Genomic DNA, 55916 nt, shown 5'->3' with positions numbered 1-55916 from the left:
CCTTAACCCTTACCTTAACCATTCATTAATGCCTAACATTAACCCTTACCTTAGCCATTCATTAATGCCTAACCATAACCCTTACCTTAACCATTCATTAATGCCTAACCTTAACCCTTACCTTAACCATTCAGAGTTAATACCTTAACAATTAATTAATGCCTAACTTTAAGAATTTGGAGTTAATGCCTTAACTTAACCCTAACCTTAAAAACTCTGAGTTAATACTTTAACTTAACCCTAACCTTAACAACTCTGAATTAATACCTTAACTTAACCCTAACATTAAAAACTCTGAATTAATACCTTAACTTAACCCTAACCTTAAAAACTCTGAGTTAATACCTTAACATAATCCTAGCCTTAAAAACTCTGAGTTAATACCTTAACTTAACCCTAACCTTAAAAACTCTGAGTTAATACCTTAACATAATCCTAACCTTAAAAACTCTGAGTTAATACCTTAACATAATCCTAACCTTAAAAACTCTAAGTTAATACCTTAACTTAACCCTAACCTTAAACACTCTGAGTTAATGTCTAACCTTAACCTTAAACACATCGAAATTTGACTTTTGGAACAACTTCAACATTTGAGAAACATGGTTGAACAACATATTCTGACCTGGCTGCTGTAAGAGCTGACAGACACAGAGGATTTAAAGCAGTTGTTACTGCACTGGGTTAAATCAGGGTCACACAGAGTGTTTCTAGGTAGTCTTAAACACATCTACTGTGAAACTAAAATACACACCTCATACACATGGTTATGGGCTTAAAACAAAGAAGACCCCTGTACCATGTCAGGTATAGAGTTAAAATGTATTCCATTTTGAGTTTGCATCCCAATATTACACTTTATATACATCACAGAAGACTGAAATATAGCAAAACCGTTTGACATAGAAACACCAGATTTTGTTAATTAATTACGAAATGATGAAAAATATGAATAACATTCCACCCATGAGGCTACTAGGTCATTTAACTGCAGGAAAGGCTACATCTTTGTGGAGAACCAATAATGTTTTTCTAGTCAGGGCAGAGCAAGACACACACACAAACACACTCTCTGAGGAAGTGGTCCTGTCTGAACAGTGTGTGTGTGTGTGTGTGTGTGTATGTTTCAGGTTTTGTGATCTATGTTACATTTTCTATGTGTCAGATATTGTTAGGCCCATCATAAGCCCAGGATTATTATATATTTCCAGTGTTGTCTAGTGGCCGTCTTTGGTGATGAATTTGACCAGATCTGCAAACTCCATCATATCGAGCTTGTGATCTCCATTTCCGTCATAAGCCACAATGAACTCCTCCAGCAGCTGATCATTCAGCGCCTAGAGAGAGAGAGAGAGAGAGAGAGAGAGAGAGAGAGAGAGAGAGAGAGAGAGAGAGAGAGAGAGAGAGAGAGAGAGACTCAGTTTAGGATTCTGCCCTTTCAGCTCAGTACACACACAAGCACAAGCACACACACCTGGACCTGGCTGAACTCATTGGAGAGGAGGCTGCGGAGCTGCTCGGTGGTGAGGGATTCTCCATCTGAGCTGTAGCTGAGGAACAGAGCTCTAGTCATAGGCCTGCTGGAGCCCTGCGGAGTGGCTGGAGGGAGAGGGAGATAGAAGAGGGAAGGGGGTGAGACACTTATTGCTCTTAGGAATGTCCATCCTCCCATCCAGCAAAGACAAATACATGAGGAGAGAAAATTGTGTTAAATAAGGATACTATTTTGACTGCTCACTTTTCTCAGTTTGGGCCATGGAGACAAGACAAGAAAGAGCCAGCACTGCCCCCAAGTGGCGGAGAAATGTCATTGCAGTAACCTGCAGAAGACAAAAGATATTCAAAATGGGTCTGAAGTTGGGCATGGTTGTCTATGAAACTTCATTGTTAGAAATGTGTGCAAAGATGGACATGAAAGCCCAAGACAGTTGATGAAAAGATAGACTGAGATCACACCACCCAATAACACTCACTGAGACACACAGGTACCAACATACCTAAAATATTTGTAAAACCTCACATAAGATATATATAGCTCTTTGACAGAGAGAAATACTTTCGCTAGTTTCACTGTTCCTCTTTTTCCTCCTCGTCTGTTTTACAGATTAAAACCTGTTCGGTCACTTCAAAGCAAAGTGTTAGTATTCACCTGGCTGGTATTCATCTGGCTGGATTCACCTGGCTGGTATTCACCTGGCTGGTATTCATCTGGCTGGTATTCACCTGGCTGGTATTCAGCTGGCTGGTATTCACCTGGCTGGTGTTCAGCTGGCTGGTATTCACCTGGCTGGTATTCAGCTGGCTGGTGTTCACCTGGCTGGTATTCACCTGGACCTGGCTGGTGTTCACCTGGACCTGGCTGGTATTCACCTGGCTGGTGTTCACCTGGACCTGGCTGGTGTTCACCTGGACCTGGCTGGTGTTCACCTGGACCTGGCTGGTGTTCACCTGGACCTGGCTGGTGTTCACCTGGACCTGGCTGGTGTTCACCTGGACTTGGCTGGTGTTCACCTGGACCTGGCTGGTATTCACCTGGCTGGTGTTCACCTGGACCTGGCTGGTGTTCACCTGGACCTGGCTGGTGTTCACCTGGACCTGGCTGGTGTTCACCTGGACTTGGCTGGTGTTCACCTGGCTGGTGTTCAACTGACTAGTATTCACCTGGCTGATGTTCACCTGGTTGGTGTTCACCTGGCTGGTGTTCACCTGGACCTGGCTGGTGTTTACTTGGACCTGACCGGTTGTTCACCTGGCTGGTATTCACCTGGCTGATGTTCACTTGGCTGGTGTTCACCTGGCTGGTCTTCACCTGGCTGGTATTCACCTGGCTGGTGTTCAGCTGGCTGGTATTCACCTGGCTGGTGTTCACCTGGCTGGTGTTCAGCTGGCTGGTATTCACCTGGCTGGTGTTCACTTGGCTGGTGTTCACCTGGCTGGTGTTCAGCTGGCTGGTATTCACCTGGCTGGTGTTCACCTGGCTGGTGTTCAGCTGGCTGGTATTCACCTGGCTGGTATTCACTTGGCTGGTGTCCACCTGGCTGGTGTTCACCTGGCTGGTGTTCACCTGGCTGGTATTCACCTGGCTGGTATTCAGCTGGCTGGTATTCACCTGGCTGGTGTTCACCTGGCTGGTATTCACCTGGCTGATGTTCACTTGGCTGGTGTTCACCTGGCTGATGTTCACTTGGCTGGTGTTCACCTGGCTGGTATTCACCTGGCTGGTGTTCACTTGGCTGGTGTTCACCTGGCTGATGTTCACTTGGCTGGTGTTCACCTGGCTGGTGTTCACCTGGCTGGTATTCACCTGGCTGATGTTCACTTGGCTGGTGTCCACCTGGCTGATGTTCACTTGGCTGGTATTCACCTGGCTGGTATTCACCTGGCTGGTGTTCACCTGGCTGGTATTCACCTGGCTGGTGTTCACCTGGCTGGTATTCACCTGGCTGATGTTCACCTGGCTGGTATTCACCTGGCTGATGTTCACTTGGCTGGTGTTCACCTGGCTGGTATTCACCTGGCTGATGTTCACTTGGCTGGTATTCACCTGGCTGGTATTCACCTGGCTGATGTATACCTGGCTGGTGTTCACCTGGCTGGTGTTCACCTGGCTGCCGCTGTGCTGATGAATTCCTATCACAAACCACCTCTTCCTCTTCCTCCTTCTCCTCCATTTAAATTATAATTAAATTCAACTTTAATTATCATCTCAGGGGCCATCAAGGAAGGCAATTTACACTTTAACTATTCACTAATCATGCAAACTGTATGCCTAAATAAACCTTTCTCTGTGAATGAGATACTTTTTGTCATGTTTAATTTTTTTGAATAATAATCACTCTGTCTGACTGAGTGATTATTATGGTGTTACTCAGTGATTATTATGGTGTTACTCAGTGATTATTATGGTGTTACTCAGTGATTATTATGGTGTTACTCAGTGATTATTATGGTGTTACTCAGTGATTATTATGGTGTTACTCAGTGATTATTATGGTGTTACTCAGTGATTATTATGGTGTTACTCAGTGATTATTATGGTGTTACTCAGTGATTATTATGGTGTTACTCAGTGATTATTATGATGTTACTCAGTGATTATTATGATGTTACTCAGTGATTATTATGGTGTTACTCAGTGATTATTATGATGTTACTCAATGATTACTATGGTGTTACTCAGTGATTATTATGGTGTTACTCAGTGATTATTATGGTGTTACTCAGTGATTATTATGGTGTTACTCAGTGATTATTATAGTGTTATTATGGTGTTATTATGGTGTTACTCAGTGATTATTATGATGTTACTCAGTGATTATTATGGTGTTACTCAGTGATTATTATGATGTTACTCAATGATTACTATGGTGTTACTCAGTGATTATTATGGTGTTACTCAGTGATTATTATGATGATACTCAGTGATTATTATGGTGTTACTCAGTGATTATTATGATGTTACTCAGTGACACCATTATATTGTTACATGCAACAGTCAGGTGTGTCTTGAGCTATTCTGGTGGCTCGTTATGAGACTGTGGAACAATGATTGTCAGAACAATGGCTGCCTGGGCGGATACACTGCCAATCCAGTTCTGGCAGTTTGGCGCCTGGCAGCATATACACACATGCGCAGATAATACCACTCCTGTTTACCTGGCATTTAAACTGGGCAAAGCCAATTGCTGAGAGCCATTCCCCACATATATTGTCCCATTAGTCAATCAAAACATGACAACTTTGTAATATAGCCCATGCCAGGGGCCCATCTGGAACATTCTTATATGACAGACATACTATTGGCATTGTTTGGTCACAGGGAGAGAACACATGAAAACAGAGAGAGATGTGTGAGAAAGAGAGGAGAGGGAAAGAGAGAACACATGAGAACAGAGACAGATGTGTGAGATAGAGAGGACAGGGAAAGAGAGAACACATGAGAACAGAGACAGATGTGTGAGATAGAGAGGACAGGGAAAGAGAGAACACATGAGAACAGAGACAGATGTGTGAGAAAGAGAGGACAGGGAAAGAGAGAACACATGAAAACAGAGACAGATGTGTGAGATAGAGAGGACAGGGAAAGAGAGAACACATGAGAACAGAGACAGATGTGTGAGATAGAGAGGACAGGGAAAGAGAGAACACATGAGAACAGAGACAGATGTGTGAGATAGAGAGGACAGGGAAAGAGAGAACACACATACCCAGGTTCATGTATTTTCTCAGAGAAGGAGGAGATCAGGTGTAGCTAGCAGCAGGTGTCTCTTACCTGTATGAGGCTGGTCAGGTGGTGGAGTGGCTGTTCAGGGTGTGAGGACCGGAGGTTACCAGAGGGAGTGTGTGTGTTCTATTTAACTACCTGGATACTTCCTGCTCCTTCTCTGTTGCTTTGACAACAGCCACAGAGGCAGGGCTTTGTTTTAAACCCTCACTCCCTTCTCCCTCCCCTTCAAGTTAACTCCACCTTGTGGATCTAGGTGAACAGACTATGGTGATGACTGTACCTAGACCTCCAATAGGCTTAGTGGAGCTTCAATAATAATAACAGCTTCAGCAGCTAGCCCTTCAGTAACTATGGTGATGACTGTACCTAGACCTCCAATAGGCTTAGTGGAGCTTCAATAATAATAACAGCTTCAGCAGCTAGCCCTTCAGTAACTATGGTGATGACTGTACCTAGACCTCCAATAGGCTTAGTGGAGCTTAAATAATAATAACAGCTTCAGCAGCTAGCCCTTCAGTAACTATGGTGATGACTGTACCTAGACCTCCAATAGGCTTAGTGGAGCTTCAATAATAATAACAGCTTCAGCAGCTAGTCCTTCAGTAACTATGGTGATGACTGTACCTAGACCTCCAATAGGCTTAGTGGAGCTTCAATAATAATAACAGCTTCAGCAGCTAGTCCTTCAGTAACTATGGTGATGACTGTACCTAGACCTCCAATAGGCTTAGTGGAGCTTTAATAATAATAACAGCTTCAGCAGCTAGTCCTTCAGTAACTATGGTGATATTTCTGAAACCTTGCTGCTTTATATTTACTTACCTTTGAGTAATTTAGCAGACGCTCTTATCCAGAGTGACTTACATGAGCAATTAGGGTTAAGTGCCTTGCTCAAGGGCAATCTATAGATTTTTCACCTAATTGGCTCGGGGATTCAAACCAGAAAGTAGAGGGGTTAGAGAGAATGACATCACTCTACAGGGTCACAGCGAAGGAGGAGAGAGCAGGGAGAGTGATGCTGAATCGTTGACCACCCAGCCTGACATCTGGACTGAACTGAAGGAGCTGAGAGACATGGTGGTGGAACAGAGAGTGGAGCTGAGGAACATGGTGGTGGAACAGAGAGTGGAGCTGAGGAACATGGTGGTGGAACAGGGAGTGGAGCTGAGAGACATGGTGGTGGAACAGAGAGTGGAGCTGAGGAACATGGTGGTGGAACAGAGAGTGGGGCTGAGGAACATGGTGGTGGAACAGAGAGTGGAGCTGAGGAACATGGTGGTGGAACAGAGAGTGGAGCTGAGGAACATGGTGGTGCAACAGAGAGTGGAGCTGAGGAACATGGTGGTGGAACAGAGAGTGGAGCTGAGGAACATGGTGGTGGAACAGAGAGTGGAGCTGAGGAACATGGTGGTGGAAGAGAGAGTGGAGCTGAGGAACATGGTGGTGGAACAGGGAGTGGAGCTGAGGAACATGGGGGCCAGAGTGACAGCCAGTGAGGGTCAGGCGGTGGAACTGAAGAGAGAGAACTCAGGTAAAGAAGGGTGTTTATGTATAATAATAGCAAATTCAGGATGTAGTGCAATTGGGACTCCAACCCGAGTCCCTGCAAGTGTCAGTCCAACGTCTTAGCCATTACACCAAGAGATCCAAACGTTTGTATTACGGGCACTACACTATGTTTATTGCATGTGGGTTAGCTCCTTTTTCATTCAGCAGAGATTAAAAAGCCTAATGTTATTGTAGTTTGAGACCAGACTGAGCCAGGTGGAGAGCCAGGTGGAGGAGCTGAAAGGAGAGGTGGAGGAGCTGAAAGGAGAGGTGGAGGAGCTGAAAGGAGAGGTGGTGGAGCTGCAGAAGGAGAGATGGAGGAGCTGAAAGGACAGATGGAGGAGGTGAAAGGAGAGATGGAGGAGCTGAAAGGAGAGATGGAGGAGCTGAAAGGAGAGGTGGTGGAGCTGAAAGGAGAGATGGAGGAGCTGAAAGGAGAGATTGAGGAGCTGAAAGGAGAGGTGGAGGAGCTGCAGAAGGAGAGATGGAGGAGCTGAAAGGAGAGGCGGAGGAGCTGAAAGGAGAGATGGAGGAGCTGAAAGGAGAGGTGGAGGAGCTGAAAGGAGAGGTGGAGGAGCTGCAGAAGGAGAGGTGGAGGAGCTGAAAGGAGAGGTGGAGGAGTTGAAAGGAGAGGTGGAGGAGCTGCAGAAGGAGAGATGGAGGAGATGAAAGGAGAGATGGAGGAGCTGAAAGGAGAGATGGAGGAGCTGAAAGGAGAGGTGGAGGAGCTGAAAGGAGAGATGGAAGAGCTGAAAGGAGAGGTGGAGGAGCTGAAAGGAGAGGTGGAGGAGCTGCAGAAGGAGAGATGGAGGAGCTGAAAGGAGAGGTGGAGGAGCTGCAGAAGGAGAGGTGGAGGAGCTGAAAGGAGAGGTGGACGAGCTGCAGAAGGAGAGGTGGAGGAGCTGAAAGGAGAGGTGGAGGAGCTGCAGAAGGAGAGGTGGAGGAGCTGCAGAAGGAGAGGTGGAGGAGCTGAAAGGAGAGGTGGAGGAGCTGCAGAAGGAGAGGTGGAGGAGCTGCAGAAGGAGAGGTGGAGGAGCTGAAAGGAGAGGTGGAGGAGCTGCAGAAGGAGAGGTGGAGGAGCTGAAAGGAGAGATGGAGGAGCTGAAAGGAGAGGTGGAGGAGCTGCAGAAGGAGAGATGGAGGAGCTGAAAGGAGAGGTGGAGGAGCTGAAAGGAGAGGTGGAGGAGCTGCAGAAGGAGAGGTGGAGGAGCTGCAGAAGGAGAGGTGGAGGAGCTGAAAGGAGAGGTGGAGGAGCTGCAGAAGGAGATGGTGAACCAAAGAGCGAAGTGTCACTGTGACTGAACAGCAGTTCCACAAGAACAAGGTGGAGGAACTGGAGAGGGAGAGAATGCAGCGAACATGAGGCAGCTTCCTTTCATTTGACTATTGTAGTCATCAGTTTATTTGACTATTGTAGTCAGGAAGAGTGTGTTGAATTCATCATCAGTTTATTTCAGCTCTAGACATCAGATCAAGAGCTCTAGATATTATTCCCATAATTCTAGCCCAAGCAGCTGAACTGTCAGCCATGGGGACCAGAGTGACAGCCAGCGAGAGAGAGGTGGAGGAACTGAAAGGAGAAGTGGAGGGGCTGAAGAGAGAGAACACAGGTAAGACAAACACAGACTTTCAGAAACTCATTGTATCTAATGTGTTGTGGGAATATGTTCATTTTATGAATTTATCTTACTCAACATACAGAAACTTATAGAACAATTTTGTGCTCAGAGACAGACCCAAGCTGGCCTTCTCTGCTGGTGTGACTAACTCAGGAAAGTAGGACCTTTCAATACTGAGACCCAAATGATCTACACCAACGTCTTCACCAACATCGGCAACACCTACAACCCACATACAGGTACTGCTGCTACGTATATGACATTAGTTACAGACACCTACAACCCACATACAGGTACTGCTGCTACGTATATGACATTAGTTACAGACACCTACAGCCATCATACAGGTACTGCTGCTACGTATATGACATTAGTTACAGACACCTACAACCATCATACAGGTACTGCTGCTACGTATATGACATTAGTTACAGACACCTACAACCATCATACAGGTACTGCTGCTACGTATATGACATTAGTTACAGACACCTACAACCATCATACAGGTACTGCTGCTACGTATATGACATTAGTTACAGACACCTACAACCATCATACAGGTACTGCTGCTACGTATATGACATTAGTTACAGACACCTACAACCATCATACAGGTACTGCTGCTACGTATATGACATTAGTTACAGACACCTACAACCATCATACAGGTACTGCTGCTACGTATATGACATTAGTTACAGACACCTACAACCATCATACAGGTACTGCTGCTACGTATATGACATTAGTTACAGACACCTACAACCATCATACAGGTAGGTACTGCTGCTACGTATATGACATTAGTTACAGACACCTACAACCATCATACAGGTAGGTACTGCTGCTACGTATATGACATCAGTTACAGACACCTACAACCATCATACAGGTACTGCTGCTACGTATATGACATTAGTTACAGACACCTACAACCATCATACAGGTAGGTACTGCTGCTACGTATATGACATTAGTTACAGACAACTACAACCATCATACAGGTACTGCTGCTACGTATATGACATTAGTTACAGACATCTACAACCCACATACAGGTACTGATGCTACGTATATGACATTAGTTACAGACACCTACAACCATCATACAGGTAGGTACTGCTGCTACGTATATGACATTAGTTACAGACACCTACAACCATCATACAGGTACTGCTGCTACGTATATGACATTAGTTACAGACACCTACAACCATCATACAGGTAGGTACTGCTGCTACGTATATGACATTAGTTACAGACACCTACAACCATCATACAGGTACTGCTGCTACGTATATGACATTAGTTACTGACACCTACAACCATCATACAGGTAGGTACTGCTGCTACGTATATGACATTAGTTACAGACAACTACAACCATCATACAGGTACTGCTGCTACGTATATGACATTAGTTACAGACACCTACAACCATCATACAGGTAGGTACTGCTGCTACGTATATGACATTAGTTACAGACACCTACAACCATCATACAGAGGTACTGCTGCTACGTATATGACATTAGTTACAGACACCTACAACCATCATACAGGTACTGCTGCTACGTATATGACATTAGTTACAGACACCTACAACCATCATACAGGTACTGCTGCTACGTATATGACATTAGTTACAGACACCTACAACCATCATACAGGTAGGTACTGCTGCTACGTATATGACATTAGTTACAGACACCTACAACCATCATACAGGTACTGCTGCTACGTATATGACATTAGTTACAGACACCTACAACCATCATACAGGTACTGCTGCTACGTATATGACATTAGTTACAGACACCTACAACCATCATACAGGTAGGTACTGCTGCTACGTATATGACATTAGTTACAGACAACTACAACCATCATACAGGTACTGCTGCTACGTATATGACATTAGTTACAGACACCTACAACCATCATACAGGTAGGTACTGCTGCTACGTATATGACATTAGTTACAGACAACTACAACCATCATACAGGTAGGTACTGCTGCTACGTATATGACGTTAGTTACAGACAACTACAACCATCATACAGGTAGGTACTGCTGCTACGTATATGACATTAGTTACAGACACCTACAACCATCATACAGGTACTGCTGCTACGTATATGACATTAGTTAGACAACTACAACCATCATACAGGTACTGCTGCTACGTATATGACATTAGTTACAGACACCTACAACCATCATACAGGTAGGTACTGCTGCTACGTATATGACATTAGTTACAGACACCTACAACCATCATACAGGTACTGCTGCTACGTATATGACATTAGTTACAGACACCTACAACCATCATACAGGTACTGCTGCTACGTATATGACATTAGTTACAGACACCTACAACCATCATACAGGTAGGTACTGCTGCTACGTATATGACATTAGTTACAGACACCTACAACCATCATACAGGTACTGCTGCTACGTATATGACATTAGTTACAGACACCTACAACCATCATACAGGTACTGCTGCTACGTATATGACATTAGTTACAGACAACTACAACCATCATACAGGTACTGCTGCTACGTATATGACATTAGTTACAGACATCTACAACCATCATACAGGTACTGCTGCTACGTATATGACATTAGTTACAGACACCTACAACCATCATACAGGTAGGTACTGCTGCTACGTATATGACATTAGTTACAGACACCTACAACCATCATACAGGTACTGCTGCTATGTATATGACATTAGTTACAGACACCTACAACCATCATACAGGTACTGCTGCTACGTATATGACATTAGTTACAGACACCTACAACCATCATACAGGTACTGCTGCTACGTATATGACATTAGTTACAGACAACTACAACCATCATACAGGTACTGCTGCTACGTATATGACATTAGTTACAGACACCTACAACCATCATACAGGTACTGCTGCTACGTATATGACATTAGTTACAGACACCTACAACCATCATACAGGTAGGTACTGCTGCTACGTATATGACATTAGTTACAGACACCTACAACCATCATACAGGTAGGTACTGCTGCTACGTATATGACATTAGTTACAGACACCTACAACCATCATACAGGTACTGCTGCTACGTATATGACATTAGTTACAGACACCTACAACCATCATACAGGTACTGCTGCTACGTATATGACATTAGTTACAGACACCTACAACCATCATACAGGTAGGTACTGCTGCTACGTATATGACGTTAGTTACAGACAACTACAACCATCATACAGGTAGGTACTGCTGCTACGTATATGACATTAGTTACAGACACCTACAACCATCATACAGGTACTGCTGCTACGTATATGACATTAGTTACAGACAACTACAACCATCATACAGGTACTGCTGCTACGTATATGACATTAGTTACAGACACCTACAACCATCATACAGGTACTGCTGCTACGTATATGACATTAGTTACAGACACCTACAACCATCATACAGGTACTGCTGCTACGTATAAGACATTAGTTACAGACACCTACAACCATCATACGTAGGTACTGCTGCTACGTATATGACATTAGTTACAGACAACTACAACCATCATACAGGTACTGCTGCTACGTATATGACATTAGTTACAGACACCTACAACCATCATACAGGTACTGCTGCTACGTATATGACATTAGTTACAGACACCTACAACCATCATACAGGTAGGTACTGCTGCTACGTATATGACATTAGTTACAGACACCTACAACCATCATACAGGTACTGCTGCTACGTATATGACATTAGTTACAGACACCTACAACCATCATACAGGTACTGCTGCTACGTATATGACATTAGTTACAGACACCTACAACCATCATACAGGTACTGCTGCTACGTATATGACATTAGTTACAGACAACTACAACCATCATACAGGTACTGCTGCTACGTATATGACATTAGTTACAGACACCTACAACCATCATACAGGTACTGCTGCTACGTATATGACATTAGTTACAGACACCTACAACCATCATACAGGTAGGTACTGCTGCTACGTATATGACATTAGTTACAGACACCTACAACCATCATACTAGGTACTGCTGCTACGTATATGACATTAGTTACAGACACCTACAACCATCATACAGGTACTGCTGCTACGTATATGACATTAGTTACAGACACCTACAACCATCATACAGGTACTGCTGCTACGTATATGACATTAGTTACAGACAACTACAACCATCATACAGGTACTGCTGCTACGTATATGACATTAGTTACAGACACCTACAACCATCATACAGGTACTGCTGCTACGTATATGACATTAGTTACAGACACCTACAACCATCATACAGGTAGGTACTGCTGCTACGTATATGACATTAGTTACAGACACCTACAACCATCATACAGGTAGGTACTGCTGCTACGTATATGACATTAGTTACAGACACCTACAACCATCATACAGGTACTGCTGCTACGTATATGACATTAGTTACAGATACCTACAACCATCATACAGGTAGGTACTGCTGCTACGTATATGACATTAGTTACAGACACCTACAACCATCATACAGGTACTGCTGCTACGTATATGACATTAGTTACAGACACCTACAACCATCATACAGGTACTGCTGCTACGTATATGACATTAGTTACAGACACCTACAACCATCATACAGGTACTGCTGCTACGTATATGACATTAGTTACAGACACCTACAACCATCATACAGGTAGGTACTGCTGCTACGTATATGACATTAGTTACAGACACCTACAACCATCATACAGGTACTGCTGCTACGTATATGACATTAGTTACAGACACCTACAACCATCATACTAGGTACTGCTGCTACGTATATGACATTAGTTACAGACACCTACAACCATCATACAGGTACTGCTGCTACGTATATGACATTAGTTACAGACACCTACAACCATCATACAGGTACTGCTGCTACATATATGACATTAGTTACAGACAACTACAACCATCATACAGTAGGTACTGCTGCTACGTATATGACATTAGTTACAGACACCTACAACCATCATACTAGGTACTGCTGCTACGTATATGACATTAGTTACAGACATCTACAACCATCATACAGGTACTGCTGCTACGTATATGACATTAGTTACAGACACCTACAACCATCATACAGGTAGGTACTGCTGCTACGTATATGACATTAGTTACAGACACCTACAACCATCATACAGGTAGGTACTGCTGCTACGTATATGACATTAGTTACAGACACCTACAACCATCATACAGGTACTGCTGCTACGTATAAGACATTAGTTACAGACACCTACAACCATCATACAGGTACTGCTGCTACGTATATGACATTAGTTACAGACAACTACAACCATCATACAGGTACTGCTGCTACGTATATGACATTAGTTACAGACATCTACAACCATCATACAGGTACTGCTGCTACGTATATGACATTAGTTACAGACACCTACAACCATCATACAGGTAGGTACTGCTGCTACGTATATGACATTAGTTACAGACACCTACAACCATCATACAGGTAGGTACTGCTGCTACGTATATGACATTAGTTACAGACACCTACAACCATCATACAGGTACTGCTGCTACGTATATGACATTAGTTACAGATACCTACAACCATCATACAGGTAGGTACTGCTGCTACGTATATGACATTAGTTACAGACACCTACAACCATCATACAGGTACTGCTGCTACGTATATGACATTAGTTACAGACACCTACAACCATCATACAGGTACTGCTGCTACGTATATGACATTAGTTACAGACACCTACAACCATCATACAGGTACTGCTGCTACGTATATGACATTAGTTACAGACACCTACAACCATCATACAGGTAGGTACTGCTGCTACGTATATGACATTAGTTACAGACACCTACAACCATCATACAGGTACTGCTGCTACGTATATGACATTAGTTACAGACACCTACAACCATCATACGGAGGTACTGCTGCTACGTATATGACATTAGTTACAGACACCTACAACCATCATACAGGTACTGCTGCTACGTATATGACATTAGTTACAGACACCTACAACCATCATACAGGTACTGCTGCTACGTATATGACATTAGTTACAGACACCTACAACCATCATACAGGAGGTACTGCTGCTACGTATATGACATTAGTTACAGACACCTACAACCATCATACGAGGTACTGCTGCTACGTATATGACATTAGTTACAGACACCTACAACCATCATACAGGTACTGCTGCTACGTATATGACATTAGTTACAGACACCTACAACCATCATACAGGTAGGTACTGCTGCTACGTATATGACATTAGTTACAGACACCTACAACCATCATACAGGTACTGCTGCTACGTATAAGACATTAGTTACAGACACCTACAACCATCATACAGGTACTGCTGCTACGTATATGACATTAGTTACAGACACCTACAACCATCATACAGGTAGGTACTGCTGCTACGTATATGACATTAGTTACAGACACCTACAACCATCATACAGGTACTGCTGCTACGTATATGACATTAGTTACAGACACCTACAACCATCATACAGGTACTGCTGCTACATATATGACATTAGTTACAGACACCTACATCACTAACAGGCTGCTCCAGTGTTTATGAGATACAGACAGTGTTGATCTCTCCCTCCTTTCCTCTGATGCAGATGTCTTCACAGTCCCATTGAGAGGAGTCTACTACTTCAGATTCTCTGGCATGGACGCCCGCACATCGGCATATATGGGTGTATCCTTATTTAAGAATAATCAGCATGAAATATTGTCAAATCAGTACAATAGCCAGGAAGGGCATCAGTATGTATCTAATGCAGTGAGTCTGGAGCAGGGGGACTTAATCTACATGTACCTTCCCTCAGGCTAAATGTTGCCCCTTCAGTGTCTTCCTGCTCTCCTCTATGTGAGGGCAGAGAGAACCAAAACAAAAGCTGTGATGAAATCAGAGCCATGAGTTTTCTCATAACAACCCGTCCATTCAACGTGATGTAATAACTAATGACCAGTGTCTTCTGTTCTATGTTCTAAATTTGACCTCATTTTCTAGATGACGACAAAAGTATGCAGGGTTGTTGAACGGCCCAGTGATTCCTCTCCCTGTCTGGTCCTCATTACTGATATGTTCCTGAAACAGAACATCATTCACATATCACCTCAATGTAACTGTTGAATTGTTTATTCCTTTTTCTCATGACGTTTTACAAACATTCTGCCAGCATGGCAAAGTCTAAATGAGGGAGATGCTACAGTCTAAAGTCATTCAAGTGCTGTAAGGTAAAAGACAACTGTATTTTACAACCAGATCATTCAGGACAGACAGAACAGAAAGCATGGTTGTTACAGCGAGACCTCCGAGCAACAGATTGGATTGGACCGGACTCTCTCTATATATATACCAGTGGAGGCTGCTGAGGGGAGGACGGCTCATAATAATGACTGGAATGGAGTGGTATCAAACACATGAAAACCGTGTTCTTGATACCATTCCATTCACTCCATTCCAGCCATTATTATTAGCCGTTCTCCCCTCAGCAGGCTCTACTGATATATACAGTACCAGTCAAGTCTGGACACACAAACTCATTCAAGGGTTTTTCTTTATTTTTACTATTTTCTACATTGTAGAATAATAGTGAATACATCAAAACTATGAAATAACTCATATGGAATCATGTAGTTATCAAAAAAGTGTTAAACAAATCAAAATATATTTAATATTTTAGATTCTTCAAAGTAGCCACCCTTTGCCTTGATGGCAGCTTTGCACACTCTTGGCATTCTCTCAACCAGCATCATGAGGTAGTCACCTGGAATGCATTTCAATTAACAGTTGTGTCTTGTTAAAAATTAATTTGTTGAATTTATTTCCTTCTTAATGCGTTTGAGCCAATCAGTTGTGTTCAGAGGAGACTGCGTGAATCAGGCCTACATGGTCGAAATGCTGCAAAGAAACCATTACTAAAGGAAACCAATAAGAAGAAGGGACTTGATTGGGCCAAGAAACATGAGCAATGGACATTAGACTGGTGGAAATCTGTCCATTGGTCTGATGAGTCAAAATTAGAAATTTTTGGTTCCAACTGCAGTGTCTTTGTGAGACACAGTGTAGGTGAACGGATGATCTCTGCATGTGTTGGTCCCACTGTGAAGCATGGAAGAGGAGATGTGATGGTGTGGGGTGCTTTGCTGGTGACATTGTCTATGATTTATTTAGAATTCAAGGCACACTTAACCAGCATGGCTACTACAGCATTCTGCAGCGATACACCATCCCATCTGGTTTGGGCTTAGTGGGACTATCATTTGTTTTTCAACAGGACAATGACTCAACACACCTCCAGGCTGTGAAAGGGCTATTTGATCAAGAATGATGGACTGCTGCATCAGATAACCTGGCCTCCACAAATATATTTGTTTAACACTTTTTTGGTTTCTACATGATTCCAAATGTGTTATTTCATAGTTTTGATGTCTTCACTATTATTCTACAATGTAGAAAATAAGAAAAAATACACTTTTGACAAGTACTGTATATATCTCCCTCTCTCTCTGTCTCTCGCTCTCTCTCTCTCACACACATGCACACATGCATTCAAGTAAATATACACACTCTCACATACACACACACACATTCAATATACTGTATGAATACTGACAGTCTGAGCCTCGACCCTGTAAGATCTATCTTTTTAGTAATAATCTGTTGAGTAAAAATGTATTATTGCCAGTCATAATAATCATAAAAGCTATGAATAAAAAGCTATAAAACAGTATAAATATTCAGCCAGCTCAGATGAGAATGATAAAACAAGCATTATAATTTTAATTCAGGTGAATACACACACATCCTAAATCTTCCCATTGACATCAACACATGATTTACGCAAAATCCTTTCTATCCATAATGTGTAAATCCCATTCATCTCTATTTTGTCTCAAAATATAGACTAGATATTTTTACCCTCTTGATTTGTAATACATGTTTGAAGCTTATGAGACAATCTTCCACAATGTGAGCATTTTGGTTTGGTTTCAAACAATAAGATCTATGTGAAGTGCAGGTAACATGAGTCCTAACAGTAAACGTCCCACTCATGAGTAATTTAACAGTTAACGTCCCACTCATGAGCCATTTAACAGTTAACGTCCCACTCATGAGTTCTTTAACAGTAAACGTCCCACTCATGAGTAATTTAACAGTAAACGTCCCACTCATGAGTCATTTAACAGTTAACGTCCCACTCATGAGTCCTTTAACAGTAAACGTCCCACTCATGAGTAATTTAACAGTTAACGTCCCACTCATGAATCATTTAACAGTTAACATCCCACTCATGAGTCATTTAACAGTTAACATCCCACTCATGAGTTCTTTAACAGTAAACGTCCCACTCATGAGTAATTTAACAGTTAACATCCCACTCATGAATCATTTAACAGTTAACATCCCACTCATGAGTTCTTTAACAGTAAACGTCCCACTCATGAGTTCTTTAACAGTAAACGTCCCACTCATGAGTCACTTAACAGTTAACATCCCACTCATGAGTCATTTAACAGTTAACATCCCACTCATGAGTTCTTTAACAGTTAACATCCCACTCATGAGCCATTTAACAGTTAACATCCCACTCATGAGTTCTTTAACAGTAAACGTCCCACTCATGAGTCATTTAACAGTAAACGTCCCACTCAGAGTCCTTTAACAGTTAACATCCCACTCATGAATCATTTAACAGTAAACGTCCCACTCATGAGTCATTTAACAGTAAACGTCCCACTCATGAGTCATTTAACAGTAAACCCCCCACTCATGAGTCATTTAACAGTTAACGCCCCACTCATGAGTCATTTAACGGTAAACGTCCCACTCATGAGTCATTTAACGATAAACGCCCCACTCATGAGTCATTTAACGATAAACGTCCCACTCATGTGTCAATGTACATCATCAACAGTTGCAGACATTACAAATGAAACCTATATATAAAAAAGTAAACATCAAGTTGATAAAGGTTCTTTCCACATCATTCCACTCCATACTTCTTCAGTTACCTAAATTGGTGGCGTGTGATTGGATGGTGACCCTTCTGTGCGGTGGCTCCTCTGTGCTCCGATTGGCCACCAGCTCCTGCAGCTGCAGTGCCCCTCCACCAATGAAACAAAAGGCCGGGCACACAGGGGCAGAGCAATCCACATGCCCCTCCCACAGGGTGCGCAGCGAGTGGGCGTCGTAGAACGTGACCCGCCCCTTCTCGAAGTCCAGACAAACCCCCAGGCGCGGGGGCAGGGGGGCAGTAGGGGGGCCATGGTTGTTCCCATGGGTACTGTGGGTATTGTGGTGTAAGTTTGCTGCCCCCTGGGGTAAGAGGACCTTTCCCATGCCCATGGTCAGGAAGCAGAAGGGAGGGGAGGAGTCTGGGGAATCCTCAGCCCCACTGTCATGGCCACTGTCTGGGTCATAGCTGGAGAGAGGGAAGGGGGAGGGGAGAGAGAGGGGAGGAGGGAAGGGGGAGAGAGTGGAGGGGGGAACGGGAAGAGAGAAGGGGGGAAGGGGAAGAGAGAGGGGGGATCGAGTGAGTGAGGAAGAGGGAGGACAAGGGGAGACTGAGTTTACTTCGTTTTATTGTCATTGGAACAACTTCTTTACTACCCCCTACCTCTACCTCCCTCTACCTCCCTCTGCCCCCCTACCTCTACCTCCCTCTGTCCCACCTACCTCTACCTCCCTCTGTCCCCCCAACCTCTACCTCCGTCTGTCCCCCCAACCTCTACCTCCGTCTGTCCCCCCAACCTCTACCTCCCTCTGTCCCCCCTACCTCTACCTCCCTCTGTCCCCCCTACCTCTACCTCCCTCTGTCCCACCTACCTCTACCTCCGTCTGTCCCCCCTACCTCTACCTCAGTCTGTCCCCCCTACCTCTACCTCCCTCTGTCCACCCTCCATCTCCATCCTTACCTCTATCTCCCTCTGTCGCCTCTATCTCTACCTCCCTCTACCTCCCTCTGCCCCCCCTACCTCTACCTCCGTCTGTCCCCCCTACCTCTACCTCCCTCTGTCCCCCCTACCTCTACCTCCGTCTGTCCCCCTACCTCTACCTCCCTCCTCTACCTCCCTCTGTCCCCCCTACCTCCCTCTGTCACCTCTATCTCTACCTCCCTCTACCTCCCTCTGCCCCCCTACCTCTACCTCCCTCTGTCCCCCCTACCTCTACCTCCCTCTGTCCCCCCTACCTCTACCTCCCTCTGTCCCCCTACCTCTACCTCCCTCTGTCCCCCCAACCTCTACCTCCCTCTGTCCCCCCTACCTCTACCTCCCTCTGTCCCCCCTACCTCTACCTCCGTCTGTCCCCCCTACCTCTACCTCCCTCTGTCCCCCCTACCTCTACCTCACTCTGTCCCCCCTACCTCTACCTCCCTCTGTCCACCCTCCCTCTCCATCCTTACCTCTATCTCCCTCTGTCGCCTCTATCTCTACCTCCCTCTACCTCCCTCTGCCCCCCTACCTCTACCTCCCTCTGTCCCCTCTACCTCTATCTCCCTCTGTCCCCTCTACCTCTACCTCCTTCTGTCCCCTCTACCTCCCTCTGTCCCCCCCTACCTCTACCTCCCTCTGTCCCCCCTACCTCTACCTCCTTCTGTCCCCTCTACCTCCCTCTGTCCCCCTCCCTCTGTCCCCCTCCATCTCCATCCCTCCCTCTACCTCCCTCTGTCCCCCCTACCTCACTCTGTCACCTCTATCTCTACCTCCCTCAACCTCCCTCTGTCCCCCCTACCCCAACCTCCCTCTGTCCCCTCTACCTCTACCTCCCTCTGTCCCCTCTACCTCCCTCTGTCTCCCCTACCCCAACCTCCCTCTGTCCCCTCTACCTCTACCTCCCTCTGTCCCCCCTACCTCTACCTCTCTCTGTCCCCCTCCCTCTACCTCCCTCTGTCCCCCCTCCATCTCCATCCCTCCCTCTACCTCCCTCTGTCCCCCTACCTCACTCTGTCACCTCTATCTCTACCTCCCTCAACCTCCCTCTGTCCCCCCTACCTCAACCTCCCTCTGTCCCCTCTACCTCTACCTCCCCCTGTCCCCTCTACCTCCCTCTGTCTCCCCTACCCCAACCTCCCTCTGTCCCCTCTACCTCTACCTCCCTCTGTCCCCCCTACCTCTACCTCCCTCTGTCCCTTCTACTTCTACCTCCCTCTGTCCCCCCTACCTCTACCTCCGTCTGTCCCCCCTACCTCCCTCTGTCCCCTCTACCTCCTTCTGTCCCCTCTACCTCCCTCTGTTCCCCCTACCTCCCTCTATCCCCTCTACCTCCCTCTGTTCCCCCTACCTCCCTCTGTCCCCCCTACCTCTACCTCCCTCTGTTCCCCCTACCTCCCTCTATCCCCTCTACCTCCCTCTGTCCCCTCTACCTCCTTCTGTCCCCCCTACCTCCCTCTGTCCCCCTACCTCTACCTCCTTCTGTCCCCTCTACCTCCTTCTGTCCCCTCTACCTCCCTCTGTTCCCCCTACCTCCCTCTATCCCCTCTACCTCCCTCTGTCCCCTCTACCTCCCTCTGTCCCCTCTACCTCCCTCTGTCCCCCCTACCTCCCTCTGTCCCCTCTACCTCCTTCTGTCCCCTCTACCTCCCTCTGTCCCCTCTACCTCCTTCTGTCCCCTCTACCTCCCTCTGTTCCCCCTACCTCCCTCTGTCCCCCTACCTCTACCTCCTTCTGTCCCCTCTACCTCCCTCTGTTCCCCCTACCTCCCTCTATCCCCCCCTACCTCCCTCTATCCCCCCTACCTCTACCTCCCTCTGTCCCCCTCCCTCTACCTCCATCTCCATCCCTCCCTCTACCTCCCTCTGTCCCCCCTACCTCCCTCTGTCACCTCTATCTCTAGCTCCTCTACCTCCCTCTGCCCCCCTACCTCTACCTCCCTCTGTCCCCCCTACCCCAACCTCCCTCTGTCCCCTCTACCTCTACCTCCCCTGTCCCCTCTACCTCCCTCTGTCTCCCCTACCCCAACCTCCCTCTGTCCCCTCTACCTCTACCTCCCTCTGTCCCCTCTACCTCCCTCTGTCCCCCTACCCCAACCTCCCTCTGTCCCCTCTACCTCTACCTCCCTCTGCCCCCTACCTCTACCTCCCCTGTCCCCTCTACCTCCCTCTGCCCCCCTTATCTCTACCTCCCTCTGTCCCCCCTACCCCAACCTCCCTCTGTCCCCTCTACCTCTACCTCCCCCTGTCCCCTCTACCTCCCTCTGTCTCCCCTACCCCAACCTCCCTCTGTCCCCTCTACCTCTACCTCCCCCTGTCCCCTCTACCTCCCTCTGTCCCCCCTACCCCAACCTCCCTCTGTCCCCTCTACCTCTACCTCCCTCTGCCCCCTACCTCTACCTCCCTCTGTCCCCCCTCCCTCTACCTCCCTCTGTCCCCCTCCATCTCCATCCCTCCCTCTACCTCCCTCTGTCCCCCCTACCTCCCTCTGTCGCCTCTATCTCTACCTCCCTCTACCTCCCTCTGCCCCCCTACCTCTACCTCCCTCTGTCCCCTCTACCTCTACCTCCCTCTGTCCCCCCTACCTCCCTCTGTCGCCTCTATCTCTACCTCCCTCTACCTCCCTCTGCCCCCCTACCTCCCTCTGGCCCCCCTACCTCTATCTCCCTCTGTCCCCCTACCTCTACCCCCCTCTGTCCCCCCTACCTCCCTCTGCCCCCCCTACCTCTATCTCCCTCTGTCCCCCTACCTCTACCCCCCTCTGTCCCCCCTACCTCTACCTCCCTCTGTCCCCCCTACCTCCACCTCCCTCTGTCCCCCTCCCTCCCTCTGTCCCCCCTCCCTCTATCTCCCTCTGTCCCCCCTACCTCCCACTGTCCCCCCTCCCTCTCCTTCCCTCCCTCTACCTCCCACTGTCCCCCCCTCCCTCTCCTTCCCTCCCTCTACCCCCTCTGTCCCCCCCTCCCTCTCCTTCCCTCTCTCCCCCCTACCCTTACCTCCCTCTGTCCCCCCCCTCCATCTCCATCCCTCCCTCTACCTCCCTCTGTCCCCCCCTCCCTCTCCATCCCTCCCTCTACCTCCCTCCCTCTGTCCCCTCTACCTCCCTCTGTCCCCCTCCCTCTCCCCCCCTCTCTCCTCTCTCACCGGGGGCTGGCCATGTCCTGGGGAAGGTGGAACCACTCCTGGAGCTTGGCCTCCTGTCCAACTCCCACCTGAGGAACGCAGAGAGAAAAATAACATGTTAGATTGAGTAAATTATACACATCCACGCACGCACGCACGCACACACACACACACACACACATCTCTCTTTCTCACCTTGACCAGGTAGGAGCCGGGCTCCACCGAGCATGCCCAGTAGTGCCTTCCTTGGGTAATGGCCAGGTCGCCTATGAGGAGGTCAGAGGTCAGGTGACAGGAAGTGAGGGAGCGGTCGGCGGCCTGCAGAAGGGAGAGGCCAGGCACGCTGCGGGCATACGTCTGACCTTTACCCAGCGCCAGTCGGTCAGCATGCAAACCCCAGCGAGAGTCCAGAGAGAAACACAACACTGACGGAGGAGGGAGAGGGGGAGGAGGAAGAGAGGAGGAGAGGGAGAGGGGGAGGAGGAGAGGGGGAGGAGGGAGGGAGGGAGAAGGAGAGGAGGAGAGGAAGAGGAGAGGGGGAGGAAGAGGAGGGACAGGAGGAGGAGGAGGGAGAAGGAGAGGGGGAGGAAGGGAAGGGTTAGATATAGCATCAGGGAGAGGAGGGACAGTGAGAGGAGGAGGAGGGAAAAGGAGAGGGGGAGGAAGGGGAAGGGTTAGATATAGCATCAGGGAGAGGAGGGACAGTGAGAGGAGGAGGAGGGAAAAGGAGAGGGGGAGGAAGGGGAAGGGTTAGATATAGCATCAGGGAGAGGAGGGACAGTGAGAGGAGGAGGAGGGAAAAGGAGAGGGGGAGGAAGAGGAAGGGTTAGATATAGCATCAGGGAGAGGAGGGACAGTGAAGAAGAAAAGGAGAGGGAGAAGGGGAAGGGTTAGATATAGATCGGGAGAGGAGGGACAGTGAGAGGAGGAGGAGGGAGAAGGGGGAGGAAGGGGAAGGGTTAGATATAGCATCAGGGAGAGGAGCAGAGGAGCAGAGCTGCTTACATCTACAGGAAACTGATGTCTTCTGGAGGAATAAATACACCCCAGGAAAGAGAGGATAGGAAAGAGGGAATGAGGAGAGCAGGAAATAAGAGAGAGAGAGAGAGAGAGAGAGGTCTAAAGAGGGAGAGAAACCTAGCCCAATACAGATACGACTGCTGATCACTGATCAGTTTTTGAGAAATAAATTAATCTCCTTTAGTAAGTTGCATGAACACTTAATAACACAGGAGACAGGGGGAATGTTTATACAGTATGGACAGTGTGAGGACAGAGAGGGAGAGATGTCGCTAAAGAGAGAGAGAGGTAGAAGAAGGACAGAGAGGGAGAGATGTCAATAAAGAGAGAGAGAGGTAGGAGAAGGACAGAGAGGGAGAGATGTTGATGAAGAGAGAGAGGGAGGAGAAGGACAGAGAGGGAGAGATGTCAATAAAGAGAGAGAGAGGTAGGAGAAGGACAGAGAGGGAGAGATGTCGATAAAGAGAGAGAGAGGTAGGAGAAGGACAGAGAGGGAGAGATGTCGATAAAGAGAGAGAGGTAGGAGAAGGACAGAGAGGGAGAGATGTTGATGAAGAGAGAGAGGGAGGAGAAGGACAGAGAGGGAGAGATGTCGATAAAGAGAGAGAGAGGTAGGAGAAGGACAGAGAGGGAGAGATGTCGATAAAGAGAGAGAGAGGTAGGAGAAGGACAGAGAGGGAGAGATGTCGATAAAGAGAGAGAGGTAGGAGAAGGACAGAGAGGGAGAGATGTCGATAAAGAGAGAGAGAGGTAGGAGAAGGACAGAGAGGGAGAGATGTCGCTAAAGAGAGAGAGGTAGGAGAAGGACAGAGAGGGAGAGATGTCGATGAAGAGAGAGAGGTAGGAGAAGGACAGAGAGGGAGAGATGTCGATAAAGAGAGAGAGGTAGGAGAAGGACAGAGAGGGAGAGATGTCGATAAAGAGAGAGAGAGGTAGGAGAAGGACAGAGAGGGAGAGATGTCGATAAAGAGAGAGAGGTAGGAGAAGGACAGAGAGGGAGAGATGTCGATAAAGAGAGAGAGGTAGGAGAAGGACAGAGAGGGAGAGATGTCGCTAAAAAGAGAGAGAGGTAGGAGAAGGACAGAGAGGGAGAGATGTCGATAAAGAGAGAGGTAGGAGAAGGACAGAGAGGGAGAGATGTCGATGAAGAGAGAGAGGTAGGAGAAGGACAGAGAGGGAGAGATGTCGCTAAAGAGAGAGAGGTAGGAGAAGGACAGAGAGGGAGAGATGTCGATAAAGAGAGAGAGAGGTAGGAGAAGGACAGAGAGGGAGAGATGTCGATAAAGAGAGAGAGGTAGGAGAAGGACAGAGAGGGAGAGATGTCGATAAAGAGAGAGAGAGGTAGGAGAAGGACAGAGAGGGAGAGATGTCGATAAAGAGAGAGAGAGGTAGGAGAAGGACAGAGAGGGAGAGATGTCAATAAAGAGAGAGAGGTAGGAGAAGGACAGAGAGGGAGAGATGTCAATAAGAGAGAGAGGTAGGAGAAGGACAGAGAGGGAGAGATGTCGATAAAGAGAGAGAGAGGTAGGAGAAGGACAGAGAGGGAGAGATGTCGATAAAGAGAGAGAGAGGTAGGAGAAGGACAGAGAGGGAGAGATGTCGATAAAGAGAGAGAGAGGTAGGAGAAGGACAGAGAGGGAGAGATGTCAATAAAGAGAGAGGTAGGAGAAGGACAGAGAGGGAGAGATGTCAATAAAGAGAGAGAGGTAGGAGAAGGACAGAGAGGGAGAGATGTCGATAAAGAGAGAGAGAGGTAGGAGAAGGACAGAGAGGGAGAGATGTCGATAAAGAGAGAGAGAGGTAGGAGAAGGACAGAGAGGGAGAGATGTCGATAAAGAGAGAGAGAGGTAGGAGAAGGACAGAGAGGGAGAGATGTCAATAAAGAGAGAGAGAGGTAGGAGAAGGACAGAGAGGGAGAGATGTCGATAAAGAGAGAGAGAGGTAGGAGAAGGACAGAGAGGGAGAGATGTCGATAAAGAGAGAGAGAGGTAGGAGAAGGACAGAGAGGGAGAGATGTCAATAAAGAGAGAGGTAGGAGAAGGACAGAGAGGGAGAGATGTCGATAAAGAGAGAGAGGTAGGAGAAGGACAGAGAGGGAGAGATGTCGATAAAGAGAGAGAGAGGTAGGAGAAGGACAGAGAGGGAGAGATGTCGATAAAGAGAGAGAGGTAGGAGAAGGACAGAGAGGGAGAGATGTCGATAAAGAGAGAGAGAGGTAGGAGAAGGACAGAGAGGGAGAGATGTCGATAAGAGAGAGAGAGGTAGGAGAAGGACAGAGAGGGAGAGATGTCGATAAAGAGAGAGAGAGGTAGGAGAAGGACAGAGAGGGAGAGATGTCGATAAAGAGAGAGAGAGGTAGGAGAAGGACAGAGAGGGAGAGATGTCGATAAAGAGAGAGAGAGGTAGGAGAAGGACAGAGAGGGAGAGATGTCGATAAAGAGAGAGAGGTAGGAGAAGGACAGAGAGGGAGAGATGTCAATAAAGAGAGAGAGGTAGGAGAAGGACAGAGAGGGAGAGATGTCGATAAAGAGAGAGAGGTAGGAGAAGGACAGAGAGGGAGAGATGTCGATAAAGAGAGAGAGAGGTAGGAGAAGGACAGAGAGGGAGAGATGTCGATAAAGAGAGAGAGAGGTAGGAGAAGGACAGAGAGGGAGAGATGTCGATAAAGAGAGAGAGAGGTAGGAGAAGGACAGAGAGGGAGAGATGTCGATAAAGAGAGAGAGAGGTAGGAGAAGGACAGAGAGGGAGAGATGTCAATAAAGAGAGAGGTAGGAGAAGGACAGAGAGGGAGAGATGTCGATAAAGAGAGAGAGAGGTAGGAGAAGGACAGAGAGGGAGAGATGTCGATAAAGAGAGAGAGAGGTAGGAGAAGGACAGAGAGGGAGAGATGTCGATAAAGAGAGAGAGAGGTAGGAGAAGGACAGAGAGGGAGAGATGTCGATAAAGAGAGAGAGAGGTAGGAGAAGGACAGAGAGGGAGAGATGTCGATAAAGAGAGAGAGGTAGGAGAAGGACAGAGAGGGAGAGATGTCGATAAAGAGAGAGAGAGGTAGGAGAAGGACAGAGAGGGAGAGATGTCGATAAAGAGAGAGAGAGGTAGGAGAAGGACAGAGAGGGAGAGATGTCGATAAAGAGAGAGAGAGGTAGGAGAAGGACAGAGAGGGAGAGATGTCGATAAAGAGAGAGAGAGGTAGGAGAAGGACAGAGAGGGAGAGATGTCGATAAAGAGAGAGAGGTAGGAGAAGGACAGAGAGGGAGAGATGTCGATAAAGAGAGAGAGGTAGGAGAAGGACAGAGAGGGAGAGATGTCGATAAAGAGAGAGAGGTAGGAGAAGGACAGAGAGGGAGAGATGTCGATAAAGAGAGAGAGAGGTAGGAGAAGGACAGAGAGTGGGATGGTAGTATTCTTCTGAATCAAGTACAGAGGGTTAGCAAGGTGAAAGAGCGGAAGGAGAGATAGGGCGATAAAGGGATGGAGAGAGGATGGAGGGATGGAGAGAGGATTGAGGGATGGAGCGAGGATGGGGGATGGAGAGAGCATGGACGGATGGAGAGAGGGCCGGGGGTGGAGCTGGGTTGCAGAACAGAGGGAGAGGGTTATGCAGAGAGAAGATGAGAAGATGAGGGAATTGAGAAGGTGAAGGGATGGATTGGGACAAAAGAGGTATTGACTTTGTTAAACAATTCCCCAACAATAATTGTATCATGAATTGCGTATTATCGTGTCTGTGTGTGTGTCTCACCTGGTGCAGGTGGTGTGTGCAGGTAAACCTCTTCGCTGTACTCTCCAAACCCCGCCTTATTGCTTCCTTTCACCCTTAGCACGTACACACTGTCCATCTCCAGCCTGTCAATCACAGCACTAGTCCCGCCCACCTCCTCCAGGCGTTGCCACGCCACTGGAGCATTGGGACTCCTGACCTCTCCTCCCCAGCCTGCCTCGGTCAATCCCATTCGCTGCTGGAACTCGACGGAGAAGTGCCAGGCAGGGGCGGAGTCCTGGGGGAGTCGCCAGCACAGGAACAGCTGGTCATAGGCCAGCGTCCGCTGAGTGTCAATCACAGGAGCCAATGGGGCTGTAGCAGGGGCGGGGCAGAGAAGAAAAGGGAGTTATATTGGTGGATGGGATGAGTTAGCTTTCAGATCTAACCTCTTACACACACCTCTTATGTATTCCATGTTGCTGATGACTTTCAGTTCTCTGGAGGCGTCCATGTGGAAGTGTCTGAAGGAGGGATCAGCCGAGAGAGAGAAACACTGCATATTCTCTATCGCTTTCACCAGCCTGGAGAGAGAGAAAGAGAGAGTCAGAGGCAGAGAAAAAGAGAGAAAGAGTGAGAGAGAAAATAGAGAGGGGGGGGGGGCTGGTAAGTGTTAAGCGTTGATATTGCACCTGTTATTTACCCACAGTGTGTGTGTGCGGGTGAGCATGTGTGTTTTGCATCTACCACCCGTACCTGTTGTGGGTGATTCGTGCGGCCTGTACGAAGCAGGGTTGGTCGGTCTCTTTGAGCAGCTCCTGTGTGTAGGCCATTAACCCGCCGTGCTCCTGCAGACCCCTCCTCTCAGACACCTGGGCCAACAGGGCCTCCCCCCCTCCTCAGCCGGGCCCCCTCCAGGGCCAGGGTCAACGCTCCCTGTCGCTCAGCTAGAGACGCCCCCAGCTCCCTCACAGACTGGGACAACTGCTCCCTCGCCAACGCACTGTTCAACTAGAGAGAGGGAGTTGAGAGGGGGTATAAGGGAGGGGGTAGAGGGAGAGAGAGGGGGGTATAAGGGGATGTGGTAGAGGGAGAGAGGGGAAGAAGAGAGGGGGTAGAGGGAGGGAAAGAAGAGCATGAAGGTTATACTGTGTTGGAGAGAAAGAGGCAATCGAAGGATAGAGGGAGGAAAGTAGTGGATTGGAACGAAAGAGAGACAGAAAGGATGGAGAGAGAGTTTACCTCCATATGTGTGATGGCACTCTCCAGCTGAGTTATCTGAGCCTTTACTGTGTCCTGATTGGCCAGAATGTAGTTGATCTCCTTGGTGATTTTGTCCTCAGGTGTTAAGAGAGACAGATGACAATATCAGCAAGCAAACATGTAGTTTCATGTTTTAACAGATAGATAGATAGATAGATAGATAGATAGATAGATAGATAGATAGATAGATAGATAGATAGATAGATAGATAGATAGATAGATAGATAGATAGATAGATAGATAGATAGATAGATAGATAGATAGATAGATAGATAGATAGATAGATAGATAGATAGATAGATAGATAGATACCTTTAGTGCCTGGCAGGCCTGTGCGATGGGCGCCACCTTGTGGCCGTGGTGGACTCTGCGGAGCTTACAGAGCGGACACAGCAGCCTCTGGCAGGAGCGACAGTACCACAACAACCTCTCCTGCTCATGCTCCAGACACGTTAGGACCTAATAGGGAAGAACGGGGGAGAGGAGGAGAGGAGGAGAGGAGAGAGGGCAAGAGGGGAGGAGGGGGAGAGGAGAGGAGAAGGAGAGAGGAGAGGGCAGGAGGGGAGAGGAGAAGGGAGGAGGGGGAGAGGGTTGAGGGGGTGAAGAGGGGAAAGGAGAGGGCAGGAGCGGAGAGGAGGGGAGGAGGGGAGAGGAGGGAAGAGGAGAGGGGAGGAGGGGAGAGGGGAGGAGGGGGAGAGAAGGGGAGAGGGCAGGAACGGAGAGGAGGAGAGAGGGGAGGAGGGGGAGAGGGCAGGAGAGGAGGGGAGAGGGGAGGAGGAAGAAGATATAACAGGAGGAGGAAGACAGGTACAGTAGAGGTGTAGATACAGGGGTGGGCAGGGAGGAGAGAGGAAGAAGATATAACAGGAGGAGGAAGACAGGTACAGTAGAGGTGTAGATACAGGGGTGGGCAGGGAGGAGAGAGGAAGAAGATATAACAGGAGGAGGAAGACAGGTACAGTAGAGGTGTAGATACAGGGGTGGGCAGGGAGGAGAGAGGAAGAAGATATAACAGGAGGAGGAAGACAGGTACAGTAGAGGTGTAGATACAGGGGTGGGCAGGGAGGAGAGAGGAAGAAGATATAACAGGAGGAGGAAGACAGGTACAGTAGAGGTGTAGATACAGGGGTGGGCAGGGAGGAGAGAGGAAGAAGATATAACAGGAGGAGGAAGACAGGTACAGTAGAGGTGTAGATACAGGGGTGGGCAGGGAGGAGAGAGGAAGAAGATATAACAGGAGGAGGAAGACAGGTACAGTAGAGGTGTAGATACAGGGGTGGGCAGGGAGGAGAGAGGAAGAAGATATAACAGGAGGAGGAAGACAGGTACAGTAGAGGTGTAGATACAGGGGTGGGCAGGGAGGAGAGAGGAAGAAGATATAACAGGAGGAGGAAGACAGGTACAGTAGAGGTGTAGATACAGGGGTGGGCAGGGAGGAGAGAGGAAGAAGATATAACAGGAGGAGGAAGACAGGTACAGTAGAGGTGTAGATACAGGGGTGAGCAGGGAGGAGAGAGGAAGAAGATATAACAGGAGGAGGAAGACAGGTACAGTAGAGGTGTAGATACAGGGGTGGGCAGGGAGGAGAGAGGAAGAAGATATAACAGGAGGAGGAAGAAAAGGAGGTCACCAGCCAAACTCAGAGAGAGTCACGGTGGAGGAAACGTAAAGGAGAGAGAGAGGTACTGTAGAGGAAACAGGTGAAGGAGAGAGAGAGAGGTACTGTATGGGAAACAGGTGAAGGAGAGAGAGAGGTACTGTAGAGGAAATGTGAAGGAAAGAGAGGTACTGTAGAGGAAACGTGAAGGAGAGAGAGAGGTACTGTAGAGGAAACAGGTAAAGGAGAGAGAGAGGTACTGTAGAGGAAATGTGAAGGAAAGAGAGGTACTGTAGAGGAAACGTGAAGGAGAGAGAGAGAGGTACTGTAGAGGAAACAGGTAAAGGAGAGAGAGAGGTACTGTAGAGGAAACAGGTGAAGGAGAGAGAGAGGTACTGTAGAGGAACCGTGAAGGAGAGAGAGAGGTACTGTAGAGGAACCGTGAAGGAGAGAGCGAGGTACTGTAGAGGAAACAGGTGAAGGAGCGAGAGAGGTACTGTAGAGGAAACAGGTGAAGGAGAGAGAGAGGTACTGTAGAGGAAACGTGAAGGAGAGAGAGAGGTACTGTAGAGGAAACAGGTAAAGGAGAGAGAGAGGTACTGTAGAGGAAACAGGTGGAGAGAGAGAGGTACTGTAGAGGAAACGTGAAGGAGAGAGAGAGGTACTGTAGAGGAAACAGGTAAAGGAGAGAGAGAGGTACTGTAGAGGAAACAGGTGGAGAGAGAGAGGTACTGTGGAGGAAATAGGTGAAGGAGAGAGAGAGGTACTGTAGAGGAAACAGGTGGAGAGAGAGAGGTACTGTGGAGGAAATAGGTGAAGGAGAGAGAGAGGTACTGTAGAGGAAACAGGTGAAGGAGAGAGAGAGGTACTGTAGAGGAACCGTGAAGGAGAGAGAGAGGTACTGTAGAGGAAACAGGTGAAGGAGCGAGAGAGGAACTGTGGAGGAAATAGGTGAAGGAGAGAGAGGTACTGTAGAGGAAACAGGTGAAGGAGAGAGAGAGGTACTGTAGAGGAAACAGGTGAAGGAGCGAGAGAGGAACTGTAGAGGAAACAGGTGAAGGAGAGAGAGAGGTACTGTGGAGGAAATAGGTGAAGGAGAGAGAGGTACTGTGGAGGAAACAGGTGAAGGAGAGAGAGAGAGGGACTGTAGAGGAAACGTGAAGGAGAGAGAGAGGCACTGTAGAGGAAACAGGTAGGAGGACAGAGAGAGGTACTGTAGAGGAAACAGGTGGTGAAGGAGAAAGAGAGAGGTACTATAGAGGAAACAGGAGGTGAAGGAGAAAGACAGAGGGACTGTAGAGGAAACTGGTGAAGGAAAGAGAGAGAGGGACTGAAGAGGAAACAGGTGAAGGAGAAAGGGAGAGAGAGAGAGAGGTGATGTACAGGACACAGGTGAAGGAGAGAGAGAGAGACGGACTGTAGAGGAAACAGACGAAGGAGAGAGAGAGAGGGACTGTAGAGGAAACATTCCGGGTTTGGAGCGAGTAGTCGTGCTGCACTCCGCTCCGCAGGTAATATTACATCTCATTACATTACAACGGTTTGATTTGTTTGATCTGAGCAATTTTTTAGCTAGCTACTTAGCTGTCTTTGTATCAAAGATAATTGTGTAGTTTAGAGTAATTATCGAGGTTAGCTAGCCAGCTATTAGTCAACAACTGCTAGCTAGCTAGCCAACTTCTACCGACTAGCAGCACTGTAGAAACTAATACATTACAACGGAACGATTTGATTAGTCTAGTGTTAGCTAGCTACATAGTTGTCTTTGCTGTCTTTGTATCTAAGATAATTGTGTAGTTTAGAGTAATTATCGAGGTTAGCTAGCCAGCTATTTTCGTCCGCCGCGCCACCGTTCTCCTACTTAGTCAACACTGCTAGCTAGCAACTTCTACCGACTAGCAGCACTGTAGAAACTAATACATTACAACGGAACGACTTGATTAGTGTAGTGTTAGCTAGCTACATAGTTGTCTTTGCTGTCTTTGTATCTAAGATAATTGTGTAGTTTAGAGTAATTATCGAGGTTAGCTCGCCAGGTTAGCTAGTGTTAGCTAGCTACATAGTTGCCTCTGTATCATGATAAGGTGTAGCACTGAAACTATCGAGGTTACCTAGCCAGCTACACTTTCAAACAAAGTCAACAACGCAGCCACTGCTAGCTAGCCTACTTTACCAGCCAGCAGTACTGTATCATTTTAGTCATTTTTAGTCAATAAGTTGTCTTTGTCATAGTTTGTCATAGTTTGATAATTGTGTAGTTTAGAGTAATTATCGAGGTTAGCTGGCCAGCTATTTTCGTCCCCCGCGACGTCATTTCCAAACCTAGCCAACTATTACCGACGACCAGCATTGTAGAAACAAAATACATTACAAAGGAGCGGCAGCCTCTGGAACTGCCGGTCTGCGGCCAACAAGGCAGAGTTCATCTCAGCCTATGCTACCCTCCAGTCCCTCGACTTCTTGGCGCTGACGGAAACATGGATTACCACAGATAACACTGCTACTCCTACTGCTCTCTCCTCGTCTGCCCACGTGTTCTCGCACACCCCGAGAGCTTCTGGTCAGCGGGGTGGTGGCACTGGGATCCTCATCTCTCCCAAGTGGACATTCTCTCTCTCTCTCCCCTGACCCATCTGTCTATCGCCTCCTTTGAATTCCATGCTGTCACAGTTACCAGCCCTTTCAAGCTTAACATCCTTATCATTTATCGCTCTCCAGGTTCCCTTGGAGAGTTCATCAATGAGCTTGACGCCGTGATAAGTTCCTTTCCTGAGGATGGCTCACCTCTCACAGTTCTGGGTGACTTTAACCTCCCCACGTCTACCTTTGACTCATTCCTCTCTGCCTCCTTCTTTCCACTCCTCTCCTCTTTTGACCTCACCCTCTCACCGTCCCCCCCTACTCACAAGGCAGGCAATACGCTTGACCTCATCTTTACTAGATGCTGTTCTTCCACTAATCTCATTGCAACTCCCCTCCAAGTCTCCGACCACTACCTTGTATCCTTTTCCCTCTCGCTCTCATCCAACACTTCTCACTCTGCCCCTACTCGGATGGTATTGCGCCGTCCCAACCTTCGCTCTCTCTCCCCCGCTACTCTCTCCTCTTCCATCCTATCATCACTTCCCTCTGCTCAAACCTTCTCCAACGTATCTCCTGATTCTGCCTCCTCAACCCTCCTCTCCTCCCTTTCTGCATCCTTTGACTCTCTATGTCCCCTATCCTCCCGGCCGGCTCGGTCCTCCCCTCCTGCTCCGTGGCTCGACGACTCATTGCGAGCTCACAGAACAGGGCTCCGGGCAGCCGAGCGGAAATGGAGGAAAACTCGCCTCCTGCGGACCTGGCATCCTTTCACTCCCTCCTCTCTACATTTTCCTCTTCTGTCTCTGCTGCTAAAGCCACTTTCTACCACACTAAATTCCAAGCATCTGCCTCTAACCCTAAGAAGCTCTTTGCCACCTTCTCCTCCCTCCTGAATCCTCCTCCCCCTCCCCTCCCCTCCCCCTCCCTCTCTGCGGATGACTTCGTCAACCATTTTGAAAAGAAGGTCGACGACATCCGATCCTCGTTTGCTAAGTCAAACGACACCGCTGGTCCTGCTCACACTGCCCTACCCTGTGCTTTGACCTCTTTCTCCCCTCTCTCTCCAGATGAAATTTCGCATCTTGTGACGGCCGGCCGCCCAACAACCTGCCCGCTTAACCCTATTTCCGGAGACCTTCTCCCTTACCTCACCTCGCTCATCAACTCATCCTTGACCGCTGGCTATGTCCCTTCCGTCTTCAAGAGAGCGAGAGTTGCACCCCTTCTGAAAAAACCTACACTCGATCCCTTCGATGTCAACAACTACAGACCAGTATCCCTTCTTTCTTTTCTCTCCAAAACTCTTGAACGTGCCGTCCTTGGCCAGCTCTCCTGCTATCTCTCTCAGAATGACCTTCTTGATCCAAATCAGTCAGGTTTCAAGACTGGTCATTCAACTGAGACTGCTCTTCTCTGTGTCACGGAGGCGCTCCGCACTGCTAAAGCTAACTCTCTCTCCTCTGCTCTCATCTTTCTAGATCTATCGGCTGCCTTTGATACTGTGAACCATCAGATCCTCCTCTCCACCCTCTCCGAGTTGGGCATCTCCGGCGCGGCCCACGCTTGGATTGCGTCCTACCTGACAGGTCGCTCCTACCAGGTGGCATGGCGAGAATCTGACTCCGCACCACGTGCTCTCACCACTGGTGTCCCCCAGGGCTCTGTTCTAGGCCCTCTCCTATTCTCGCTATACACCAAGTCACTTGGCTCTGTCATATCCTCACGTGGTCTCTCCTATCAGTGCTACGCAGACGACACACAATTAATCTTCTCCTTTCCCCCTTCTGATAACCATGTGGCGAATCACATCTCTGCATGTCTGGCAGACATATCAGTGTGGATGACGGATCACCACCTCAAGCTGAACCTCTGCAAGACGGAGCTGCTCTTCCTCCCGGGGAAGGACTGCCCGTTCCATGATCTCGCCATCACGGTTGACAACTCCATTGTGTCCTCCTCCCAGAGTGCTAAGAACCTTGGCGTGACCCTGGACAACACCCTGTTGTTCTCCACTAACATCAAGGCGGTGACCCGATCCTGTAGGTTCATGCTCTACAACATTCGCAGAGTACGACCCTGCCTCACACAGGAAGCGGCGCAGGTCCTAATCCAGGCACTTGTCATCTCCCGTCTGGATTACTGCAACTCGCTGTTGGCTGGGCTCCCTGCCTGTGCCATTAAACCCCTACAACTCATCCAGAACGCCGCAGCCCGTCTGGTGTTCAACCTTCCCAAGTTCTCTCACGTCACCCCGCTCCTCCGCTCTCTCCACTGGCTTCCAGTTGAAGCTTGCATCCGCTACAAGACCATGGTGCTTGCCTACGGAGCTGTGAGGGGAACGGCACCTCCGTACCTTCAGGCTCTGATCAGGCCCTACACCCAAACAAGGGCACTGTGTTCATCCACCTCTGGCCTGCTCGCCTCCCTACCTCTGAGGAAGCACAGTTCCCGCTCAGCCCAGTCAAAACTGTTCGCTGCTCTGGCACCCCAATGGTGGAACAAGCTCCCTCACGACGCCAGGACAGCGGAGTCAATCACCACCTTCCGGAGACACCTGAAACCCAACCCCACCTCTTTAAGGAATACCTAGGATAGGATAAAGTAATCCTTCTAAAACCCCCCCCCTTAACCTGATATGGCTAGGGGGCAGTATTTTCACGGCCGGATAAAAAAACGTACCCGATTTAATCTGATTATTACTCCTGCCCAGAAAATAGAATATGCATATAATTATTGGCTTTGGATAGAAAACACCCTAAAGTTTCTAAAACTGTTTGAATGGTGTCTGTGAGTATAACAGAACTCATATGGCAGGCAAAAACCTGAGAAGATTCCATACAGGAAGTGACCTGTCTGACAAGTTCTTGTTCATCTTGGCTCTTTTTATTGAAGACTGAGGATCTTTGCTGTAACGTGACACTTCCTACGGCTCCCATAGGCTCTCAGAACCCGGGAAAAAGCTGAATGATATCGAGGCAGCCTCTGGCTGAAACACATTATCGCCTTTGGTAAGTGGCCGATCAGAGGACAATGGGCTTAGGCGCATGCACGAGTCGACCCCATGCTTTATTTTCTTTCGTCTTTTTACCTAAACGCAGATTCCCGGTCGGAATATTATCGCTTTTTTACGAGAAAAATTGCATAAAATTTGATTTTAAACAGCGGCTGACATGCTTCAAAGTACGGTAATGGAATATTTAGAATTTTTTTGTCACGAAATGCGTCGTGCTCGTCACCCTTATTTACCATTCGGATAGTGTCTTGAACGCACGAACAAAACGCCGCTATTTGGATATAACAATGGATTATTTGGGACCAAACCAACATTTGTTATTGAAGTAGAAGTCCTGGGAGTGCATTCTGACGAAGAACAGCAAAGGTAATAACATTTTTCTTATAGTAAATCTGACTTTGGTGAGTGCTAAACTTGCTGGGTGTCTAAATAGCTAGCCCTGTGATGCCGGGCTATCTACTGAGAATATTGCAAAATGTGCTTTCACCGAAAAGCTATTTTAAAATCGGACATAGCGAGTGCATAGAGGAGTTCTGTATCTATAATTCTTAAAATAATTGTTATGTTTTTTGTGAACGTTTATCGTGAGTAATTTAGTAAATTCACCGGAAGTTTGCGGGGGGTATGCTAGTTCTGAACGTCACATGCTAATGTAAAAAGCTGGTTTTTGATATAAATATGAACTTGATTGAACTAAACATGCATGTATTGTATAACATAATGTCCTAGGGGTGTCATCTGATGAAGATCATCAAAGGTTAGTGCTGCATTTAGCTGTGGTTTGGATTTATGTGACATTATATGCTAGCTTGAAAAATGGGTGTCTGATTATTTCTGGCTGGGTACTCTGCTGACATAATCTAATGTTTTGCTTTCGTTGTAAAGCCTTTTTGAAATCGGACAGTGTGGTTAGATAAAGGAGAGTCTTGTCTTTAAAATGGTGTAAAATAGTCATATGTTTGAAAAATTGAAGTTTTTGTATTTTTGAGGAATTTGTAATTCGCGCCACGCCCATCATTGGCTATTGGAGCAGGTGTTCCGCTAGCGGAACGTCTAGATGTAAAAGGTTAAAAGATTTAGATGCACTATTGTAAAGTGGTTGTTCCACTGGATATCATAAGGTGAATGCATCAATTTGTAAGTCGCTCTGGATAAGAGCGTCTGCTAAATGACTTAAATGTCAAATGTAAATGAAACAGGTAGAGGAGAGAGAGAGAGTGACTGTAGAGGACACTGGTGAAGAGAAAAATAGAGAGAGAGTGAGAGGTACTGTAGAGGAAACAGATGAAGAAGTTATAGAGATAGTGACTGTAGATGAAACAGGTAAAGACGTTATAGAGATAGTGACTGTAGAGGAAACAGGTAAAGAAGTTATAGAGATAGTGACTGTAGAGGAAACAGGTGAGGAGAGAGAGAAGTACTGTAGATGAAACAGGTAAAGAAGTTATAGAGATAGTGACTGTAGAGGAAACAGGTTTAGGAGAGAGAGAGGTACTGCGGATGAAACAGGTAAAGAAGTTATAGAGATAGTGACTGTAGAGGAAACAGGTGAGGAGAGAGAGAAGTACTGTAGATGAAACAGGTAAAGAAGTTATAGAGATAGTGACTGTAGAGGAAACAGGTTTAGGAGAGAGAGAGGTACTGCGGATGAAACAGGTAAAGAAGTTATAGAGATAGTGACTGTAGATGAAACAGGTGAGGAGAGAGAGAGAGGTATTGTAGATGAAACAGGTAAAGAAGTTATAGAGATTGTAGATGAAACATGTGAAGGTATTGTAGATGAAACATGTGAAGGCCAGAGAGTGGTACTGTGGAGGAAACAGGTGCAGGCCAGAGAGAGAGGTACTGTAGAGGAAACAGGTGGTGAAGGAGAAAGAGAGAGGCACTGTAGAGGAAACAGGTGAAGAGAGAGAGAGAGGGAGGTACTGTGGAGGAAACAGATGAAGAAGTTATAGAGATAGAGACTGTAGAGGAAACAGGTGAAGAAGTTATAGAGATAGTGACTGTAGAGGAAACAGGTGAAGAAGTTATAGAGATAGTGACTGTAGAGGAAACAGGTGGAGGAGAGAGAGAGGTACTGTAGATGAAACAGGTAAAGAAGTTATAGAGATAGTGACTGTAGAGGAAACAGTTAAAGAAGTTATAGAGATAGTGACTGTAGAGGAAACAGGTGAAGAAGTTATAGGGATAGTGACTGTAGATGAAATAGGTAAGGAGAGAGAGAGAGGTATTGTAGATGAAACAGGTAAAGAAGTTATAGAGATAGTGACTGTAGAGGAAACAGGTAAAGACGTTATAGAGATAGTGACTGTAGAGGAAACAGCTAAATAAGTTATAGAGATAGTGACTGTAGAGGAAACAGGTGAATGAGAGAGAGAGGTACTGCAGATGAAACAGACAAAGAAGTTATAGAGATAGTGACTGTAGAGGAAACAGGTGAAGAGAGAAAGAGAGAGAGAGAGGTACTGTAGATGAAACAGGTAAAGAAGTTATAGAGATAGTGACTGTAGAGGAAACAGGTGAAGAGAGAAAGAGACAGGTACTGTAGATGAAACAGGTAAAGAAGTTATAGAGATAGTGACTGTAGAGGAAACAGGTGAAGAGAGAAAGAGACAGGTACTGTAGATGAAACAGGTAAAGAAGTTATAGAGATAGTGACTGTAGAGGAAACAGGTGAAGAGAGAAAGAGACAGGTACTGTAGATGAAACAGGTAAAGAAGTTATAGAGATAGTGACTGTAGAGGAAACAGGTGAAGAGAGAAAGAGACAGGTACTGTAGATGAAACAGGTAAAGAAGTTATAGAGATAGTTATAGATACAGAGAAGAGGGAAATACAGGACAAAAACAGCAATTTCATGAACATAGTTAACCCTTACATACACCCCCAAATACTACGTAAACACACACACACACACACACACACACACACACACACACACACACACACACACACACACACACACACACACACACACACACACATACCTTGGGTCTGAAGTTGTTGGTGGGCAGTATGTGTTCGTGCTGGGAGCGGAGCGTACCCCAGGGGTGGTAGAGCTTGAAACACTCGTTGCAGAAGTTGGACCTGCAGTCAGCACAGCCCTTAGTGGCCTCCAAGGACTGAGGAGCCTTACAGAAGCCACACATTATAGCCACGCTGCCCAGGCTCACTGTGTGTCTGTACCTGGAGGCAGACAGGGGGGAGAAACAGTGGAGAGGGTGGGGGTTGATACAAAAAGAGGAGAGTGAGAGAACACAGAGCAACATTAAGCCATAATGATGTCACTGTCCAAGATCACTGTAGAGAGAGAGAGAGAGAGAGAGAGAGAGAGAGATTGGACGTGGGTTAGGTAAATTAGGAAGGGGGGATGAGAGGTGAGAAAGAGAGGGGGAATGAGCTAAATGTGGTACTGTACGTTCTGTTCTGTCCTCTTCTGCTCTGCTTTCAGATGTATGTTGTTTTAAATGTTATCCAACTTCCTGACCTGGATCCTTCAGCTGTGTTCTGTGTTCCTGCAGACTGCACTGTTTCTACTTCCAGTGAGCTATGGACTCTCAACATGCCCAGTCACGCTTTACTGACAGAGACAACCCATCCTCCAGGGGAGAGAGAGAGCAGCTGCTGCAAACTCCTCTCAAACAACAATGGCTATTCTCCCTCCCTCCTTCTCTCTCTCTTTCATCCCAATTCTTTCCTACTCTCTCCCTATACCTCTCCCAAATCTCTCTTCCATCCTCTCTCTGTGAATCTCAGTAGTCTATAAAGGCCTCCTCTCTTCCTCTTTTTCAGATCACTACTAATGAAGGAAAGAAAACAAGGAAAGGAGGCTATTTATGAGAATCACAATGTCTATGTGTTTGTCTCTTGAAGCATTCAGAACTTCAACTTGTTGTTCAGAAAGTCCATTTGATGTTCGTGTGAATTATGAAGTCACCTCAGCTTCCCAGTTCCCACACACTCAGCTCGTTAGGCCCAGCTTCGGGGGGGGGGATTCTCCCCATACCAAAAACAATGATTTTCTGTCCCATTTATAAAGCACTATTGACTTTTCCTTCTTTCTGTGCTTATCTTTTTTTCCTGCAGGATTGGTTCAGAACCTACATTCCTCTGTAAGTAAGTGAGCAACTCTCTCTACGTGTCTGTTTGTCTGTCTGTCTGTCCGTTTATCTGTGTGTGTGTGTGTGTGTGTGTGTGTGTGTGTGTGTGTGTGTGTGTGTGTGTGTGTACCTCTCTACGATGCGTTCCAAGGTGAGATTCCTGAGGCAATCGGTCAGTCCTCTCTCCCCCAGCTCCACCTCTTTGTGACAGGACGGACAGGGGAACAGCATGGGGGCAGGAGACATGTCCTTACGACGACGCCCAGGGTACGTCCCAAAACCTGAGAGGTGGGGGGAGGAGGGGAGAGGAGGGGGTACGTTTGGAGAGGGAGAGAGGAGACAGAAAGTAATCAGTATGAGTGTGATAGTTCCAACACAGTTTGATAGAACTACAGCCATACTTTTCTATCCCCTGACTGCACTGCACACTACATGCTGACACAGACAGAAATGGCTGCTTCACACCTAGAACACCTGCTAGTTCAAACACACACACACACACACACACACACACACTCTACTGCCCCCCAACTCTCTCTCAACATAAATAATAAATATGTCATATGAACATTTCATGTGTCTTTGAAGTGTTGTGATGTATGAACCAGTCATATACACTGCATCTACAAAACATTAGGAACACCTGCTCATTCCCTGACATAGACTGAACAGGTGAATCCAGGTGAAAGATATGATCCCTTATTGATGTCACTTGTTAAATCCACTTCAATCAGTGTAGATGAAGGGGAGGAGACAGGTTAAAGAAGGATTGTAATCCTTGAGACAATTGAGACATGGATTGTGTATGTGTGCCATCCAGAGGGTGCATGAGCAAGACAAAAGATTTAAGTGCCTTTAAACGGGGTATGGTAGTAGGTGTCAGGCGCACCAGTTTGTGTCAAGAACTGCAACGTTTCTGGGTTTTTACGCTGAACAGTTTCCTGTGTGTTTCAAGAATGGTCCACCACCCAAAGGACATCCAGCCAACTTGACACAACTGTGGAAAGCATTGGAGTCAACACGGACCAGCATCCAAGTGAAATGCTTTCGACACCTTGAATTAAAGGCTGTTCTGAGGGCAAAAGGGGGTTCCTAATGTTTAGTATACTCTGTGTATATAGAGAGTTGGGCCATTGCAGTTGAATGTTCCGAGAGCGACTCTTTCTCCTACATACAGTTGAAGTCGGAAGTTTACATACACTTAGGTTGGAGTCATTAAAACTCATTTTTCAACCACTCCACGAATGTCTTGTTAACAAACTATAGTTTTGGCAAGTCGGTTAGGACATCTACTTTGTCCATGACACAAGTAGTTTTTCCAACAATTGTTTACAGACAGATTATTTCACTTATAATTCACTGTATCACAATTCCAGTGGGTCAGAAGTTTACATACACTAAGTTGACTGTGCCTTTAAACAGCTTGGAAAATTCCAGAAAATGATGTCATGGCTTTAGAAGCTTCTGATAGGCTAATTGACATAATTTGAGTCAATTGGAGGTGTACCTGTGGATGTATTTCAAGGCCTCCTTCAAACTCAGTACCTCTGCTTGACATCATGGGAAAATCAAAAGAATTCAGCAAAGAGCTCAGAAAACAAATTGTTGACCTCCACAAGTCTGGTTCATCCTTGGGAGCAATTTCCAAACGCCTGAAGGTACCACGTTCGTCTGTACAAACAATAGTACGCAAGTATAAACACCATGGGACCACGCAGCCGCCATACCGCTCAGGAAGGAGACACGTTCTGTCTCCTAGAGATGGACGTACTTTGGTGCGAAAAGTGCAAATCAATCTCAGAATAACAGCAATGACCCCAAGCATACTTCCAAAGTTGTGGCAAAATGGCTTAAGTACAACAAAGTCAAGGTATTGGAGTTGCCATCACAAAGCCCTGACCTCAATCCAATAGAAAATTTGTGGGCAGAACTGAAAAAGCGTGTGCGAGCAATCAGGCCTACAAACCTGACTCAGTTACACCAGCTCTGTCAGGAGGAATGGGCCAAAATTCACCCAACTTATTGTGGTTAGCTTTTGGAAGGCTACCTGAAACGTTTGACCCAAGATAAACAATTTAAAGGCAATGCTACCAAATACTAATTGAGTTTATGTAAACTTCTGACCCACTGGGAATGTGATGAAAGAAATAAAAGATGAAATAAATAATTCTCTCTACTATTATTCTGACATTTCACATTCTTAAAATAAAGTGGTGATCCTAACTGACCTAAGACAGGGAATTTTTACTAGGATTAAATGTCAGGAATTGTGAAAAACTGAGTTTGAATGTATTTGGCTAAGGTGTATGTAAACTTCCGACTTCAACTATGGCTATTGGTAAGTGATAATTGACACGTCCAAATTGTGTTTTTTATTTTTTCAAAACCAACGAAGACACACCAACACTGTACAGACTTGGATGCACATTATGCAGAATGGTAATCAATAAAAACGTATTTTAAATTCACAGTTCTGTTTTGTTTGTTTACAGCAGGTCATTTCATAGGGAACTATAGGAGGAGCTCTCATATTGTTACATCATCAACATTTAGAGAATAAATACGCTAACATGGCAGATGTTCTAAAACCTGGCCGAACTGTTTGATATACAGTTCCAGTCAAACTTTTAGACACACCTACTCATTCAAGGGTTTTTCTTTATTTTTACTATTTTCTACAATGTAGAATAATAGTGAAGACATCAAAACTATCAAATAACACATATGGAATCATGTAGTAACCAAAAAAGTGTTAAACAAATCAAAATATATTTAATATTTGAGATTCTTCAAAGTACCCACCCTTTGCCTTAATGACAGCTTTTCACACTCTTGGCATTCTCTCAACCAGCTTCATGAGGTAGTCACCTGGAATGCATTTCAATTAACAGGTGTGCTTTATTAAAAGTTAATGTGTGGAATTTATTTCCTTCTTAATGTGTTTGAGCCGATCAGTTGTGTTGTGACAAGGTAGAGGTGGTATACAGAAGATAGCCCTATTTGGTAAAATACCAAGTCCATATTATGGCAAGAACAGCTCAAATAAGCAAAGACAAATGACAGTCCATCATTACTTTAATACTTGAAGGTTAGTCAATCCGGAAAACTTCAAGAACTTTGAAAGTTTCTTGAAGTGCAGTCGCAAAAAACATCAAGGGCTATGAAGAAACTGGCTCTCATGAGAACCGCCACAGGAAAGGAAGACCCAGAGGTACCTCTGCTGCAGAGGATAAGTTCATTAGAGTTACCAGCCTCAGATTGCAGCCCAAATAAATGCTTCGCAGAGTTCAAGTAGCAGACACATCTCAACATCAACTGTTCAGAGGAGACTGCGTGAATCAGGCCTTCATGGTCAAATTGCTGCAAAGAAACCCCTACTAAAGGACACCAATAATAAGAAGAGACTTGCTTGGGCCAAGAAACACGAGCAATGGACATTAGACCGGTGGAAATCTGTCCTTTGGTCTGATGAGTCTGTCACGACTTCCGCCGAAGTCGGTCCCTCTCCTTGTTCCGGCGGCGAGCGGCGGTCCACGTCACCGGTCTTCTAGCCATTGCCGATCAACTTTTAATTTTCCTTTCGTTTTGTCTTTGTCTAACACACCTGGTTTCAATTCCCCAATTACATGTTCATTATTTAACCCTCTGTTTTCCCCATGGTTTTTGTGCGTGTTTGTTCGTTGTTAAGTGGTCGAGATTTCTGTGAGCTGGTGTGTTTCCCTGCGTGGAATTATTTTGTTGTTTTATTCGAGTAAAGGAAGTTTTTTTACTCAGTTCTGTGTCCTGCGCCTGACTCCGTCCTACCCGCTGCACACTGACACTTGACAGAGTCCAAATTTGGGATTTTTGTTACCAACCGCCGTGTCTTTGTGAGACGCAGAGTAGGTGAACGGATGATCTCCGTATGTGTGGAGGAGGTGTGATGGTGCTTTGCATGTGACACTGTCTGTGATTTATTTAGAATTCAAGGCACACTTAATCAGCATGGCTACCACAGCATTCTGCAGCAATATGCCATCCCATCTGTTTTGCACTTAGTGGGACTATTATTTGTTTTTCAACAGGACAATGACCCAACACACCTCCAGACTGTGTAAGGACTATTTGACTAAGAAGGAGAGTGATGACCTCAACCCAATTTAGACGGTTCGGGATGAGTTGGACCGCAGAGTGAAGGAAAAGCAGCCAACAAGTGCTCAGCATATGTGGGAACTCCTTCTAGACTGTTGGGAAAGCATTCCAGGTGAAGCTGGTTGGGAGAATGCCAAGAGTGTGCAAAGCTGTCATCAACGCAAAGGGTAGCTACTTTGAAGAATCTGAAATATAAAATATATTTTTGATTTGTTTAACACTTTTTTGCTTACTACATGATTCATCCTGACTGGTTGCATCACTGCCTGGTATGGCAACTGCTCGGCCTCCGACCGCAAGGCACTACAGAGGGTCGTGCGTACGGCCCAGTACATCACTGGGGCCAAGCTTCCTGCCATCCAGGACCTCTATACCAGGCGTTGTCAGAGGAAGGCCCTAAAAATTGTCAAATACTCCAGCCACCCTAGTCATAGACTGTTTTCTCTGCTACCGCATGGCAAGCGGTACCGGAGCACCAAGTCGAGGTTCAAAAGGCTTCTTAACAGCTTCTACCCCCAAGCCATAACACTCCTGAACAGCTAATCAAAGGGCTACCCAGACCCCTCGTTTACGCTGCTGCTACTCTGTTTATAATCTATGCATAGTCACTTTAACTCTACCTACATGTACATATTACCTCAATTACCTCAATTAACCGGTGCCCCCACACATTGACTTTGTACTGGTACCCCCTGTATATATGTAACGCCCTGGCCATAGAGAACAAGAATAGACTTGACGAGTTTCAGAAGAAGGTTCTTTGTTTCTGGACATTTTGAGCCTGTAATCGAACCCACAAATGCTGATTCTCCAGATACTCAACTAGTCTAAAGAAGGTCAGTTTTATTGCATATTTAATCAGGACAACAGTTTTTAGCTGTGATAACATAATTGCAAAAGGGTTTTCTAATGATCAATTAGCCTTTGAAAAGGTTAAGCTTGGATTAGCTAACACAACGTGCCATTGAAACACAGGAATGATGGTTGCTGATAATGGCCCTATGTACGCCTATGTAGATATTCTGCCGATTCCAGCTACAATAGTCATTTACAACATTAACAATGTCTACACTGTATTTCTGATCAATTTGATGTTATTTTAATGGACAAAAAATGTGCTTTTCTTTCAAAAACAAGAACATTTCTAAGTGACCCCAAACTTTTGACTGGTAGTGTGTGAATATATATATATATATATATATATATATATATATATATATATATATATATATATATATATATAGCTTTGGTATGAACCATCTTCACTGGCCAGTAAAACAAAGTCAGATGCTGATCTGATGATGATGTCACTCTCATCTGCAGGCACTGGCACACAAGTGAGATCGACATCAGCATTCACACACACGTTAACCCACCTGGTCTGAGGACGCGGTCCAGGCGGTCGGTGGTCTTGGGCGGGGGTCTGCGTGCCCCGCGCGGGGAGCGTGTGTTGGGGGAGGCGGCCGGGGAGTTGGGCTCTGGGGGGAGGTCTGGGGGAGGGTATCCTCTCTGGATTAACACCTCAGCAGCACACAGCAGACACACACTGTGCTGGCACGGCAGGATGATGGGCTGCTTCACCATCTCAGTACACACTGGGCAATGCAGCTCCCGCTCCATACTCTTCATGTTAGACTGGAGGAGGAGAGAAGGAGGGAGGGGGGGATAAGGGGTTGGAGATAGAAGAGAGATGGGGAGAGGAGTTAGAGGAGCAGGGAGGGGGGAAGCAAATAAAGGGTGAGTGAGCAGGGGAGAGGGTGTGAGGGGAAAGAGGGGGAAGTGAAAACAGGAGTGAGAATGAGGCAGAGGAATAACTTAACTGCTCTAAATAGAGGGAGAGAGAGAGAGAGAGAGAGAGAGAACGAGATAAGAGAGAGGGAGAGAGAGATAGAGAGAAACAGCATCTTACATTATTGAACCATTCCTGGTTTAGAATTTATGTTGGACACATGAAAGGAGAAAGCAGGTGTGTGTGTGTGTATAAATACCCAGGCCAGGGCTGACTAAGGCGCCACAGCCAGTCTCCTTAAATATGAGTCTAATCACTTCATTCCAGCTCTGTCTGGCCAACAGCATGATGTAAACCCAGTATAGCTCTGTTGTAGAACTATTTGCTTGATTCTAACCTTCCTCAGTTCAGTTAACACAAGCCACCATGATGGTTAGAAGAGATTCATTTTATGGGAACAATGAATTACATTAAATTGGATTTCAACGCACAAAATAAGCTATATTACCGGGCAAGGTCTAGTCGACTTCACCTTCCCTAGGCCGGATGTAGAAATATCAATGGGATTCATGATAGGCCAAGGCTACTGGCTACCGGGAAAATTGCATTCACATCGATTAGGCTTCAATAAGAATGACTACACCTCTCTCTCTCGTCTATCAATGTGTTTTTCTTTCCCTGGCTCGGCCAGAATAGCCGGTGTCAGCGGGTCCTTTCCTTTCTGCGCTCTGGGGGGTTTCTGCACCTATGTGGCGCGAGAGCCAAGACCGCCGCCGCGTGCTGGCGCTCCCTGAATCCCGTTTCTATGGCGACAAACATCATCCGTTCCCTGCTCACGGTGTTGCGAGATAGCAAATCATATCATCGGACCACTTGTTTTTGTCTGTGCATGCTGGGGTACGCATTCGACCGATAGGCTTCAAAAATATATATATTGGCTATCTATTAAATCCTCCTTTCACCTTTACCTCCTACCTAGGTGTGTCAATAACCAGCCAATAGTGACCAGCCGCTGGCGTCAAGCCAAAGTGTTGGAGCCAAATACCACCCATTTCTAATTTATAGCTCAGACTTATTAATGAATGTCTGGTTCAATTTTAGTCAATCTAAGAACAAAAGCAGACCATTTCACATTGAAGAAAAATATAGCCTAAGAATAATGTATGAAGGATGATGAAATGTTGATGCCAAAATGGATGTGAAGGCCTCTATATCTTATATAGGCTAGCCTACGTGGCGTGCTGAAAACACAGTTTAACTAAAAACATTATGCAATATTAATAACATTATATATATATAGCTTAGCTGAGGCATTTCTCTCTGAACGGCCAGTTGAAATACAGGTAACCTTAACACATTTATGTTTGCTATAGCCTAGGTCTGGTGGCCTACAGAATAACAAAATAGGCTCCAGTCTCCACATCACATTTATGGTAAACAAATAGGTCTAATTAATCATCACCACACTTACGCTGATTTGAACGAGTGCGTCCATCATAGACGTAAACGCCTGTAGTTCTGCTTCAGCCATCCTTTAGGATCAAAACGCGGTGTCGATGCGAATGTAGCCTGGTCTGTCAAATTCACAATCGTAGCCTAGGCCTAGTAATATATTCAAATATGTTGTCCTAGGGTGAATAAAGAAAAACGTTAAAAGCTTGGTCAATCAACCATATGTAGCCAAGGTATAGGCTATCGCATATTAGTCTGACCGGATGTATATGGTCTGGAGTGCGCAGCGTTGACTTCTGTCCCATTCCACTGGGCTCGCGCTGATAAGGTGATGTTCAATAGTGGGGGATAGAGCGTGCGTGGTGATTTCTGCTGAGTGAAACAGGTTCAAATGCTCTCTCTCTATCTTAGTGTGTGTGCGTGTGCAGTGGCGGTTCTAGCTTGTATGCCTCCCTGGGCGAACCCACCCCCACCCCCCAAACGGTAATTTTATTCTGACATTTGGAACAACACAAATAAATAAACATAACATTTAAAACTATATTCAAATAAAAAATAAATACAAAAATAAGACTCATAAATAACAAAAATAAGTTACAAAGACAAATAGGAACAAATTTGGGTTGAATAAATCAAATGTATTTATATAGCCCTTCTTACATCAGCTGATATATCAAAGTCCTGTACAGAAACCCAGCCTAAAACCCCAAACAGCAAGCAATGCAGGTGTAGAAGCACGGTGGCTAGGAAAAACCCCCTATTAAAAGCAGCACTAAGGTCTAGGAGCACAAGGACAGATGCAGAGCCTCGGTCTGATGCCATTAAAAGGTCATTTACCACCTTCACAAGTGCAGTCTCAGTGCTAAAACCAGACTGAAGCATTTCGTATACATTGTTTGTCTTCAGGAAGGCAGAGTTGCAGTGCAACAGCTTTTTTTTTTTTTATTGAGAGGAATGGGAGATTCGATATAGGCCGATAGTTTTTTATATTTTCTGGTTCAAGGTTTGGCTTTTTCAAGAAAGGCTTTATTACTGCCAATTTTAGTGAGTTTGGTACACATCCGGTGGATAGAGAGCCATTTATTATGTTCAACATAGGAGGGCCAAGCACAGGAAGCAGCTCTTTCAGTAGTTTAGTTGGAATAGGGTCCAATATGCAGCTTGAAGGTTTAGAGGCCATGATTATTTTCATAATTGTGTCAAGAGATATAGTACTAAAACACTTGAGTGTCTCCCTTAATCCTAGGTCCTGGTAGAGTTGTGCAGACTCAGGACAACTGAATATACTGTACTCTATTCTACTGTATTTTAGTCAATGTCACTCCGACATTGCTCATCCTAATATTTATATAATTCTTAATTCCATTATTTTACTTTTAGATTTGTCTGTATTGTTGTGAATCGTTAGAAACTACTGCACTGTTGGAGCTAGGAACACAAGCATTTCCCTATACCCGCAATAACATCTGCTAAATATGTGTGACCAATAAAATTAGATTTTATTCTTGCCACTAGATGGCGACGTGAGATTATAAAACGCTACTAAAATGATGCGTTCACGAAGAAGTGTTCCTCATCCTCGTCTGTTTCCGTCATAAATCGTTAACGAAACTCTACGTTCTTGAACGCACCCCAGATTTAAATTGTTGTAGCAACGAGCTAAACCATGCCTGCAGCGTCTGTTGTTTCTAGTCCTAGACACAGTTGTTTCAATTAATGGTAAATAAATCATCAAATGTGGCTAGTTTTTGGCTACAAATATTGACTAACGAGTTGAACAACGTCGTATGTCCTGTATTGGGTACATTAGCTAGCTAAGTTAGCACTATCAAGGTAAGTGTGCGGATAATTTAGCTTATTTAATTGCTAATAGTAACGTTACTTAGTCTACAAATTGTATATAACGTGCTGTTAACGTTAAGACTACTCAAATGAATGTTAACGTTAGTAGTCTAGCTAACTAGCTAACATTTACAGCCAATATTGTATTGCATTGTAGCAGGCTCAAGTCAACACACGGATTTTGTTGTTTCTATTGGCAATATTAACATTAACGTTACTTGTCAACGTTTGCCTATTCCGCCTCTTTATTCTAGGTACCATAATAGCCATACAGACACATCTTTGCTGGAGCAATGTCTGCAGTCAGCAGCCTTGTCCCGGCTCGATTCCTGACTCTCACTGCTCACCTCGTCATCGTCATCACCATTTTCTGGTCACGGGTATGTTCACGAGTTCTGAGTACTGGCAAGGTTCTGGACAAACCATATCCTCTGTGTGTGACATGTCTCATGTCTGTATCTGGCATCTAGAAGACACCTGTTGTTGTTCACGACATCATCAACATGCTCTTCTATAATATATTGTGTTTGAACCGTGCTCAGAATCTAGTGACACTGTGTAGATCTATCTCTGAAATAATCATACTCATTGTCCCACAGGAGAACAATGTTGAAGCTTGCCTGCCTTTGGATTTCACACAGGACCAATACGACAAGGAGGACACCAAGTAAGCATCTTTCACCCAGGACAGGACTCCTAACCCTGCACACACACAGTCTATCCAAAAAGAACTGCTATAGGTTTTGATAAATCACTTGTCTTACACACTCTATCTTTCTCTCCTCTATTTTTCTCTCCTCTCTATCTTTCTCTGTCTCTCTCTTCTAGGTTGGTGGTAGCGTTGTCAGTCACCATGGGTCTGTTTGCTATAGAGCTGGCTGGCTTCTTCTCTGGTGTGTCTATGTTCAACTGCACCCAGGGCCTCCTCTGTATCCTTTACTTGTTCTCAACTCTTCCACAAAACCCTGTACATTACCAAAGTACATATAATGCATAGTACAGCAGTGGTCACCAGTCCTAGTCCTGGAGAACTACAGTTTGCTTTCGTTCTTGCTCAGTACTAATTTTGCGTGGCCAGTCACATCAACAAGTACGCTACTCAAGGTCTTGATGTTTTGTTGAGTAGCTGAGTGTTGGTGCTGGGCAAGAATGAAAGCCTGCACACAGTGTGTCTCCAGGAATAGTGAAGAACATGGGAGGGAATTGATAGATGTAAGCAATATGCAGGAAGTTATACCCTTCTTTCAGATCAGCAAGGGGACATTAATATGGACGCGGATATAAGGTTGACGAAGTAATCTTTTTATTGGTTTGGTTAAGATTCCCTGACTCAGGACTCCCTCCCCATACACCATCCATTCATCCATCTCTCCATCCACACACTAGCGACTGCAGCCCATGCCAGTGCCTCTGTGGCTCTGCTGTTCTTTCTGTTTGAACAATGGGCATGTGAAATATACTGGTGGATCCTTGCTTTCTGCAGGTCAGTGTGTGTGTGTGTGTGTGTGTGTGTGTGTGTGTGTGTGTGTGTGTGTGTGTGTGTGTGTGTGTGTGTGTGTGTGTGTGTGTGTGTGTGTGTGTGTGTGTGTGTGTGTGTGTGTGTGTGTGTGTGTGTGTGTGTGTGTGTGTGTGTGTGTGATTCTCAGAGATTTTGTTTCCCTGACTGATGTGTCCTCCAGCGTTGGCAGTGCATCTGTCTCCCTGTCTTTCTTTGTCTTCCAGAGATGGGAGTGTTGGACATACTGGGTTATTTTTGCCTTCTGCAGGTTTGTGTATGTGTGACAGACAGACAGACATCGTGTGTGTGTCCTGGAGTTATTTGGGTCATTTTTGCATCGTGCAGGTTGATACTTTGCTTATAATGCTGCCATCCTCTCTATCTCCTGTAGTGTTCTCCCTGCGTTTGTGGAGATCCTACTCTTCATCGCAGTGTTCGGACTGAAGAAGAAGCCACTATAACCGAGAGCAGTGTTTCACATCGATGTTCGGTCTGGAATGTAGTGTCCATCCTTCCCAGCACTTGTACACACCTGTCCAAGTGTGTGACACATTGTAACTGTTCAACAGTGTCAAGGAGACATAGCGGATGTTAGTGATGTTGGATGGTGATCGTAGTGACAAAGACAAAAGAGCTGGTTAAGATGTGGGTGGTCTAAGCTGCAGCATCCGATACGGTGACAGCATAGGTTTGAATCTGACTTTTGACACAACCTTTCTCTATCTATCCATCAATTTATTTATTTTAAGCTGTGGTCTGTGTTTCAGGATTCAACGGTTTTGTGGACTGTGGATGTTGTAGATGGAAACAGAGCTACTGTATGTACCAAGGCAGAGAGGACGATTTCTAAAAACTCCAGCGTAGTGAACCCAGTTGCTACTCTGAATGTATAGACACAAGTAACCATTTTTCTCTTCACCATGCTAAATGGTCCTGTGTACCATAGGATTTTAGTACCACCTTTTTAAAACGTTTACCTAAAAAAAATATGTTTAATCAAGCTGTAGCTATCCCAGTTTGTTTTGCATTTCATTGTAGAGTCACTTGTAATCCATTCCTTCCTTTTAAGATGCTTTTTAAATGAATCTAAAATGTGGTGATATCTGATGGTAGCTACACCCCTATATGTCAGTGTTATTCTTTTTTTATGATTAAAGTATTTTACCTGTGTAATCTAGTATTTATTTCATAAACCCCCCTTGAAAAATGTGTGCAGTGGGTGTGTCAGTCTTGACGCACGTTTTGCGTTGCTAGAGTCTGATTGGCACTTCACATGCGACTCCTACGTGTGCCACCTCTCACCAGTTCCGGGTAGCAGAAACGGAGCTTGTTCCTGGAGCTGCCTGTGTTTTGAAAGGATATCGAAAACGCATGATCTTTTGTGTCAGAAACGTAATTATTGATTAAATATCAAAAGATGGGTAAGTTCTGCAAGGCTACTGTTTAATTTTGATAAATGTTTGTGCGTTGAAAATAAGTATTGAGTGATAGAAAACGTAAAGGTATCTAGCTAACGATAGCTAGCTGTGTAACGGTAAGTTTGCAATTCATTGCTAACTTTGTTAGTTACGTAGGCTATTTTGTGCAGAATACACTTGCCAACAATATATATTTCTTCAGTTTAACGGTAGGTAGGCTGTGTTGTCAAAATGTATGATAAAGTTTTCTTGTAGCTACCTAGCTAGGTATTTTCAGTATTCGAGAGAGGGTGTTTCCACACGGAATCTTTCAAGAGTACACTGACGTGGCGTAAAGATTGCTGTTAGGATGCAGTGAAATGTTTCGTATAGGCTAGTTATTTTATGTTTCTCACTCAAATATGAAATATAAACCCAATTGTTGATATTATTATTCTGTTAGAATCTGGCATCTTCAGTCCAGCTGCAGCCCCTTAGATGATTGTGCTACTACTGTCACAAACTATGTGTAATCTGCCTCTCCCCTCCCTCCAGCGGTGAACACAGGCACGTCCCTGGTTCTGTCCAGTCTGTTCTCTGTGTTGGTGTTTGCTGGGATGCAGATGTTCAGCAGACAGCTGGGCTCTACAGAGTTGCTCACCATCCTGGGAGGCTTCCTGGGCTCTGTCCTCTTCATCTGCTCCCTCACTGTATCCTCCTTACACCAAAACACACCACAACATAGCAGCACTGCATACAATGCAGTCTAGGTAGACCTCAGATAGGCTTAGGGTTGTAAACTTGTCAGAGTAAGCTGTTTGTAAAGCAAGACAGCTAAAGTCTTTGTTTATGTTCTGTGCTCCCTTGAGTTCCCAAGTGATGGAAGCAGACAGTCAGTTGGTTGGTTCTATAGTCCACCTGCAGCACTGTGAGTCATGGTGGCAGGATTTTTTATTTCACATTTATTTAACCAAGTAGGCTAGTTGAGAACAAGTTCTCATTTACAACTGCGACCTGGCCAAGACTAAAGCAAAGCAGTTCGACACATACAACAACAGAGTTACACATGGAATAAACAAACATAGTCAATAATACAGTAGGAAAAAAAGTCTATATACAGTGTGTGCAAATGAGGTAAGATAAGGGAGGTAAGGCAATAAATAGGTCATGGTGGCGAAGTAATTACAATATAGCAATTAAACACGGGAGTGATTGATGTGCAGAAGATTAATGTGCAAGTAGAGATACTGGGGTGCAAAGGAGCAAGATAAATAAATACAGTATGGGGATGAATAAATACAGTATGGGGATAAATAAATACAGTAAGGATCACTGAATGTCTAAAGGTCTAATAAAGCCACCACATTAGGTGTCTCTTCTCTCCCACTGTGTGTTTCTCTCCTTAACCCTTTCTCCAACCAGGCCTTCAATAACCTGGAAAACCTCATCTTCGGCAAGGGATTCCAGGTCAAGATCTTCCCAGAGAGTAAGTCTGTCTTCACAACTACAGAGTGATGCATAGAATCTATTTCCTGTGTTTCACACACATTCACTGAGCCTCTTGTCATGTGTATGGGTACATCTGAGTAGTATAGCGGCTCAGCACGCACTCGGTCCTGTTTTAACGTGTGTTCATTTCTCTCCTCTCCACCAGTCCTGGTGTGCCTGTGCCTCTCTCTGTTTGCCTCTGGGCTGGTGCACCGTGTGTGTGTCACCACATGGTAAGTATGAACTCAGACTACTGACAAACCCAGGCGCACCAAACACAGAAACTCTTGACATCTGAACTCAGTGATGAAATTAAGGATTTATGGAATAACAGAGAGCCTATCCAACTGACAATCTCATAGAAAAAAATGGAAACTATTGGAACCAAGATTTAAAAATAACTGATATTGGCACAAGATGGAAGTAATGTTGGAACATAACTAATGACATTACAGTTAACAAAATGTATGCTTAATCCAGTATAAACTCATGTATTGAATTTATTATACAAGAGACAAAATTCACAAATTCTACAGGACAACAGCAGAGATGTCTAAAGTGTAAAACTACTAATGACTCTAATTCATGACCTTCTGGAAATGTTATAAAATCCAAAAGTTATGGGTGGAGTTGGAAAGACGGCTCAGAAGTATTACAATGTAAACAAGCTTTTAATTAGTCCGTCTGCATATTTAAAGACATGGCATATGAGGGTGCAGTGAGATACCCAATGGGTAGGACAATACTTTTCTCATCAATCATCTTAAAAAACATATACTTCAACTGGAAATCAACCAATCATCCGCTGTTCACGCAATGGAAAGGTCAAATGCTTTACTATCTTAAAATGGAAAGTGCGCAGGTGACAGAGAACCAAATTGGTGCCGTTTGAGGCCATGTGGCGGAAAGTGATACAGGCGCTGGAGATTAGTGGGTCTGGGCAGGAGTGATGTAGTTGATGTTTGTATGATGTCGTCGTTTGTTTGTGTATGTTTTGTTGATAAAATAACATCTTATAGGAAAAAAGGAATAGTGATGATAGTAACAGTACTACTATCAATGAACTTGGGGTGAAGTTTTTTTTCCTTCTCAAACCATATTGTGCTGTGCTGACTGTTTCATTTTGTTCTCTCTCTCCAGTCTGATATTCTCTCTGTTCGCCCTCTACTACATCAACAAAGTGTCTGCTGCTCTGTACCAGGCAGCCGTTCCCACGGTAATGCCAGCCAAGGCTGCCAGCAAGGGCAAGAAAAAGAACTAAGTCACTAGTTAGATCAAACTTTCATACCGTCATCCAATCAGCATCCACTACAACGGCTAACCAGGCAAGGGAGAAATGGTGTAGCTTAGCCAATGACAGCGTACCCCAGTTTCCTTTTTGTAGGTCGTCCAACCAGCATTCTTACATATTTTCCTTGACTTCTTAACTCTATGATCACTGATCTCCAAGGACTGGACATCTCTCAGCAGTATAGATAGCCGGAGACCTACCCAGCCCATCCATACACTGTTCTCAGCAGTCATGAGGCCTGGGGTGGAGGAAAGGAAGCAGTTTGGGATCTAGCCAGAATCATGTCTCTACATTCCCTACATCATCCCCATGTACTCAGCACTTGTTTCAAACTGCTTGTCTACAGATCCATATTTTTGATTGACGTCCTTTTTGTTACGGTATGAAAACTTTTGTTGTTGTTAATGAATTTGTAATTAAAACTCATTGAAAATAGTATCTGTCTCTAGATTTTTCTTGGTTTAAGCTACTTGAAACAGACAAGTCAAGGTAAGCACTGCTGCTTCAGTGCTGCTATGGGCAAAGTTCCCCTTATAGATGCTCCAGGTACACACACATCTGACATCCCTTTTAAAGAGCAACCATGTACTAAGATGCTTTAGCTCAAAGTTGTAGCACACCAGTGTACACTGGATTTTTGATGGAAGGAATATTATTTGAAAGTACAAACAATTTCGTTTTTGGAAATGGGTCTGCTGAAGATCTGATGATCAAGGTGGAATGTAGGACAAAAAAATCATATTAGTCCAAATAACTGTTATATTATGAACTCTGACCGAACCGTTCTACTCCTAACAAGATTTACCCAAATATATACACTGCTCAAAAAAATAAAGGGAACACTTAAACAACACAATGTAACTCCAAGTCAATCACACTTCGGTGAAATCAAACTATCCACTTAGGAAGCAACACTGATTGACAATAAATTTCACATGCTGTTGTGCAAATGGAATGGACAACAGGTGGAAATTATAGGCAATTAGCAAGACACCCCCAATAAAGGAGTGGTTCTGCAGGTGGGGACCACAGACCACTTCTCAGTTCCTATGCTTCCTGGCTGATGTTTTGGTCACATTTGAATGCTGGCGGTGCTTTCCCTCTAGCGGTAGCATGACACGGAGTCTGCAACCCACACAAGTGGCTCAGGTAGTGCAGCTCATCCAGGATGGCACATCAATGCGAGCTATGGCAAGAAGGTTTGCTGTGTCTG

At 45.8% G+C, this 55916-nt stretch overlaps 2 protein-coding genes and 2 pseudogenes across 4 annotated transcripts; 3 read left to right on the top strand and 1 right to left on the bottom strand.

The window, feature by feature from the left end:
- Positions 1-7560: 7560 nt before the first annotated feature.
- On the top strand, positions 7561-15372 carry LOC123743052 (complement C1q-like protein 2; annotated as a pseudogene).
- A 1933-nt stretch (positions 15373-17305) lies between these two features.
- Positions 17306-47608, bottom strand: LOC106590740 (tripartite motif-containing protein 46-like; annotated as a pseudogene).
- A 1156-nt stretch (positions 47609-48764) lies between these two features.
- tm107 (Transmembrane protein 107) lies at positions 48765-51697 on the top strand. 3 transcript variants are annotated; one of them, NM_001141010.1, is given in 7 exon segments: positions 48822-49020; positions 49284-49409; positions 49629-49696; positions 49858-49958; positions 50416-50512; positions 50752-50795; positions 50919-51697. In NM_001141010.1, coding segments are annotated over 6 exon segments (450 nt in total). In that variant the 5' UTR covers positions 48822-49020; positions 49284-49322; the 3' UTR covers positions 50972-51697.
- Positions 51698-51827: 130 nt separating this feature from the next.
- Positions 51828-55132, top strand: kcp2 (Keratinocytes-associated protein 2). The gene is given in 5 exon segments (NM_001140758.2): positions 51828-51948; positions 52480-52634; positions 53347-53410; positions 53579-53645; positions 54553-55132. Coding segments are annotated over 5 exon segments (411 nt in total). The 5' UTR covers positions 51828-51944; the 3' UTR covers positions 54674-55132.
- The last annotated feature ends 784 nt before the right edge of the window (positions 55133-55916 follow it).

This window comes from Salmo salar, chromosome ssa05 (genome assembly GCF_905237065.1).
Source record: "Salmo salar chromosome ssa05, Ssal_v3.1, whole genome shotgun sequence".
Taxonomy (NCBI): Eukaryota; Metazoa; Chordata; class Actinopteri; order Salmoniformes; family Salmonidae; genus Salmo; species Salmo salar.
This window is presented reverse-complemented; position numbering and strand designations above follow the sequence as displayed.

What these genes read in the sequence shown, in the direction of transcription:
- tm107 (XM_014201552.2), top strand. Translation starts at nt 49,323, where the DNA reads ATGTCTGCAGTCAGCAGCCTTGTCCCGGCTCGATTCCTGACTCTCACT. An exon ending in TACGACAAGGAGGACACCAA is followed by an intron (nt 49,697 to 49,857) that starts GTAAGCATCTTT and finishes TCTCTCTTCTAG; the next exon opens with GTTGGTGGTAGCGTTGTCAG. An exon ending in CTGCACCCAGGGCCTCCTCT is followed by an intron (nt 49,959 to 50,415) that starts GTATCCTTTACT and finishes TCCACACACTAG; the next exon opens with CGACTGCAGCCCATGCCAGT.